Source organism: Giraffa tippelskirchi, chromosome 7 (assembly GCF_054371585.1).
Source record: "Giraffa tippelskirchi isolate mGirTip1 chromosome 7, T2T-mGirTip1v1.2.pri, whole genome shotgun sequence".
Taxonomy (NCBI): domain Eukaryota; kingdom Metazoa; phylum Chordata; class Mammalia; order Artiodactyla; family Giraffidae; genus Giraffa; species Giraffa tippelskirchi.
The window spans coordinates 1,662,012-1,726,882 of NC_137281.1; the positions used below are offsets into that span (position 1 = coordinate 1,662,012).

The 64,871-nt window shown below is 49.6% G+C and overlaps 2 protein-coding genes and 1 long non-coding RNA gene across 18 annotated transcripts; 2 read left to right on the forward strand and 1 right to left on the reverse strand.

Annotated features, from left to right (window-relative positions):
- Positions 1-1,271: 1,271 nt before the first annotated feature.
- Positions 1,272-2,795, reverse strand: LOC145514475 (uncharacterized). The gene is made up of 2 exons (XR_014060171.1): positions 2,706-2,795; positions 1,272-1,699 (listed from the first exon to the last, which is right to left on the reverse strand). It is a non-coding gene; the product is annotated as an uncharacterized LOC145514475 (long non-coding RNA).
- On the forward strand, positions 1,829-44,272 carry PEG3 (paternally expressed 3). 16 transcript variants are annotated; one of them, XM_081512152.1, is made up of 13 exons: positions 1,829-3,614; positions 11,353-11,483; positions 12,616-12,716; positions 25,269-25,344; positions 27,925-28,000; positions 28,454-28,570; positions 29,756-30,231; positions 30,447-30,536; positions 31,212-31,358; positions 31,437-31,537; positions 33,721-33,823; positions 34,293-34,385; positions 34,634-44,272. In XM_081512152.1, exons 7-13 carry the CDS (start codon positions 29,841-29,843, stop codon positions 40,723-40,725), a joined length of 7,017 nt encoding a protein of 2,338 aa, XP_081368278.1. In that variant the 5' UTR covers positions 1,829-3,614; positions 11,353-11,483; positions 12,616-12,716; positions 25,269-25,344; positions 27,925-28,000; positions 28,454-28,570; positions 29,756-29,840; the 3' UTR covers positions 40,726-44,272. The 16 variants fall into 16 exon arrangements, with proteins under 16 accessions (XP_081368278.1, XP_081368283.1, XP_081368284.1 ...); XM_081512157.1 differs by having other exon boundaries at positions 29,979-30,231; XM_081512158.1 differs by having other exon boundaries at positions 30,066-30,231.
- A 7,842-nt stretch (positions 44,273-52,114) lies between these two features.
- Positions 52,115-59,617, forward strand: LOC145514470 (uncharacterized). The gene is made up of 4 exons (XM_081512323.1): positions 52,115-52,190; positions 56,889-56,978; positions 57,304-57,386; positions 59,308-59,617. The coding sequence occupies exons 2-4, from the start codon at positions 56,909-56,911 to the stop codon at positions 59,488-59,490; spliced, it is 336 nt and encodes a 111-aa protein (XP_081368449.1). The 5' UTR covers positions 52,115-52,190; positions 56,889-56,908; the 3' UTR covers positions 59,491-59,617.
- The last annotated feature ends 5,254 nt before the right edge of the window (positions 59,618-64,871 follow it).

The window sequence follows — 64,871 nt, forward strand, 5'->3', positions numbered from 1 at the left end:
TCACTCTGTTTCTCCCAGACTCTAATATGTCTCACACACAATGGGCTCTCAGAATATAGTGATGAACAAATAAATAATAACAAAAGGAACAAATAAATAACAAAACAACACAAACAAATGTTGGCGAGGATATGGGAAAAAGGGAACTCTGTACACTGTTGGTGGGAATGTAAATTGGTACAGATACTACGGAAACCAGTACAGAGGTTTCTCAACAAAACTAAAAATAGAGAACTATCATTTGACTAAGCAATTCCACTCCTGGGTACATATCTGAAAAAAAAAAGAAAACACTAATTTGAAAAGGTACATGTCCCTCAATGTTCACAGCAGCACTATTTATAATAGCCAAGATACGGAAACAACCTAAGTGTCCATCAGCAGAGGAATGGATAAACAAGATGTGCTGCTGCTGCTGCTGCTGCTAAGTCGCTTCAGTCGTGTCCGACTCTGTGCGACCCCATAGACGGCAACCGACCAGGCTCCCCCGTCCCTGGGATTCTCCAGGCAAGAACACTGGAGTGGGTTGCCATTTCCTTCTCCAGTGCAAGAAAGGGAAAAGTGAAAGTGAAGTCGCTCATATATACAATTGAATCCTACTGAGCCATAAGAAAGAATGAAATTTTGCCATTTGCAACAGCATGGATGGACTTGGAGGGGACTATGCTAAGTGAAATGTCAGACAGAGAAAGACAAATACTGTATGATATTGCTTATATGTGGAATCTAAAAAATATAACAAATTAGTGAATACAACAAATAAGCAGACTTGTAGAGAAAGAACTAGTGGTTACAAAAGGGGAGAGGGAAGCAGGGAGGGGAAAAATAGGGGTAGGGGATTAAGAGGTACAGGCTATTACACATAAACTAACCTACAAGGATATACTGTATATAACACAGGGAATATAGTCAATATTTTATAATAACTATAAATGGAGTATAGCTTTTAAAAATTCTGAATATCGTATACTTGTAATATAACATTGTATATCAAAGATGTGTCAATTAAAAAATCATCAAAAATAAACAAATAAACAAGTATCTCTCCTTCTGGACCCTAAGGAACAGGGCAGTAAAGATCGTAAGTGTATTGACAGCAGCAGTACCTTTAGCATTCAGCACACATAGGACATCAGCTCTCTTCAGATCATTACTGATTGAGTGATAAATTAAATGAATTAATAAGTATTAAGCGTGCAAAATGTTAATGTCACTGGTGCTTGCAGCAGCTTATGAACTGACAATCTATGACTCCATGGAGTCTACAGAGGTTCACGTGGTCAACTTTTTATTCTTCTGCAGACACCCCACCCAAAGACACATTTTAACACATACAGGCATCTAGCACAAACCACTGAAGGAGGCAGCTTCAGGGCTCCAGGCACGCCCCCCATTCCTTAGGCAGGTCACACTGACGTCACTGGTTCCTCTTGCTCCCCTTCAAGAGCTCTTAGCTCTAGTTAGCGATAGAGGCAGAGTAGGTTCGGTTACCATGGAAACAACAGCTGGCGTGGGGAAGGAGAAGGCGCCTAAGGAGTGAGCAGAGACTGAAATTTTCAAGCTCAGGAGGCAGCCTGTGTGTGGAATAAAAATACCAGAACAGCACCCAAAAATATCCTCAGTAACTATTTTTGGGGTGACTGAATGAAAACATGGCAACTTGGGCAGCCACCTCCTATCTCTGAGCCTCTTTCTTCATCTGTAAAATAAAAATAATAATTATCCTACTGCAGGGGACATTTCAATTATGATAATGTAAATACAATCCTTAGCACAGGGCTAGGTGGACTTTAAATCAAAGTTTCTCAAGCATAGTCTTCAGTCTGCTTCATAATTGGAGGTATTTATTTATAAATTCCAGGTGCCTTTTTTTTTTCCTTCTTCTTCTCCAGTTCTTTCTAGGATGAATGAAATCATCTTCCCTCTCCACCTTAACACATTGCCTTCTCGCCTTCTCACTAGGGCGCCAGATAAAATATAGAAAATCCAGTATGGGACAATACTAACGCTAAAAAACTGTCATTTATTTAAAATTCAAATTTAACTGGGTTATCCTGTAATTTTACTTGCTATATCATGCAACCCTACTTCGCACACTAGACTACTTTTTAACAAATGAAAATTTGGTTTTATCAGCCGAGCTAGCGGATGGTTCACTTATCAGGAACTCTAACTTTTGGTGCAGCATGCCCTTTTAAGAGCTTCCCAGGTGGCTCAGTCGGCCAAAGCAGGAGTCGCGTGTTCAATCCCTAGGTAGGGAAGATGCCCTGGAGAAGGAAATGGCAACTCACTCCAGTATTCTTGTCTGAGAAATCTCATGGACAGAGGAGCCTGGCAGGCTACAGTCCACGGGGTTGCAAGAGTCAGACACAACTTAGTGACTAACACAACAAAAACGCTTTTACCGACTTCAGCGATCTGAAAACTATTCACTGAGCATTCACTCTGTGCCAAGTACCCTTAGGTGCAGTGGGTACTTGTACTGACAAGTGCCTGCCCTCTCAGAGTTTTCTTTCTGGTCACAGAATCTCGTCCCCAGAACGTAGTGAAATCTATTCAAAATATGACCTCACAGAATTCTAAAACTGAAATGCACTGACAAAAGAGGAACTCATTGTCTAGATCACGATATAAAACTACTGTGTCTGAAAACGCATTTTCCCCACTCGACAGCGGACGTTTGGGTAGAGCCAACGGATACCTACACTCGCCCGCGGCCCTCCCTCTGCTTCTGGGCCTGTGAGAGCTCCTTGAGGGCAGGGCCCGTCTCGCTTTCCGGGCGGTTTCCCAGGCGCCCTTGCGCTGCGCCCCGCACGGCGCGCCTGCGCACTAAGTATCGACTCGTTGACCCGGGCAACGCCTGTTCCCGGGCCGCTTGCCGGTTCTCCTCAGGGACCCGGCCTCGGCTTAGAGACCTGAGACTCTAAAGCCGCAGTAAATGGAGGGCATGACTCGTCTGTCTGTTCTCTACCGAGGGATCGGGCGACTAGTCCACACCGGTGCGAGAACAGCGGAAAGTCCTACGCCCCGGCGTGGGCCCAAAGGCAAAGGCGGTCCGGGTCGCAGGCGCGCGGGCTCTCAGGGTCCTGGCACCATCTTGAGCCGTCGCGGGAGGCGATCCTTCCCCGTCCTGGCCGTTCGGGGCTGCGAGGTCGGTGGGCTCGGGTCGTGGAGGCCCTCGGGACGTCGATTTTCCCTCCCTTGCGGAGACTCTCCGGGCGTCCTCCTCAGGCCTCGCGCTGGACTCAGGCCGTCGGGAATGAGGCGTTCCGCGGTGGCCGCACAACCTCGGTTCCCATTGCCTCTCCGCGCTGCGGGGCTGCTTCTCGGCCGGGGACACCAAAGACCTCCAGCCTCGCCGCCAGGTTTCTTAAAACAGCGAGAAACCTTCCAGGAAGAGCTCCTGAGGTCCGGGGCCTGCTCCCTACCTCTGTTCCACCCCCGTGTTTTCTCTGAATTTGGGCTTTCCCGTGACTACCACTGACTTGAATAGAGGAAGCTTTGAGTCTGGGAAACTGCCTTCGATTAGCAATCGGTTGTCGGAACAGCCAGCCTCTTGTCTTTTAAACAGCTTTCTTGAGACATAAATTTACGTACCTTAAAACTTACCCACTGTAAGTGTTCAACTTTTTTTCTTTTTTTTAAAGCACAATTAAGGAGTTGTGCCGGGCTTCCCTGGTGGTTCAGCTGGTAAAGAATCCGCCTGCAAAGCGGGAGACCTGGTCGATCCCTAGGTTGGGAAGATCCCCTGGAGAAGGGAAAGGCTACCCACTCCAGTATTCTGGCCTGGATAATTCCATGGACTGTATAGTCCATGGGATCGCAAAGACCTGGACACGACTGAGCGACTTTCACTTCACTAAGGAGTTTTGCAGGCCCCGCTGCAAGGCCGCTTTAGAACATTTCCATCACCCCTCAAAATTCAGTCCCGCCCATTTGCAGCCAGAGGTGGCTCCTACCACTGAGGAACCATGAGTTTACTTTGTCTCTTTAGATTTCCCTTTTTTGGAAGTTTCATGAAAATGAAATGGTACCGTATGTGGTATTTTGCGGCTGGCTTCTTAAATTTAGCATAAGGCTTTTGAAGTCTCTTTATCAAGAGTTGGGAAGTCAGATGGTTTTGGTTCAGAACTGCTCTGCTGGCAGTTTAGATAATTTGGGAAGACAGCTGACTGGGCACTATAGGAATGCCGTTGCCCCATAACCCCTGCCGTAAGCTTGGCTCAGTTTTTCCAATTTCTGTTTTCCCTGGGTCGAACATGTTTGATAAGGATTTTGAGATTTATTACCATGGAATGGTAGGGAGTCTCTTAAGGATGCTGACTTTGCTGCCTGACTTGGCTTTGGGGCCGGCTCTTCTAACTTGTTAGTTGTGAGACTTTAAACAGCCATTTAGTCTCTGGTTCTCAGTTTGCAGGAAATAATCGTTCCTACATTAGATGAATTACTGCGTAGAAAGTCTTACAATAGTGCCCTGACACACACTCCAGCTGAAAATGTTAACTCTCCTTATCTTAACAGGGATTCCTTTCCAGGGGAGAGAGGGTGGTGAGTCAATGGATGGGTGCTATTGCAACCTGTTCAGCTAGGGTATAACATTGGTTGAGAAGCCTTTTTGTTTTTTTAACTTTTTATTTTCTACTGGAGTATAGTTGATTAACAATGTTGTGTTAGGTTTAGGTGTACAGCAGAGTGATTCAGTTATCCAGATACATGTACCTATTCTTTTTCAAATTCTTTTCTCATTTAGATTGTTACATGGTAATGAGCAGAGTTCCCTATGCTCTGCAGTAGGTCCTTGTTGATTATCCATTTTAAATATAGTAATATGTAGATGTTAATCCCAAACTCCCTAACTATCCCCGACCCCCCACACTTTCCTACTGGTAACCATAAGTTCCTTCTCTGTGTCTGTTTTGTAGATAAGTTTGTTTGTAATTTTATTTTATTTTTTAGATTCCACATACAAGCGATAGATGGTATTTTTCTTTCTCTGAGTTACTTCCCTCAGTATGACAATCTCTAGGTCCATCCATGTTGTTGCAAGTGACATTTTATTTTTTAATGGCTGAGTGATATTCCATTGTATATATGCATCACATTCTCTCCATCCATTTACTTCTGGGTGGACATTTAGGTTGCTTCCATGTCTTAGCTGTTGTAAACAGTGCTGCAGTGAACGTTGGGGGTGCTGGGGGTGCATGTAGCCTTTTGGACCATGTTTTTCTCCAGATATATGCTGAGGAGTGGGATTGTAGGATCATATGGTAGCTCTGTTTTTAGTTGTTAAAGAAATCTCTATGCTGTTCTCCTTAGTGGCCGCACCAGTTTACATTCCTACCAACAGTGTAGGAGGGCACCCTTCTTTCCACACCCTCAAATCAATTTGTGGCACATAATTATTTGCTCCGTGGGAGTCGGTAGTGGTAGTGAAAGTCGCTCAGTTGTGGCTGACTCTTTGCAACCCCATAGATTGTAGCCTGCCAGGCTCTTCTCTCCATGGAATTCTCCAGGCAAGAATGCTGAAGTGGATTGCCATGCTCTTCTCCAGGGGATCTTCCCGACCCAGGGATCAAACCCTGGTCTCCTGCATTGCAGGCAGATTCTTTACCGTACGGGTCACCAGGGAAGCCGTGGGAGTCTGTAGGAAGCTTCTATATACTTCCCCCCCAAGATTATTTTGATAGTTTTGGTACTTTTTATTTTCTCAGGAAAGTGTGCATTTCCTCAATATTTGCAGACCAGGTTAAAATTAAATGGTGTGTTGAGAGTGTAGTCTCTGAAGACAGAAGCAGGGGTTAGAGGCCTGAGCTCTAATCAACTTGGGCAATGTGCTTAACCTCCTGAGTCTCCAATTCATCTACAGAATTGGATAACAATGGTACCCTGCTTTCCCTGGTTGAGGATTACATGGAAATCTTGTAGTTAGCAAAGCACCTGGAATCGTAGGGAAAGTTCTGTAACTGTCAGCTGCTGTTATTTTCATTATGCAGAGTTCTTTCCAATTAAAACAGCTTAGGGATTGTAAACCTTTATGAACCAGTCATTAAAAGGAACTGGGACGTCCTCCACTGTTTTCGAGGCCTTGGAACGTGTTATGGAACACAGAAATTTGTTCCTTGAAAGTTTGGAAGGAAGTTTCCATTCCTACCCCTGTCACCCTTTAAAGCCATGCTTTTTCTTCCTTTGAGGGAGTGCTTTTTATATACTCCCCCTTCATTTTTCACTAAGAGTTTTAAATTTAATACCAAAAAGAATGAGGGTCCATAAATCTTTTCTGTTAAGGGCCAAATAGTAAATATTTCAGGCTTTGTGGGATATGTGGTATCTTTCAGAATTACTTAGCTGAGCCACTGCAGTGTGAAAGCAGCCATAGAGAGTATGTAAACATGGATGTGGCTGTGTCCAATAAAACTGTATTTATGAACATTGAAATTTGGATTTCATACCATTTTCATGTGTCACAAAGTATTATTTTGAATTTTTTTCCAATCAATTAACCACTTTTTCATTCAACTATTTTGTGTCCAAATTTGGCCTGACGTAATGAATAGTGGTATGATATGAAGTAAGAAAGACTTGGTTCTGATTTGTATTAATTGGGTGTATTTGGGCAAGCTAACCAGCTCTCTTAAGCCTCGTGTTCCTCATCTTGCAAATAGGTATTCTGCTAACATATGTGCCTCCTCAGGTTGTTAGGCTGATACAATACATACTGTATTATGCATAATGCTGGGCATCTCGTGAATCACATACTAGCTCTATCATGTTATTTTCTGAGAATCCATCAAATGGAATATGTGCTAGAGGGTGGAGCTAGATGACCTGGGTTTCAATCCTGGCTTTTTATTAGCTGTGTGACTTTGAGCTGGTCACCGTTGTTAACCTCTGTGCTTAACTAATCCCTAAGATAGGGCTATAATATAATAGTACCTACTTCAGACAATTGTCTTGAATACTAAGTAAGCTAACACTTAATGAAACACTTAGAAAAATTTATGACACATATAAATTCTCAGTTAATATTAGCTGTTACTATTTCACAATAAGATATATTTGGGGTTAAAAACTCCTGTGCTGTATTGTTAAAATGAAAGACTTTTGCCTCTTTCCCCTAAAATGGTACAATTTATAAAGTATAGGATTTGTTCCTTGGAAGTGAGAAGAAAGTTGCTGGTAAATGGCCAGGGCTTAGGGCACTTTCTGAAGAAAGTGCTCCCTTGATACTTGCCAAGTTTTTATTATCTGCCTTCCTCTCAAGAATGATTATGGCTTTCAAATTTCATAGCACAGAAGTGTATTCGGTGGTGAGCGCTTGGGTGTCTAGCAGATCTGGATTTGATTCCTGACTCTACTGTCTACTAGCATGTGACCTGGGACAAGCTACCCACCTCCCATAGCTCACTTCTGATCTATGAAACTTGGATAATAATAGTATCTATTTCATAGAGTTGCTGTAAAGATTAAATGTACTAATGCATATAAAGTGCTTGGTGCCAGGCCTTGCCTGTTGTAAAAGTTTAATAAATGACAGCTATTACTTTTGTTGTCCTCCAGGGCACTCTTATTAAAGTCAGACCCATTTGAGATGGAAAACCACTTGCTAGGTTTTTTAATGGGCAGCCTTCTCTCTCACTCTAGGTTTGGAATGTTTAATAATATTGTAGGAATTTTTTGTTCTTAGGAGATTGCCCTTATGAACCTGTTAGCCATCAGTTTATGTTTCTCAACAAGGGGGCCATTTCTTGAAGATTCTCACTTTATTTGCATGGAATTGTGTTGGGAAGTAGAAAGCACTGTAGACAGAAAGTCCTAGGTTTGACTCTTGACTCTCTCAACCAGATTATGCACTTGAGTAAATGATATCCTCTCTGAGCTGCGGATTTCCCATCTATAAAACAAGTATATTAGTCCTAGTTTCATTAAGATTATTGGGAGCACTCACCCAGATTCAGTTCAGTTCAGTTCAGTCGCTTAGTCGTGTCCGACTCTTTGCGACCCCATGAATCACAGCACGCCAGGCCTCCCTGTCCATCACCAACTCCCGGAGTCTACCCAAACCCATGTCCATCGAGTCGGTGATGCCATCCAACCATCTCATCCTCTGTCATCCTCTTCTCCCCCTGCCCCCAATCCTTCCCAGCATTAGGATCTTTTCCAGTGAGTCAACTCTTCCCATGAGGTGGCCAAAGTATTGGAGTTTCAGCTTCAACATCAGTCCTTCCAATGAACACCCAGGACTGATCTCCTTTAGGATGGACTGGTTGGATTTCCTTGCAGTCCAAGGGACTTTCAAGAGTCTTCTCCAACACCACAGTTCGAAAGCATCAGTTCTTCTGCGCTCAGCTTTATTCACAGTCCAACTCTCACATCCGTACATGACTACTGGAAAAACCATAGCCTTGACTAGACAGACCTTGGTTGGCAAAGTAATGTCTCTGCTTTTAAATATGCTGTCTAGGTTGGTCATAACTTTCCTTCCAAGGAGTAAGCGTCTTTTAATTTCATGGCTGCAGTCACCATCTGCAGTGATTTTGGAGCCCAAAAAAATAAAGTCTGACGCTGTTTCCACTGTTTCCCCATCTATTTCCCATGAAGTGATGGGACCAGATGCCATGATCTTAGTTTTCTGAATGTTAAGTTTAAGCCAACTTTTTCACTCTCTTTCACTTTCATCAAGAGGCTCTTTAGTTCTTCTTCGCTTTCTGCCATAAGGGTGGTGTCATTTGCATATCTGAGGTTATTGATATTTCTCCTGGCAGTCTTGATTCCAGCTTGTGTTTGTTCCAGCGCAGCGTTTCTCATGGTGTACTCTGCATATAAGTTAAATAAGCAGGGTGACAATATACAGCCTTGACAGACTCCTTTTCCTATTTGGGACCAGTCTGTTGTTCCATGTCCAGTTCTAACTGTTGCTTCCTGACCTGCATACAGGTTTCTCAAGAGACAGACCAGATGGTCTGGTATTCCCATCTCTTTCAGAATTTTCCACAGTTTATTGTGATCCACACAGTCAAAGGCTTTGGCATAGTCAATAAAGCAGATACATATTTTTAAATAACAGTTTCATCTAGATGTAATTAATTCACTACCATACAGTTCACCCACTTCACTGGTGTTGAATACATTCAGAATTGTGCAACTATAATCAAAATCAATTTTAAAACATTTTCATTACCCTAAAAAGGAACCCTCACTCTTCATTCCCCTCTGCCCTAGCCCTAGGCAATTGTTAAACTACTTTCTGTCTGTCTGTGCCTATTCTGGACATTGCATATAAATGGAATCATATGATATTGTGGGCCTTTATGACTGTTTCCTTCCACTTAGCATAATGTTTTCAAAGTTCATCAATGCTGTAGCATGTATCAGTACTTCATTTTTTATTGCCTAATACTCGTATATGGATATACCACTTTTTATTTATCCACTTATCAAACAGTGGGTCCATAAAATGATGGGCAGTTGAGTTATTTCCACTTTTTGAAGTGGAAACTTCAGTATCACTCTTGTTATACTGCTGCTGTGAACATTCATGTATGAGTTTTTATGTGAATATATGTTTTCATTTCATCCAGAAAAGGAATTTCTGGGTCTTATGGTAACTGTTGGACCTTTTAAGGAACTGCCAGACTGTTTTCCAAGCAGCACCCCGATTATTTTTAAAGAACTTGACTCCTGAAACTTGACATAGAGCAAATGCCTCATACAAGATACCATTTTGTTGTAAACAATTTGTTCTTGAAGGCCGCTCTTCTACTTTAGCTGAATAAACTGGCAAGCCTTCTGTCTTTTTAAATGCTCTGGAACAATGTGTACGAACGAAGAATAATTTGCTCCTTGAGCATTTGAAGGACAGTTCCAGTCAAACTGAGATTTCAGATAATTTTTGCTTCCCTAGAAAGTGATGCACTCCCTTAAGGTTTTCCAATTTGTTAGCATAAAATTATATAAAATTATATTAGCATGGCGGTTGATAGTCTGACTCTGCAGTCATTTGCTGGGTTTGGAAGTTGGAATAAGACTCCATGACCTTCAGTTGGCTTACATGTAAAACAGGTCATGAGGTCATGTATATCTCAATAAGGAGGAGCTGAAATACATATTATAATGTATGTATTTGCTGTATCCTGCATACAAGAAGTGCTAAATAAATATTAGTTTTTAATCTCATAGAGACTGTGAGCTTGAAAATCGTTATGCTAGGCTATTAAAATGTTGTAGAGAGTCTTGTTCAGTTGCTCAGTCATGTCCAACTCTTTCCGACCCCATGGACTATACAGCACACCGGGCTTCCCTGTCCTTCACTGTCTCCCAGCGTTTGCTCAAAGTTGTGTCCACTGAGTTGGCGATGCCATCCAGCTATCTCATCCTCTGCCACCCCTTCTCGTGTTGCCTTTAGTCTTACCCAGACATCAGGGTCTTTTCCAATGAGTCAGCTCTTCACATAGAAATTATGAAGTAGAGAGTCTTAGCACATAGGAATTCTTTGTAAGAAGATTTCCTCTAGTTTTTTTCCTATTCTTTTGGTAGTCAGTTTTAGTAATTCTTATTTTCCTTGACTGGAGAAGGAAATAGAAAACCACTCCGGTATTCTTGCCTAGAGAATCCCGCGGACAGAGGAGCCTGGTGGGCTGCTGTGCATAGGGTTGCACAGAGTCGGACACTACTGAAGCGACTTAGCATGCATGAATGCATGCATTGGAGAAGGAAATAGCAACCCACTCCCGTATTCTTGCCTGGAGAATCCCAGGGACAGAGGAGCCTGGTGGGCTGCCGTCTATGGGGTCACACAGAGTCGGACACGGCTGAAGCAACCTAGCAGCAGAAGCATTTTCCTTGACAGTGTTCATTTTCATTAAAATTTTCATATCATGTGTCTAAAACCTTGGTTAATATTAATGTTTGCTTTACCTTTTAATAGGTAATTTATTTGTGTGGCTCAAAATTCAAAAAGGAGAAAGGGTATACAGTGAAAATTTCCTTCCCACGTCCCTTCTCTCAGCACCAGTTTTCCTCCCTGTAGATAACCAGCGTCACTAGTTTTGTCTGTTTTCTTTCCAAAGCTATTTCATGTATGTTGAAGCAAATATGTATATATTGTTTGCCTCTTTGTTTAACAAATGAAGCATATCGTATTCAGTGTTCAGCACCTTGACTTTCACTTAACAGTATATCTTGGAGATCATTCCATAAGGTATTTCTCATCTCTTTTTTTTATGGCTATGGAAGTTTCTATTATTTGAAATATGTAGAATTTATAAAGTGTTTCTCTAATCTCCAGCTGTTTTTCTGCTTTCTGTTCATGTTTTACTTTTATCTCAATGATGGTCTTTTTCCTGTTCTCTTCAGATTTATTTTGGTGGGCCTTTGGCAAAATGAACCAGATAAGAGTGTGTGTTCTCCCCTGGCCTGACAACCTGCATTGTGGAAGCCAGATCACCTCTCCAAAACATTCTCATCACATCCTGAGGTGTTGACATGTGAGTAGGTGTGGAAATCATGCCACTTTTTGGGAGACTTGAGTGAGATTCGAGTGCTGGCTGGTCACCCTGGGGGGAATTTTTGTGGCAAGCTAGAGATTGTGATCGTCAGCGATCTCCAGTCCTGAAGTGGTCTATAAGGCCTGGCAAGGTCTGATGTCTGTCTCCCTCCTTTGTCTTAAGCCAGTCTGTATTCTAGCTACATGGTTCTCCATACTCCTCGCTGCCTCCTAACCTTTGTACATGCTGTTTATTAGACATGGAGTGTTTTTCCTCAGCACCTGGTCCAGGTCAGACTCCCTCATACACATGCTTATAGCACAGTGTGTCGCCATCACATGTCCTGCTTGTCATTCATCTTGTTTATGTGGCTGTTTATAATTGTTTCGTGTCATTCGTGAACCATAACCCCAATGAAAGCAGAAACTGCATCTCTTTTAACATTTTATCCCTAGTGTCTGGATGTGTTTGATAATACCTGTTTATTCAGTGGTTGAATAAATGAGTGTCTACCATTTTTCCAGTTCAGGATTAGAGCTTTCTGCCTGGCAAACCAATATGAGAAAAAAGTATGTGAATAACCTTTTATTTTTTAAATAAGTATTTTTGTTTGGCATGTGATAACTTGACTCTGAGTGCTTGTGGTTCCTGTGAGAGAAGGCGCCTGGTGCCCTCTTGGATAGGGGTGTATGAGCAGAACTGTGGATAGGCGAGCCTTCCTGGCCTACAGGAACTCTCATAATTCTGAACCTTAACACCGTCAGCCAGATTTGACACTGAATTTTTCTCTGCTAACATCAGATTTGTGACAGGGTTCTCCTTTGCCTGTCTTTAATCTTATGTGTAGTTAACTGTTTAATATTTGAATTTAGAAGCAGTTTTTGTGATAGAGTTGGTTGCCTTTATGTGACTATTTGGTTTTCTGTTGTCTTGAAATTCCTAGAGGGGGTTAAAAAAATTAAGTTCACTCTCAAAGAAAATTGGTTAGATTTTCATTATTGAGGAACTGTATACAAATTTGTATACTAAGATAATTACCTATCCAGCATTGAATATGCAAGAGTACTAAATATATACATATTTGCAAGAGTACTGAATACTGAAGAACACATTTTTGAATTGATTTTTATAGAGTACAGTGTTCACTTCACAGCCCCGTGTGGAAAACTTCCAGAGTCAGACCTCTAGCCGACCTCTCCAGAGTACCTAGTCAACATCTGGACTTGCTTGAGGGTAAGCATTTCAAGTGTAACACATCAAAAAGAGAGCTCTGGATTTTCTGCTCTTCCCCTGCCCAAACCTGTGACTCAACGACTCACTAAATAACACTTCCATCTACCCAGCTGCTCAAACCAAAAATATAGGAATCATTTACGATGCTTTTTTCCTTTGCCACAAATACACAAATTATCAGCAGGGTTTGTCTATTTTGTCTCCAAAACATCTGTTGTATTTGTCCACTTCTCCATATCTGCACTGCCATCCTGCTGGTTCAGAGCACCATCTTCCTGCCTAGACAGCTGCCTCCTAACTGGTCTACGGGCCTCCTCTCTTTTCAGTCCCCTAGTTCTCCACCCAGCAACATGAAACGTCTTTCAGTGGGTTATGTCAGACCTATTTAAACATCTTTAATGACTCCATATCACCTTTTGGATCAAATCCAAGATCTTTACCCTGGCCTCCAGTTCCTAAAGAACTGGCTTTTGCACACCTGTAAGCCTCATTTTACGCCCCTCTACTCCCTTCTTGCTATCCTCCAGGCATTCGGATGTCTGTTCTATTTTTTTTTCCTTTTTAGTCTTTGTATATTGCTATTTTATCTGTCTAGAATATTCTTCCCCTTGCTCTTCCCAGGGCTAGCCCTTTCTCACAGTTCAGTTTTAGCTTTTCTTCCTCAGAGAAACCTTCCCTGACTGCTCTATTTAACCGCCATACAAACACCTACCCACCTCTGCACATCATTGCAGCTGCTTGTTTTTTTCTTCAGACTCCTCACTGCAATTTTTAAAGGTTTATTTTGTCAACCTTATGTATCTTGCCAGCTAGACTGAAGCTTACAGACATATCTATCAAATAAATGACTTAGGGCAGGGGCCATTTCGAATGTAATTGCAGTGAGCTAGAACCTGGCCTAGCAGTGAGCTAGAACCTGGCCTAGCACTGGTCCTTATATATATATATTTGTTAAAGAATGGATGAGTAAGCATTCATTGGGAGACTTAACCATGTACTAAACTCTATGCAAATCCATGGGATCATAATACCCAGATCGCCTAATCTGTTACAAGATTTATTGCAGACCAGGGGTTGTCAAACTGTTTTTCTTAAGACCCATTTACACTCTTGAAAATGATTGAGGACTTCAAAGAATTTCTGTTTATGTGGATTACACCTATCAATATATATAGTTTTAGAAATTAAAAATTTAAATGTATATTAATTAACTTAAAATAGGTAGTAAGTTTATTATATGTTAATATAAGCAACCTTTTTAAAATTAAATGTTAATAATTCCCAAAGCAAAAGACTACTGAGAAGAGTGGCATTGTTTTCCATCTTTACAAATCTCTTTAAAAACTGGATTGAATGACAACAGCTAGATTCTTAACTGCTTCAGCCTTCACTCGGTCGAGATACCACCTGTCATACAGCCGCAGGAAAACCCCATTGTACGCTTGGGAAAGAAGTGAGAACTGCTGTAGATAATTTAGAAAATAGTATTTTGGAGATTTCCCTGGCGGTTCAGTGTTTCCAATGCAAAGGGTGTGGGTTCAATCTCTGGTTGGGGAACTAAGATCCCACCTGCCAGGCAGTGTGGCCCCCCCAACCAAAAAAAGGGTAATATTTTTGACTTAGACGGTGCTGTGAGTGCTACATTCACACTTCAACCTCTTTTTCATATAACTTACAGTGATCTAGAAGTGTATGACATTTATATGGATCAAAAACTGAACAGAAAATCAAGGATCTGTGGGGTTGAAGAGCTGAACCTGTTGGACTTCTGATCTTTAAACAGGCAGAGGTGGCTGACAATTTGCCTGCTGTGGAGTAACAAGGTCCAGGAGCCCTCCATGCTGTGTAGTAACAGGGTCCAGGAGCACTCCATGCTGTGGAGTAACAGGGTCCAGGAGCACTCCATGCTGTGGAGTAACAGGGTCCAGGAGCACTCCATGCATATTGAGGTCCCAGGCTCATTGTGTCAAACAGAGGCTGGGGTGAGATTCTCCTGACATGAAATGAGACTGAAAAAAAGCCAATAACAGTTACTTAGGGCTTCAGCTTATATGAAGAGCAGTGGCCGGAGTGAAAGCATGGCCATGTAGGATGGACCCAGCCTGAGCTTAAATTTTGCTCAGTGACTAACATACCCCTTTATCACATGGCACAGAGCCCCCGTTTGACTTGTCTCAGGACTAAGTTTCTCAGAGCAAAGAAGACACAACCAAAAAAAAAAGAGAAAAAAGCTAGATATGGAGGGAAGAGACAGGTGGGGTCAGGGGTGATAGCTAAGTGTTCTAAGAAACACTTAGAAACTAAAATTACAAAGCACTGAGCTAAACACAGGAAAACTTACAGTAAGCAAGACAACAAAATCAGCTGTCAGGATGAATTCATTCCTGATAAAATGCAATTCTAATAATTTCAGTGTAATTTTAAGATTCTTGAAAGATACAGAATAGTATTCATAAAATGTTCATCCATTTGAGAAAGGTGGATATAAAAAAGTACTGATTAAAAATCTTACACATGAAAAAAAAATGGCCACTGTAAAACACATCAAGGTAAACACCATATTGGATGCAGTTCAAAAGAGGAGTTACTCAGAAAGCAACCCAGAAAAGTATATGAAAAATAGAGAATGTAAACAAAGGACAGACTAAGAAGGGCGAATATACTCTAATAGGTTGAGAAGAGAATAAAGATGAAATGGCAGAAAAGCTATATTGGCCAAGATAGACTGGCCAAGAATTCTGCAGAATGGCAGAAAGACCTTCATTGGTCACACAAGTCCTGAGCAGGAGAAACAAAAATAAATCCACATGTAACACCTTTTGAAAAGCCACAGAGGAAAAAAACCAATGCTATTAGAAACATTTAGATCATAGCAAACCTCATCAGCAATGTTAGATGTTGAAGACAATAGAATAGTATCTTCAAAACAAGAGAAGAGAAGGGTCACTTTAGAATTCCATACCTAAGTAAACTGTCATTCAAAAAATATCTTAAAGCCATTTTTAGAAACACAAATAGACTGCCCCTTACACTAAAAGGCTTATTTAAGGATTTATTACAATGAGGGAAAAAAAGAACCTAGAGAGGAGTAAAATTCAAGAAATGAGAATAAATCATCAATAAACATAATTAATCATTGACTGCAAAAATTGTGCTTTGGGTTTGTTTTAAAAATATGTAGCTAAAATTCTAGACAATAACCAGGAAAGTGGGAATAAGAAATTCAATGAATTGCTAAGGCATGTCAGGTTCCTTTATTATTTTATACTCTGTTTAAAAAAATAAGTACTTGTATATAATTAGGAATTTAAAGATAGACAATAAAATAACAAATATAATTGAAAGCTTTCAAATTAGCAAAGGGAAAAAAAGTAAACTTAGTCAACTCAGTAGAAGGCAAGAAAGGAGAAAATAAGAAACAAAGGAAAAGGCACATTTAACAAGCAAGTATATCAGAAATATAAAATGTGAACAGATTAATTCCCCTGTTAAAGGCAGACTTCAAGATTAATTTCTTTGATATCTGATTTAGAGGAAATCATGAGCTTGTTCCTACCTAAAAACATGGCCTTGAAATACATAAAGCAAAACCTAAAAAGAATTACCAGGAGCGGTGAATGAAGCCATAGGCTAATGGGAGACTTTTTTAAAAAATAATTATTTAGAACTGATATATCAAGCAGACAGAAAATTAATAAGAATATTGAAAATGTAAACACAGAACTTGATCCTATGGACATAAACAGAAATTGGTACCTGATAATTAGAGAACGCTTATTCTTTTCTAATACACTGAACAATTAAAAATTGATTACATCCTAAGATCACAAAAGAAATTTTAACAAATATCAAATAACATAGGCCATATCATTTGGCTATAGTGCAGTTAAATTGGAAAGCTATAATCAAAACACTTTTAAAGAACTTGAAAACCTAAATACGTTCCTTAGTGTGACTAAGAGGAAATCTATTTGCAGCAATGGAATATACTACCAAACAACAGTGAAATGTATGGAATGCGGTTCAAGTGGTACTTGAATGTAATAGCTTTAAATGTACCTGTTAAAAATTAAGAAAGATTAAAGGTAAATGAGTTAAATGTGCAACTCAAGATGCTAGGAAAAGAAACTCAAATAAAGAGAAAAAAGGAAATAATAAAATAGAGAACAGAAATTAAATGTAAAAGAAGAATAAGAGGACTTATAAGTAACTTTACTTTATAAGTAAAGTTTTGTTAGAAAATATAAATGACCTAAATTGACTCAAGATAAAGCAAAAATATAGTACAAAACTAAGGAAACCAAGTAAAAAATATTTCATGCAAAAAGACATCAGATTTAATTTTATAGTGAATTATGTTAAACTTTCAAAAATGAGAAACTCAATTTTGTATGATCTGTTGTAGAGAATATAAGCAGGAAGAAAATCCAAATAATATTATAAGGCTAGTATAACCTTGATACCAAAATGAAACAAGTATAGTAGAATAAGAACTTAGGTGCAAAAACCAAAAGTAAAATATAACTCAGTAGTATCCTGCTGCATGTGTATATAAATCAGACCCTCATTATCATGATCAAGTAGGGGTTACAAATGCCACATGTTTCAACATCAGAAAATTTGCCTTAATTCTCCACATTAACAGATTATATAACATAATCTCCCCAATAGATAACAGAAAAGTCATTACATAAAAATTAAATGTATTCACGATAAAATTTTTAGAAAACTAGAACTAAAGAGATTTCCTTAATCTCCAACAAAGAGGCTTTGCAAACAAGCTTACTGTGGACATTTTTACTTGATAGTAAAAGATAAGTATCCCCTTTCAAGTCTAGAACAAGATTTATTCCATATTTCCCCAGAGGTCCTAGAGAATGCATTATGATAGAAATGAGATGTAATTGTCAATAAAAATCTAAAAATTGTCATAAATAAACAGGTTAACATTTTTAAAGTGTCCAGGAAAATCTGAGAGAAACTATTAGAACTTAGAATGAGAGATCAGCAAATTCACTGGATTAAAAAAAAAAATCAACATATAAAAAGCCATAGCAGATAATTCTCAAAAACCATAATCCAAGACAAATCAAGAGAAACTGTTAGACAAACTCAAATTGAGACTTTCTACAAAATACCTGACCACTACTCCTCAAAACTGCTAGTCATGAAAAACAAGGAGATACCGAGGAGCTGTCTAAGCCTGGAGTTGTCTAAGGACACATAACTAAATGTAATGTGTTCTGGATGGGATCCTGGGACAGAAGGAAGACATGGCAAATCTGTAGTATAATTACTAGCTTTGTACTAGTGGTAATTTCTTCATTTGACCACGTACCAAAGTTAGGTAAGATGTTAACATCAGGGGAGACTGAGTAAGAAATGTTTACACTATCTTTGCAATTTTTCTGTAAATATGAAATTATTTTTAAAAAGCTATATCACTGTTTTAACTCAAAAATAACCTGTTAGGTAAGTAATAGGGAAAAAGACCTCCTAAAGTCAACCAAGATCTTTATGGGAAAAAATTACATTGTACTGTTGTTGGCTGTAGAAGACATGAATAAACAGGTAGCACAGATCGTAGGCAAAGATGAGATGTCGTGATAAAATGTTTTTGGTTCTCTTTAAATTTTTTTGTGGATTCAGTAAAATGTCAAGGGCTAAGAATAGCCAAAGACACTTTTGAAAAACAAGGTAGGGCAATTGTCCTTTAAGATATCAAGATATTGTAAAGCTCCAATAATTAATGCACACAGATAAACAGATGGACCAATGGGGCAGACTAGAGTTTAGGACAGGTCCACTCATACAGAAACATGATGTATGTCAGGAGAAAAAATAGATCCATACCACAGAACATATATAAAACTAAACCTAAAAAAACTAAAACTTAAGGGTATTGTATCTTTATGACTTCAGCTTGGAGAGGGATTTCTTAAGGTATAAAAAGCAGAAATCTGAGAGAAAAGATTATTAAATTTTACCGCACAAATATTTAACATTCTTCCGTGACAAAAGATATTGATGCCTTTTCTTTTAACTTTGTTCATGGTATGGATTTTAGACATATTGAAGTGTGATTGGGGTCAAGAATGGGGGTAATTCAAGCTGCAACGTGATGTCTTATTTATGCTTAAAGAAGATGCTATCTAGAAAATACTAGAGGGAAGGGTTTGAAGTCAAAGCAGGGAGTCAAGTGAATAGGCTAATACCTAGGGGGTAATGATTAGGACTATCATGCAGAGCACAAAGGGGACAAACTTGGAGTGTATCTTGGATGTAGAGCCAGCAGAAGCTGCTGATGAATTGAATGTCGGTGGTAAGGGAACCAGGAACCCAGAACAATTGCAAGATTTTTGGCTACTGCAACTGGTGCTGTTTATAGAAACAGGGAAAAGGGAAATTACTGTTTGTTTTCAGTGTTTTGAGTTGCCCATAAGACATCCTGGTAGAGCACTCAGCTGTTAAGCAGGTAGTTGGGTATATGAGACTGGGCTTCTGTAGAGAGTTCTGTGCCAGAGGGAGCTGTTGGCATGCAGGTGACATTTAAACCATGTGGCTAGGTGAGACTGCTGCCTAGGGAGTAGATGTTGAGGGAGAAGGCTAGTGACTGAGTTCTGAGCATTGGGAACTTGAACAGAGCAGAAGCCAGCTAAGAGAACAGAAGGGGAAAACCAGGGCAGTGTAGTGTCTCTGAAAATAAGATGGTGTGAGTTTTTATTATCATTGTTTTATTGGATGTTGAATGTTACTGAAAGATCAAGTGAGATTAAGAACAAGTTTCCTAGCCACATGGAGACCTGCTGAAATTGACAAGTGGTTTCAGGAGTGTGGAAAGGAGGAAGCCGCCGGTATGGCATGGTAAGGGGAGAGAATGTGCAGTAAGGCTGTTGAATCGGTGACAGAGACCACTCCATCAAGAAGGCTTTTTTGGCGGGTGCCAGAAGGGAGTGCTGAGGAAGAGGAGACGCTCTGAGAACATGTGCTATCTGATGGGAATGAATGATGCGGGATCCAGAGAAAAACCTGTGTTGCAGATAGAGGTCTTTGAGGAGAGAGGGGATGGAGGGGGTCCCTTGAATGTGTTAAATCACCTCCCAGACTCAAACCAGACTTTAAATTCCCCTCCGGGTCAGGAAAAAAACACCTCTGTGGGACGCCGGGCACCTGCAGCGTCCAACAGCTCCCCCAGCGGCTCCTGGCGCGTGTGGCCAGATTTGGAAACCTCTGCCCTAAGCTTAGGACCGCATTCACTCCCAGTGGTCCCTCTAGAATTTCCGTGGATGCTCCTGGGGAGTACGTTTCAAGGGTGCAGAGCAAAGGCGTTTTCATTCACGTTTTCTGTTTATGTGGCACTGCTGGCTGAGCGGAGACTGTTGAAGGCTTGGAGGGTTTCAAACACCGCCTCCCTCGCCCCCTGCCCCAGGTCAGCAGCTTCCCAGTATCCCCAGGAACCACTGATTTATAAAGATTTATACTCACGAAGTGTAAATGTACAATTTCATTTTGGATGAATAGAATAGGATTTTTCTTTATGCTCTTGGGTAACGTACATTTTGTAGTTAATTATATCTCATGAATCTTTCCCTTTAAAGTTCAAGTCTTACATTTTAACTGGCCACATAAAATCGCATGGTATGGCTTTGCCCCAGTACAGTTTGGTGCATCCACAGAGTGCCCTTTTCTCATAAAAAGTGATGCTCGCTGAGCATGCCTGCAGGGACTCGCTCGCACCTCTCCGCTTTATTCCTGGAGAGTGGGGCGGCTGGATCACCCGCACCTCGGGGGGCTCTCTGAGACTCCCTGCGCCCACCGCACGACAGAACGTGTGTTTCTGGAAGGGGAGTCGGGCAGAATGGACTGGAGACGGGCAGGAGCTCGCCCCCATCTTCCTTCCCCGCACTCCCGTGGCCCCTGAGGTGACCGGCTGACAGTTTCTTGCACGCTTCCCCAGAGGTTTAACCGCGTGTGTGTTCACCCTTCACAAACGAACAAGCGGGAATACTTACCGGGTCGTGGCTGCACACCTCGGGCTGACTGACGGTGCAACTGACGGCCGAGTCCTCGGTGGTCGTCCGTCCGGCGAGGCGCCGCCCGCGTTTCCCGCCGCACACAGGTCTCCTCAGGCGGCGGTGCGCCCCGCACGTCAACGGTCCGGCTGGACGGCGGTGGACCAGCCCGGCGGCGGCGCGCACGGCCGCTTGAGGAGAGCGGCCGCTGAACCGCGCGGGTCCGTGCTCTCGGTTTTTCGGTCTTTGGAAGTCGGGTCATGAGTTCTGTCCCGCAGGTCTGTCAGCCATTTGTGCTTTTCTGTGAAGTGCCAGTGTCCTCCCTTTTCGCTCAGTTTTCAGGCGCGGTTTGGTCTTTACCGTGTCGGTTTCCAAGAGTTCTTCGTGTATTAGGGAAGTTAGCCCCGGGTCTTTCGTGTGTCCCAGGCGGAAAAGTCTCGTCTCCCACTTTCACGTTTGGCTTTAACGTCAACATACATGTTTTTGCCCGCCAGCTTTTCACTTTCTTAGACAAATGTGCGGGGTTGTTTTTTTTTTTTTTTTTGGTCTCTTCAGAGGATTTGCATTTGGGAGTCATTGGTAAGGCTTTCTCCGTGTGACCCCCACTTCTTTGTTTGGGGGTCAAACACCCCCCACCCCCCTTCCAGACCCTTCCTCAGGGCCCCTCGCGTTGGCTCCGTTGACGTCAACCTCCTGCCTTCGCGCCAAGCAGTCGCCACGGCAACCGCGGCCCGACGGGCAGGGCTGGGGGTGTGGCGAGGGGCCCTGGGCGCAGAGCACAGCCGCTGATTGGCTGGTGCCCGGCCCCGCCTCTGCGGAGAACCAGACAAGGAGCCGCGGGCCCGGGGCTCGGTGCAGACGCCGGGAGCTGCGGGAGAAAGAGGTTGGAGCAGAGGATCGGACATGTCCACCCTTGGCTGGTGGCGCCGCTGAGCGCCTGGAGCCGTGTGGGGGCACTAGACCTTGCACAGGCTGCGCTGTGGTCGAGCTGTCAGCCCGGGGCAGGGCGGTGCCTTGAGGTCCGGTGAGGTGAGTCCGGCTGCCCCGGCCCGCACCACCGCATCTGGATGGTGCGCCGGGATGGATGCCGCAGAGCCGGGACCCTGGTCAGCGGGCAAGAGCTGCCGCGCTTGCCGCAGCCGCACCATGTTGCGCGGCCAGCTGGAGTCTGGGGTCGGGGCTCCCGTGCCACCTGTCCTGGGCGCAGCGGGTACAGGGACGGCTGATCATCCTGGGCAGGGGGTAGGACGGCCACGGGCTCCGTGCCCCGCAGTCCGCTGGGGTGGGTGCCGGAGCAGTGGCGGCGGTCCCTGACGAGCATGGGAAGTCACAGGGTGCCCCCGTCTTCCTCGGCTCGGTCTGGGAGCTGCAAAGGACACCTCATCCCCCGGGGTCCTAGACTAGCCAGGTCCCCTCCGGCCACCCCTGCATCCTTGCGGGTGTCTGGGGCGGGGCTTGCTTGCCGCAGTGGCGGCGGGAGGAGCTATGGGCGGGACGGAGGGTGGCAGGGCCTGCGGGGTGTGTTCTCCGGGCGGTGACGGGCTGCGGCCCACCCACCCTGGCGCTGTCTTTGAAGCGGCGGCGGTGATGGGCTGCGAGGACGCTGTTCTGATTGGCTGGGGCGAGGCCACGGGCTGTCGCGACAGCGGATCTCAGAAGAGACCGTCCAGTCAAACCCGCCGCCGCGGCGCCATCTTTGATGGGGGCGGCAGAGGCTTGGCCGGCGCGGTCTGGCTGGCCAGCCGCGGGGGCGGGGCTGCGGGTCGCGGTGCCGGAGTCTGTGCTGTGATCGAAGGCTGCGGGAGTCCCCTGTCTCACCCCTTTTTTTGCTGGTCTCGGGTCGGCCGTGGACAGTTGCCGCAGACGCTTGCCGCAGATGCTTGCCGCGATGCGTCACCCCCGACCGGCGTGCGGTCTGCTGACGGGAGGGGGGCTTCTTTTTGATCAGCGGGGGCCACTCTGTCGTCACTAAGGAGCCGTTTGTCCTGAGGAACAGGGTCACGGGCTGTCATTGTGCCCGCTGCCTCTCCTTGGGTGCTCTAGGGTTGCAGAGCATGACTCCTTTCTGGACTGCTTTCACCCTGGGATGTTTCTGGCTCCATGGTTCGGTTGGGACTGTGGGGACTGGGCGGCGGGTGCAGCCTAGCCGCGTTTCACAGGTGCCCTGTTGGCTGGCCGCGGGCCGTCTGTGGGGACTGAGCGCTGCAGAGAGCTGTCAAGCCCTGCCCGCTGTGGCACTGTGTGTGGTGGCCGACAGGGGGCGCCGAGGCTCACTGCGCAGGGGCCATTGTGAATGACGGCGGAGCTGCGGGGGTCGGGCCGAGGGAGGGGCTGCGGAGCCCTGCCTTCCCCTCTGCAGTTTGTTGACAGACAGGCTGAGGCTTATTGTGCAGGCGCTGCCTTAAATAACAGCGAGGCGCGTTTCGGGGCAGGCGGAGGGAGAGGCTGTAGCAGCCTGCCCACTCGAGCGCTGTTCGTTGACTGACAGGGGCACCAAGTCTTACTGCGCAGGTGCCATCTTGAATGACAGTGGGGCTGGCTGCAGGGGGCGGGCTGAGGGCGGGGCTGCAGAGCCCTGCCCTCTCCGGCGCTGTTTGTTGACTGACAGGTGGCGGCCGAGCTTACAGTGCAGGCGCCATCTTGAATGGCAGAGGGGCTGGTCTCAGGGGGCGGGTCGAAGGCGGGGCTGGAGAGCCCTGCCCACTCTAGCACTGTTGACTGACAGGTGGCGCCGAGACTTACTGCGCAGGCGCCACCTTGAATAGCCGCGGGGCTGGCCGCAGGGGGCGGGCCGAGGGCGGGGCTGCAGAGCCCTGCCCACTCTGGCGCTGTTTGTTGACTGACAGGTGGCGGCCGAGGCTTACTGCGCAGGCGCCATCTTGAATGACTGGTTCTACAGGGGCAGCCCGAGGGAGGGGCTGCAGACCCCTACGCACCTAGTGCTCCGGCGTCCGACAGGGGGCGCCAAGGCTTACTGCGCAGGCGTCATGAATGCCCGTGGGGCTGGCCTCGGGGGGCGGGCCGGGAGAGCGGCTGCAGAGCTCTCTGCTCACCTAGAGCTCTGCCGACCGACAGGTGGCGGTGAGGCTTACTGCTCAGGCGCCGTCTTGAATGGCAGGGGGTGGGCTCTGCCTGCTGCGCGTGCACCGTGGTGAGTGACAGCGGGGCTGGGTTAGCGGGCCACCGCCTCTGGTGTCCCAGGAGACCGAGCCCGCCCCGCAGTCTCCGCTGTGCAGGCCCCAGGTGGACCGCTGCTTGCCCCTGCGCCACCTGTCAGCGGCCGCGCGATGGCGCCGTGTTCCCTGGAGGGGGTGGGGGCTGTGGGACAGGGGTCAACTGTGCGCATCCAGGGGTCACGTGGGAAACAGAATCTGAATAGATTGGGGGGAGGGCGGGTTCCTAAACGAGAGGGTGGAGGAGGCTGTGCGTGTGAGATTTGAGGGTGGGAGGTTCTGAGGGTGGCAGGAGGGGACTTGACGGAGGAAAACTCGAGCTCTGGTTGGCCTGGAGCCTGTGCAGTGGCGGAGGTTACGAGGGAGGCGTGGCGTGGGGGGGGCCGTGGGACGGAGGAGGGGCTGGCAGGTGGGCGGGACTGGGAGGCGGGGCGGGGCGGGGTGGCCCCAGCAGGGAGGGGTGATGGGGGGGCGTTGCCAAGTATGTGGTGGGAGGGACCTAATTATACAACCGCTGACAACTGATAGCGTTAATAAAAGCCAGAGGCACAGTCCTGAAGGAGCCTCTCCTACGGGCCTCTGATTGAACACATGCTCCGAGTCACAGTGGGACTTGAAACGTGTAGCGTCGTCCACGGGGATCTTGTTGATAACCTCAAATGTTGTGTAAGGTTAAGTAATGATGCCGTTACCTCATAGAAATGATGATGACTATTATTAAAGTCCTAGTATAAGCTAGTCTCTTCATGCTGCATAGGTGTGCAGCACAGTAAAACTTACGGCATTACGTCACTGGTTATCACATGGCAAAACTAGAGTTTCAGGTCACCTTTCTAAGTGGTGTCTATATCACTGTTCCACAAGGTTTCCATAGAAAAGACCTATAGATGTGCTGTTTTCCAAAATGACATTAGTTGATCTGTAATTGCCATGAACTCTGAGATTGAGTTCTCTGCTTCATTTCTGTAAAATATGTAGAAAATGAATGATGTGAGAATTAACAGAGATGCTGAAAGTAAGGTGCTAAGCACTACAGGCGGCCCGCAATTAGCAATAAATAGTTGCTATCTTCGTAGCCATTTTCCCCTCCAGTTTCTACATGCGATGTGTGTACCTTGAGTTTAGAGGGGTGGCCAGTGCAACAGAGCTAATAAATGGGAAATTGGGGTCTTGAATTTCTCAGCCCCAAGTCCTGTGTTTTTACTATTTCACAGCCAACAGTACAGTGTACACCCCAGGGGGTGAGACTGATGACCCGTCCACCCGGTGGGAGGTAAAGGTGAAACTGTGTGGGGTCATTTCCAGCCTGGGAATTTCAGGATTTGGAAAATAAATTTGAGGTCTCACGTTTTCTTTTCCTTCCCCAGCTCTGTTCTTCTCTTCTCTGAGGTGATCGGCAGGAGGAAGAGGGACTAGGTCCAAACGCCAGGTGTCTGTGTTCAGGTGAGCTGAGTTCCCTTCTCACAGTGCCACGCCACCCTTGGGGTGAGCACATGCTTCCTGAACCTGACACTTCCCTGCTGCACACGTGTTCCATCTGACCACGAGCACCGTTCGTGCTCGCTGAGAATGCACACTCTTCTGAGCAGGTGGGACGGGCTTGGAGACCGCACCCCAGAGTTGCTACCACTCCTGGTGGGACGTGGGGAGCCTGGGGTCCCAGGGGGCCATGGACTGTCCTACTTCTCCTCCCATGGCCCGGCCACCAGTTCAGCCCCCGGTAGTCGAGTTCCTCCCCACGCGGTTGAACACTTGATCCATTGATCTTTCATTGAGGCCAAAGACCCCCACCCCCACCCCTGACTTTTGGCAAGAACACCTGGCGAGTTCCAGCTTTGTTTCAGGCACATTAATTGTGAGGCCGTGCCTTGGTTTTCTCTGCATTTTTATGAAGTAGAAGTAAAGGACTATAAGATAGTCAAAGAGCGGCCCAAACACCTGACGTGGACCAGAGGGGCAGCCCTGTTGGCCTGCAGGCAGCCCTGCTGCGCTGAGGGGGGCCGGCCCCGCCCAGCGCTGAGCTCTGTCTGCGCTTAGTGCTGACGGCACACGCGGTTTGCTGCGCTCATTGTCAGTGTGTCTGAGGACAGCTGAGCTGGAGCCCCGTAAAGCCCTCTGCCTGGTTGGGCGGTGATGCCTCATCCTGACTGGCTGCCCTCATTCGTCTCCTGTCCTGCCCACCCACAGAGCTGATGCCCCCGCCTTGGCCCTACGAGCAGAGTTGGGCTGAGTCCCAACTCTGTGTGCCCCCACCCTCGCCCCCACCCTCTGAATGTGGTCAGACCTTGGCTTTTAAAATGCTGCCCTTGACCACTGCTCGACTCACCCTGGGATTCCTGCTCCAAAGAGAGTGCAGAGGGAGAGGTGGGGGCCTGGTAACTAGGGTAGGGGAGAGCCCACCTCCAGGCCAGGAAACCACACTGACGGGTTCCCTCGTGGCCAGAGTTCAGTGAGGCAGAGGGGACGGCAGGCGGCGATATCAGGGTCTAGGCGTGGGGCCCCAGCCCGGCTGTTCTGCCCTGAAGGGTATGCTGTGGTGGTGGTGGGGGTGCTCCGTGGGAGCACTACAGGTGGGAGAGGGAAGGAGCCACAGGAGGAGGGGGTACTGATGGGCACTGGCCAACAGAAAGGACAGGAAAGTCCCACAGCTGCTGAGCTTACTTCAAATTTATATTCAAATTTTTTCTGATTGTGAACTTAAAGTAACATTCCAAATTGAAATGTATAATAAAGTATCTTTTATTAATCATTTCCTTTTCTGGTTTTCCCCACTTTACTAATGGTCCTCATACACGTTTTATTTATGTGGCTGTTTGGCCCACTGTGGGGCATGTAGGATCTTAGTTCCCTGACCAGGGATCAAACCTGTGCCCCTTGCAGTGGAAGCACAGAGTTGTAACCACTGTGCCACCGGGAAGTCCCCAGTTTATATGGAAATTTGCTTCTACCTTGGTTTGTACGCACTTCCGTACGTTTAAGTACCTGTGTAGTTTTTTTATTTTAATAAGACTATGCTCAATTCATTAAGGCTTCAAACTCAGACCACCAGAGTGAAGCATCAGTGGGGTGTTAGGCAACGTTTGGTTGGGGAGTGCGTGATGTGAAAGCTTGGATCTTGTGTCCATCACGTTTATGTGGGTGTGTTTCTGTGTATGGACATGACTTTTTGCAGCTGTTTAGCAACGGCCATATGGATTTCAGTATAAACACGCCTCCACCTATAGCTTTGCTTTCTAAAACTGCATTTTATTCCATGCGGGGACATCCTCATACATTTATGTGTACATTATGTGTACATGAGTATGTTTGCAGTAAGAATGCCACATATGCTATTACCATTTCATACCCTAGTATTTTCATTTAATGCTTTGAACAGTTCTTACATTAGCGTTTCCATCAAGTGCAAATTGAATGTATCCATAGAAAGGAAGACCATGTGGCCTTTAGAAACAAAGACGTAAATCTATATGTACTGATTGGAAAGATGTCTATCAAAAATTACTGCGTTTAAAAATACACACAGAGAGAGAGCCCCTGGTGTGATCTCATTTTGTTAGAAACGATGTAATATGTATAGAGACTGTAAAAGGTTTAGTGTAGGAAAAAATGTGATCAAGGACTGTGGCTTGCGGTTTCAAGGGGGTGTGGCTTGCGGTTTCAAGGGGGGTGTGGCTTGCGGTTTCAAGGGAGGGTGGCTTACAGTTTCAAGGGGGTGTGCCTCAGCAGTCCTAGTAATGTGTGTCTGCTTCAGAAGGGAGTTTGGTCTGCAGTTCCGGAGCTCTCTCTGTGTCTTAGATTTCTTAAATCATTCAGATTTCATCGCAAAAACTCAAAAGCTTTCTACCTCCTGTCTCCGTTGGTTTATATGATGTGGGAGTGGGCCTTTTCTTGAAGACAGTACCTAAGGCCTTGCCCACAGTGCTGTCTCAGTCCACAGCCACGTGGAAAATGAATTCTCTGACACTCTTGACATTTCTTCTGTGTTGACTTGTCCATGTATTTCTTTCTCTAAAATGTCTGCAGGTCCCTGGCATTTTGACTCTGTTCCTGCGGATAGCTACTTGTTCAGAAGTTCCAGAAGGGACCCTGTTCCCACCAGGTGATTTACATACCAGGGGTGTCCCATGGCCTCTTGAGAGGCAGGGCCGTGGCCATCTAGGGGAGCAAGTTCTCTGAATCAGAGGCCACAGAGAGACCAGGGCTCGCTGCCCTGTCCCACGCAGGCCCGCGGGCTCTGAGGACCCTGCTCTGGTCAGGCAGCCGCTCTTAGCCAGGCTCTAGGTCAGCTCACAGCGGCTCTCCAGAGCTTGGGGGCTTGCCTAGCAGGCTGTCACCTGGCGCCCTTTCTGCTGTGGAGGAGAGGAGGGCAGGGCAGGCAGAGTGGGAGTGGCAGAGGCAAGGGTCTGCCCGGCTGGTGGGCAGGATGGTACAGAGAGAGTGGGGGTGTGTGCACGGGGCAGAGCGGAGCCCACCACAGTGAGGCGTTCACGCCCCAGTCAGGAAGGCTGCTGTAAGACTAAATAATTGAAACCCCTTTTGTTTTTCTCTTTAGACATTAAAAACAATTTTTTTAAAACTTACTGGTTTTCCTTTTAAAACAAAAAAGAATTTTTGCTGCATGTGGTTTTGTCCTTCTCTGGAAGTAAAGTCAGAAGTACAAAACTGTCAGGTAAGTTACTGCACCCCAACCTGGACTTCTTTGCTGTGCCGCCCGCTTTCCTGCTCCAGTGTGGCTGACCACTGAGGACAGGGCAGGGCCGTAGAGCTCGTGGGCCGCTGAGTGGCTCAGGTGAAGGGGGACGAGGAGCCTTAGCTGATGACATCAGGGCTAGAGGAGGACAGGGAGTCAGCTTTTACACTCAGCCTAAGAAGTTCTCTTATCAGGGTGAGGGCAGACCCTAGAATAGAGGTGCAGCGATGGGAGGGTGAATGGAGTAGAAAGCTGGTTTCTCTGGAGACCCCTGGATTTCGGGCAAGGCCGGCCAGAGCAGGAGGAGGTGCGGGGTGTGCAGAAGCCTGCTGGTCGCTTGGGCATGTCATCACCACTGATGTGAGTACTAGATGTGGAGTTCTGGCGGACTCACCAGCGCTCTATCCGACCTTCTCCCGGCTCGCTGAGCTGGGCGCCGGCATCCGAGTTCCACAGAACGCCGCTGGGGCCGGTGTTGACCCCTGACTTTCCCAGTGAGGGAAGTATCTGTCTCTGATCCCTTTGCCAGACTTCACAGTGGGGCCCAGGCCAGTTAGCTCAGATATTTAAGACGAAAGGTGACTGGAACACCAGTAGATTGACCTCGGTACGGGCACTGGAGGCAGTGGTGCAAACAGGAGCCCAGGGCTGCCCTCAGGGCGCACACCGTGGAGAAGGCATGCCTGCTGCCCGCAGACACAGACACAGGGCAGCCACTCGGCCGGTGCAGTGGGGACGTGGCTAGTGTGACAGAGGAGCTGAGCTGCTGATTTCAGCGGCCGTTAGCTTGGACAGCGTGTGCTGCACACGCAGAGCGCAGGCGCAGAGAAGTTGCCCAGAGCACTTGAAGCCTCAGGACCACGCTGGGACGCTTGTGTGCGGCCTTCCCATGCTGCACGCTGAGGCCTCGGCCCCGTGGAAGGCACGCGGGTCTGTGGTCCCGGGTCTGCTGGGAAGGGACAGACTGCAGGACGCGGGCTCCGAGGCCCAGGGTCGCAGAGCCGGTTCGTAGCAGAGCGCAGCCCTCCCGCGGCAGGTGTGCTGCTTGCGACTCCTCGCATGTGTCTGTGTGTCGGGGGTGTGGTGCGGCGCCTGCCCTGGGCCTGTTCTCCCGCTGGGCGGTCCTCAACTCCTGGGACATGTGTGTCTCCTTACGATCCACAGGTCCCTGAGCACTGACTGTCCCAGCTGCCACGCCTGCCCTGTTGGCGCATGTTGGGTTCCTCCAGTGAAACCTTTCCTTAGAGACATGCTGCCTCCCAAGTCCTTGTCTGCCACCAAACCCAAGAAGTCTTGGGCCCCAAACCTGTATGAGCTAGACAGTGACTTGTCTGAGCCGGACGCCGTCCCAGGAGAAGGCGCCACTGACTCTGAGTTCTTTCATCAGAGGTTTCGGAACTTCCTCTACGTGGAATTCATTGGGCCTCGGAAGACCCTTCTCAAACTCCGAAACCTCTGCCTCGATTGGTTGCAGCCGGAGACTCGCACCAAGGAGGAGATTATCGAGCTCTTGGTCCTGGAGCAGTACCTGACCATCCTTCCGGAAAAGATCAAGCCTTGGGTGCAGGCAAAAAAGCCGGAGAACTGCGAGAAGCTCGTTGCTCTGCTGGAAGATTACGAGGAGATGTACGAGCCGGAAGGTGAGCCAGTGGGACCATTCTGGGGGACCGGGGGGGGGGGGTGTAGGTGGCAACTGCCGCCTTTCTGCCCGCAAGGAGCTGGTGCCCTCTCTCCCCAGCTGTGACAGTCTCACAGGGGTCGGGGGCGGTGGAGAGGGGCATGACGGGCGCCCTCGGGGGCTAACCTAACGGGCGAGCGTGGATGAGCCCCTGAGCTGTGTCTGGTGTCCCCTCAGACGACAACAGCAGTGACAGCCACAGCGAAGGCAGCATGAGCCGGAGGGCCACGGAGTCCCCCCCGCCGCGCCCCGCGCACCCCTGCTGCAGTGAGTAGCCGCCCGCCCGCCGCCTCCGCCGGGCCCGCTCACCACCCTTCCCTGGGGCCCTGCTGCTGCTGCTGGGGGATCTGGGGCGGGGGATTCTGTGATGGCGGAATGAGACGTTTTCATCAAAGCAGACACATCCGTGGAGTGAAATACAACTTTTTATTATTCAGTGATGAGGGAAAACATTTAAAATTTTCAAGCTATTTAGAATTTGCCCTAGGTTGTTTCAGGCTGTGCCCACCGCCTCCGGGGGGCAAAGTTCATCGCCACTTTGCCTGCACAACTGTTCATTTGTTCAGCGTTCTCCAGAGAACTTTCTGGAGCAGCAGTGCTCTGGGGACGGTGCTTTGTCTCTCTGTAGTCAAGTGGGGAGCACGTTAAGATGGGCCGGGGTTGGCCAGGCCGTTGAGGGTTGGCAGATGGCTCTCCTGAAGGCAGAGCCCGCAGGAGCCAGGACACCGGGAGAGCCTGAAGTGGGAACGGGCCCCTCGGGGGCATCGGCCCAACCGAGGCCAGGCTGGCCTGCGCAAGGCCGCGGAAGTGGACCCAGACCCCAGTGTCAGGGACAGCTGCCTCTCGGTATGGGACCTGGCTCCTGGGGGAGAGCAGGCGTAGCGTTCGGGTATGGAGGAGTGTGCAGAGCACGCAGTCAGCTCTGCATGTCTGCGTCCACAGGTGACCGGGACCGGGACCGGGACTGGGACCAGGACTGGGAGCGAGAGCGGGAGCGAGGCCGGGCGCGAGAGCGGGAGCGCCGCCGGGGCCGGAGCCGGGACATGGAGTCACGGGACCGCTGGCCATCTGTCCGGAGCCCCAGGAGCAGTACGTGTCCCCACGACCCCCCAGTTTGTCCGCCAGCCAACCGTGCCGCGTCCGTTCACGCTGCCTCTCCCTTCTCAGGGTTTCACCAGCGGGATCTCGCCCTTCCTCTGGCGGAGAGAGCCAAGGAAAGAGAGCACAGACGCAGGGACTCCCTGCTGGATTTGGATGCCAGATCCGAGGTGCGCCCAGGTTTCCTCTCGTTCTGGGAGGGCCGTCTTCACTCCGTGTTGGAGGTGCCTTTCTTTCTCGGGAGGCTGAGTTATCTGCCACCTAGAAGCCCACCAGGATTGGGGAGAGAGCCCAGGGGTGACCAGTGGCCAGAGTGACTGCCGCCTGCTTTCCGGCTCGTCCATGGGGTCAGCACTCATGTCCCCTGGAGGTCGGCTTCCCCGTGCCCAGAGCAAATGGAGAGGGCGCTCAGGCCCCTGAGCCGAGAAGAGCCGAATCTGCAGCCTGGCTCTGCCACCTGCCAGCCCGCTAGCTGCACCAAGCCTCAGTTTCCTCATCTGTGAAATGGGTGTGACGACAGTCTCAGCAGAGCTGTTGTGAGGGACACGTGAGAGTCACACACAGATACGCAGTGCGCAATGTGCGGCCTGGCATGCGGTGGGCACGCTGTCACTGCCAGCCACTGTGCACTAGGGACGGGCACAGGCAAGGAGGGGCTTGAGAAAGAGGGTCGCATGTGATGTGGCAGTGTGGAGGAGAGTGCCCGTGCAGCCGTGTGAGAAGGCCCATCTGAGAGACAGAGCGGACGTGCTCAGGGCTGCCCACTCGTCTGGTCAGCTCAAGTCAGAGCAGCATTCTCTTTCCTGGGAACAGTGTAGTCCAGAACGTAACCCACGTTTATGTCACTCAGACTCGATCAACAGGAAGTGTGAAAGGTGCCCCTTTCCTTTTGCTGTTGCCTGTTGGGGTCTGTTAGCACCAGGGGTGGTGCCCTGTGGCACCCTTGGCCCCCTGAGTTCTTGACCTCATCTGCTCTCTGCCAGCCCCGAGCTAGGAGCTCCGGTTTCCTCCTGTGCCATCGCAGATATGCCTGTGCTCCCGACCCCCGCAGCATCTCCTGCACTGTGATGACCCAGGGAGGCCTTAGGAGGAGGCGTGGTCAGCCCTGAGCGCCACGCACTGCGGAAGACGGGCTACCCCCAGAAAGGAGCGGTCTAGCTCTCAGCGGCCAGCACTGGCTGCTTGGCAGTGCCTTCTGCTTCTGTGGCTTCGTGTCCTGGACTTTGCAGCCCTGGCCTGGCGAGGGTTTCATTTCTGAAGCTGTGCTTCGTTTTGCCAGGGGTTTTGTTTGTAATTGTTGAACACTGGCAATTGTATAAAGGAGGTTTTTTCCTCTTAAACCCCAATGCCTGTGCCTGTGTATTTTTCTCTGTAGGAGCTGCACCTAGTTGTCCCACGTCATTTTTGCTTTCTTTCCTACACTTCCACGTGGCTGTCATGTCCTGTGCCACCTCCCAGAACTATAGCAAATTTAATATCAAAATATCTTTACACAATAGTTCAGTAGTGACAACAACTTATGTTTCCTTGACATAATTTTTCTTTTTTACTTTTTGGCTGGGCCACATGGTGTGTGGGGTCTCAGTTCCCTGACCAGGGACTGAACCCACATGCCCTGCAGTGGAAGCCCGGGGTCTTAACCGCTGGCCGGCCAGGGGGGTCCCAGCCAGTCTTCCTCCACACTTTGCCCACATGCAGCAGGCCGCGCGGCAGGACACGCACACCCAGTGTCAGCTCCTCCGCACTTCACCCCAGGTCAGCGGCCCATGTGACAGGACTCCCACAGCATGAGCGGGGCAGGTGGACATCCTCCTCTCCATCTCACAGATGAGGACACTGAGGTTGGGGAGGACTTCTGTTCCCAGCTTGCTCGGTCATGAAGGTGCTTGAGCTCCTCTGACCCTGGAGTTCCTCCGGCTGTGCCACTGGGCCCCTTGGGGCTCTGTGTCCCTCCTGGGGCCTCAGCAGCGCTCGCGGCCCCACCCACACCTGTGGATCTTGCTCATGCCCCAGCCCACCCTGCGCTGTCCCCCTGCCACGCCCGCTTAGCGCCGACTCTCTGCACCCCACTTTGTTGTTTACTGTTCTCTGATTGTTTCTCTCCAACCAAATGATAAGCTGCATGAGGGCAAGGAATATGTGCCCTCCGTCTTTGGAATCTTCCTCAGAGTGTAGCGCCAAGGTAGGTACGACGTAGGTCCCTAGTAGAGCCTGACCAGATCACTCGGAACCCCCAGCGCTGTGAGCACTTGCTGCACACTGTGTGTGTGTGTGTGTGGCTCCCGCGCCGCTGGCGCGGTCCTGGCCGCAGTCGCCCGGGCAGACCCCACTGAGGGCACGTCTGCTGTTGCAGGAGGCGGTGTTGTACCAGGACATGGTGGCCCTCACCGAGGACCACAAGCCCCAGAACCCGATTCAGGACAACATGGAGAACTACCGGAAGCTGCTCTCACTGGGTGAGCGCTCGAAGCGGGGTCATGCGGAGCGGGAGAGAGTGGTCCTGGGACCCGCTCCGGCGGGGCTGCCCCTACAGGGCTCTCTCCGCAAAGTGCTGCCCTGCAACTCTAGTCTGCTCTGAGGCAGGTCCGGGGTCCTGGGTGGCTTCCCGGGGGGACATGTGGTCGGGTCTGAGGAGGCAGTGGCTGCGTGAGGGGTTGTGTGGGCTGTGCAGCCGTGACAGTTGGGGAAATGGGCGGAGGCCAAGAGCCAGCAAGTACGCCCTGGGTTTAGGGGCGCTCGGAGGCCTCTGCGCAAACTTGTTGGCAGACTCCAGAGAATTCACCAAGACGAGATGGGCAAGGGGCCAAGGAATGGATAGTGAGGAAAGGAGAGTGAGACACAGGCCTTCCAGGACAGGCTCAGTGCCTGAGAGAAAGCCCGTGGTCTGCGGTGATGTGTCTCATGCTGTTTTCTTCCTGTGGACAGGGGTTCAGCTTGCCGAGGACGACGGCCACTCACACATGACCCAGGGCCACTCGTCGAGGTCAAAGAGAAGTGCCTACCCGAGCACCAGCAGAGGTGAGCGCGAGGCCCTGTGGCAGGAGTGGGCGCTGGGAGCACGCACAGACATGCGGTGGGAGTATGTACATGGCAGTGTGCACTGACGGTGTGGCACGTGCACACACGCGGCAGCACACACAGTCACGTGGGGCATGCATATGGACGCGTGGTAGCGTGCACTGACGCTTGGGGGCACACAGTCCGGGCACAGGGTACGGGCATTCATCCCGGGGCCCCACGGAGCGCTCACATGGGGCTCCTTCCAGGTCTGAAGACAGCGTCCGAGACCAGGAAGTCAGCTCACCGGCGGGGCATCTGCGAGGCCGAGTCCTCCCACGGGGTGATCATGGAGAAATTCATCAAGGATGTGGCGCGCAGCAGGTCCGGGCGGGCGCGGGAGCCGAGTGAGCGGCCGCACCGGCTCTCCCGGAGGCCGGGCGGCGACTGGAAGGAAGCGTCGTTCAGCAGGAGGGAGGCGGGAGCCTCAGAGAGGGGCCCAGAGGGGGGCGCCTTTGGGGGAGGAGGCTTCAGCTGTAGCTCAGACCTGGTTTCCAAAAAGCGAGCTCTGGAGAGAAAAAGGCGCTACCACTTCGACGCGGAGGGGCAGGGCCCGGTGCTCGATCCCAGGGGCGGGGCGAGGAAGCGGCCCTTCGAGAGCGGCGGAGAGGCCCGCAAGGCCGCCAAGGCAGTGGGCACCAGCAGCGTGAGCGCGCCGCCCGTGGCCCTGTCGCAGCCGCTGGATTTCGGGGCCATGCCCTACGTGTGCGATGAGTGCGGGAGGTCCTTCGCAGTCATCTCCGAGTTTGTGGAGCACCAGATCGTGCACACCCGGGAGAGCCTGTATGAGTACGGGGAGTCCTTCATCCACAGCACGGCCGTCAGCGAGGCCCAGAGCAGGCCCGCAGGTGCCAGGCGCTCCGAGGGTGCGCAGGCCGCCAGCAAGGGTGCCGGCCTGGCCGAGCGTCGGCGGGGCCAGGCCCGAGAGCACCTTGCGGGCAGTGGGGACGAGGAGCAGGATGAGCCCTTCCTGCCCAGCCCCACCTTCAGTGAGCTTCAGAAGATGTACGGGAAGGACAAGTTCTATGAGTGCAAGGTGTGCAAGGAGACCTTCCTGCACAGCTCGGCCCTGATTGAGCACCAGAAGATCCACAGCCGCGAGGACAGGGAGAAGGAGCGTAGTACCGGCGCCGTGAGACGCAGCCCCATGCTCGGCGAGCTGCAGAGGGCCTACGGGAAGGAGAAACGCTACGAGTGCAAGGTCTGCGGGGAGACCTTCCACCACAGCGCGGCCCTGCGCGAGCACCAGAAGACCCACGGCCGGGGGAGCCCGTCCGACGGCAGGGCCAGAGCGTTTGAGGAGACCTTCATTCCTGGCCAGTCCCTGAAGAGGCGCCAGAAAACCTACTCCAAGGAGAGGCTCTACGACTTCAGAGAGGGTGGGGATGCCTTTGGGCGGAGCTCAGACTTCATGGAGCACCAGAAAATTCATTCTCGGAAGAGCTGCTTCGACAGCCGGGGGTACGAGAAGCCGCTGCCCCACAGCATGTCCATGCCCGGGTCTCAGAAGAGTCACACTATCAGCAGGCCGCCCGAGGACGAGGACGACGAGAAGGCGTTCACCGTCAGCAGCAACCCTGAAGATAGCCAGGAGGCCTGTGCCTATGAGAGGAGCGCCTACGAGAGGGCCATCCTCCACAGCCTGGCCGCCTTCCGGCCTCCCCGCAGCCTCAGGGAGGATGGGGAGCCCTCCTCATACCTCTCAGGCCTTCGTGACCCGCCGCAGAAGACCCCGGCCTGGGAGAGCCCTTATGCTGGAGGCAGGCACAGCTTCTTCAGGAGCTCGGTCTTCTACCGTGCGTCGCGCCCCGCCCCTCTGGACCACCTTGCTGGGGAAGGCCCCAGCGGGTGGAAGAGAGACGGCGAAGCCTCTGGCTCCAGCTCAGATGGCCGCCAGCACCAGAAGGCACGCGCCAAGAAGAAGAACATTGAACGCAAGAATTATGACACCTCCATGATCCACAACCTGCGTTTTGGTGAACCTCAAACATTTCACCCAAGAGATAGATTTTACGAATGTTCAGAGTGTGGAGAGTTCTTTGTCCGTAGCTCTGAGCTGGCTGAACACCAGAAGATCCACAACAGAAAGAAGCCCTCCGGAAGTAAAAACTACCTACGGTCTGTCCTTCGCAACCTGACCTCCACTGACCCTCAGACTAGCTACCAAGGCCAGTCAGTGCAGATGAGTTATGCCCAGGAAGCAGCTCAGACCAGTTATGCTGAACTAGCAGCTCAGACCAGTTATGCCGAGGAAGCAGCTCAGACCAGTTATGCTGAACTAGCAGCTCAGACCAGTTACACCGAAGAACCAGCTCAGACCAATTACACCGAGGAACTAGCTGAGGCCAGTTATACTGAGGAACCAGCTCAGACCAGTTGTACTGAGGAACCAGCTCAGACCAGTTGTACTGAGGAACCAGCTCAGACCAGTTGTACTGAGGAACCAGCTCAGGCCAGTTATACCAAAGAACCAGCTCAGACCAATTACACTGAGGAACCAGCTGAGGCCAGTTATACTGAGGAACCAGCTCAGACCAGTTGTATTGAGGAACCAGATCAGACCAGTTGTACTGAGGAACCAGCTCAGACCAGTTGCACTGAGGAACCAGCTCAGACCAGTTACACTGACCCAGCAGCTCAGACCAGTTACACTGAAGAACCAGCTCAGACCAGTTACACCGAGGAACCAGCTGAGACCAGTTATACTGAGGAACCAGCTCAGACCAGTTGTATTGAGGAACCAGATCAGACCAGTTGTATTGAGGAACCAGATCAGACCAGTTACACTGACTCAGCAGCTCAGACCAGTTACACCGAAGAACCAGCTCAAACCAGTTACACTGAGGAAGCAGCTCAGACCAGTTACGCCAAAGAACCAGCTCAGACCAGTTACGCCGAGGAACCAGCTCAGACCAGTTACGCCGAGGAACCAGCTCAGACCAGTTACGCCGAGGAACCAGCTCAGACCAGTTACGCCGAGGAACCAGCTCAGACCAGTTACGCCGAGGAACCAGCTCAGACCAGTTACGCCGAGGAACCAGCTCAGACCAGTTATTCTGAGGAACCAGCTCAGACCAGTTATTCTGAGGAACCAGCTCAGACCAGTTATGTCGAGGAACCAGCTCAGACCAGTTATGCCGAGGAACCAGCTCAGACCAGATATGCCGAGGAACCAGCTCAGACCAGTTATTCTGAGGAACCAGCTCAGACCAGTTATGCCGAGGAACCAGCTCAGACCAGATACGCCGAGGAACCAGCTCAGACCAGTTACTCTGAGGAACCAGATCAGACCAGTTACTCTGAGGAACCAGATCAGACCAGTTACGCCGAAGAACCAGATCAGACCAGTTACGCCGAGGAACCAGCTCAGACCAGTTATTCTGAGGAACCAGATCAGACCAGTTACGCCGAGGAACCAGATCAGACCAGTTACGCCGAGGAACCAGCTCAGACCAGTTACGCCGAGGAACCAGATCAGACCAGTTATTCTGAGGAACCAGATCAGACCAGTTATTCTGAGGAACCAGCTCAGACCAGTTATTCTGAGGAACCAGCTCAGACCAGTTATGCCGAGGAACCAGCTCAGGCCAGTTATTCCGAGGAACCAGCTCAGGCCAGTTATGCCGAGGATCCAGCTCAGACCAGTTATTCTGAGGAACCAGCTCAGGCCAGTTATGCCGAGGAACCAGCTCAGGCCAGTTATGCCGAGGAACCAGCTCAGGCCAGTTATGCCGAGGATCCAGCTCAGGCCAGTTATTCTGAGGAACCAGCTCAGGCCAGTTATTCTGAGGAACCAGCTCAGGCCGGTTATGCCGAGGAACCAGCTCAGGCCGGTTATGCCGAGGAACCAGCTCAGGCCGGATATGCCGAGGAACCAGCTCAGGCCGGATATGCCGAGGAACCAGCTCAGGCCGGATATGCCGAGGAACCAGCTCAGGCCGGATATGCCGAGGAACCAGCTCAGGCCGGATATGCCGAGGAACCAGCTCAGGCCGGATATGCCGAGGAACCAGCTCAGGCCGGATATGCCGAGGAACCAGCTCAGGCCGGATATGCCGAGGAACCAGCTCAGGCCGGATATGCCGAGGAACCAGCTCAGGCCAGTTATTCTGAGGAACCAGCTCAGACCAGGTACGCCGAGGAACCAGCTCAGGCCAGGTACACCGAGGAACCAGCTCAGGCCAGGTACGCCGAGGAACCAGCTCAGACCAGATATGCCGAGGAACCAGCTCAGATCAGATATGCTGAGGAACCACCAGCTGAGACTAGTTATGCTGAATTAGTAGCTCAGATTAGTTATGCTGAACTAGCAGCTCCAACTAGTTATGCTGAACTAGCAGCTGAGACCAGTTACTTTGAACCACCAGCTCAGACTAGTTATACTGAACCAGCTCAGGCCAATTATGCTGAACCAGCAGCTCAGGTCAGTTTTGATGAACCACCAGCAGAGGCTAGTTATGTCGATCTAGCAGCTGAGATCAGTTATGCTGAACTAGCAGCTGAGACTAGTTATGCTGAACTAGCAGCTCAGATCAGCTATGATGAACCACCAGTTGAGACTAGTTATGCTGATCTAGCAGCTCAGATCAGTTACTCTGAACCAGCAGATCAGACTAGTTATGCTGAGCTAGCAGCTCAGACCAGTTACTCTGAAGCACTAGCTCAGACCAGCTATGCTGAGCTAACAAGTGAGACCAGTTACAGCGAACAGCCAGTCCTCAATGAATGTGAGGAGTGTGGGGAATGCTTTGCCACTGTTGAAGACCTTGGCAGACATCAGAAAATCTATGCCCAAGAGAAATTCCATGACGGGAAGCTGTTTGGACAGTCTGTGATGCTGGACCTGGGCCTGGACAGTCCTGGGGAGGAAGAGCCGGAAGAGCAGGACGAGCCCGAAGACGCTATCTACGGCTGTAAGGACTGCGGGCTGGGCTTCGCGGACCGCGCAGACCTCCGGGACCACCAGAAGGTCCATGGCCGGGAGTACCTGGTGGACAGCCGTGAGTACACGCACCCCGCGGTGCACACGCCTCCTGTCAGCGAGTACCAGAAAGATTGCCTCGGAGAGCAGCTCTACGAGTGCCCAGCCTGCGGGGAGTCGTTCGTGCACAGCTCGTTCCTCTTCGAGCACCAGAAGGTCCACGAGCAGGACCAGTTCTACGGCCACAGGCGGTACGAGCCCTTCATGCAGCCCCTGATCGCCAGCCCGCGGCGGCCCCAGGCCCCGCAGAAGAGCGCCGCTGCCGGGGCGGCCCCGCAGTGCCAGGTGTGCGGGCAGGACTTCATCCACGCCTCCGTCCTCAGCGAGCACGCCAGGGGCCACGCCGGCGAGGGGCTGCCGGATCAGGGCCAGGGGGGCGCGGGTGCGGCGGGGCCCGGCCCGGCACCCACGGAGCCGCAGCGAGACCCGAGCGAGGAGCAGCGCTACGAGTGTGAGACCTGCGGCGAGTCCTTCCCAAGCCAGGCCGACCTCCAGGAGCACATGCGGGTCCACGAGAAGGGTGAGCCCTACGACTACGGAGCCGCCTTCGTGCACACCTCCTTCCTCACGGAGCCCCCCAGGAGGGACTGGCCCTTCTACGAGTGCAAGGACTGCGGCAAGTCCTTCATCCACAGCACCATCCTCACCAAGCACCAGAAGCTGCACCTGCAGGAGGAAGGCGCGGCCGCCGCGGCCGCCGCCACGGCCCAGGAGGCGGAGGCCAACGTCCTCGTTCCCCGGGAAGTCCTGCGCATCCAGGGCTCCAACGTGGAGGCAGCCGAGCCCGAGGTGGAGGCGGCCGAGCCCGAGGTGGAGGCGGCCGAGCCCGAGGTGGAGGCGGCCGAGCCCCTCGGGGAGGCCGAGGGCCCGGAGTGGGAGGCCGCGGAGCCGAGCGGCGAGGCGGAGCAGCCCCACGCCGAGGCGGAGCAGCCCGACATGGACGCCGACGAGCCGGACGGCGCCGGCATCGAGGACCCGGAGGAGCGCGGCGAAGAGCCCGAGGGAGATGCGGATGAGCCGGACGGCGCCGGCATCGAGGACCCCGAGGAGGAGGGCGAGGAGCAGGAGATCCAGGTGGAGGAGCCCTACTACGACTGCGGTGAGTGCGGCGAGACCTTCGCCTCCGGCGCCGCCTACGCCGAGCACCTGACGGCGCACGCCAGCCTGATCATCCTGGAGCCCGCAGGCCTCTACGGCGAGGGCGCCGGCGGCCCCGAGGACGGCCGGCCCGACGACGAGCTCTTCAAGTGCGACGTGTGCGGCCAGCTCTTCAGCGACCGCCTGTCCCTGGCCAGGCACCAGAACACCCACACCGGCTGAGGCCCCGGCTGGGGCCTCCGCCCGGACCCAACCCTCCTCACCCACACACCACCGGACCCACCGCAACAGCCCGGACCGCACCCACCCGACCTGGACTTCAGACACTCGGCCCGGACACGGCCCTGCGCAGGCTGAGGCTCGGGCCGGCCCTCCTCACCCACACACAGCCGGGCCCACAGAACCGGCCTGGACCGCACCCACTGGCCCCAACGTGCAGACGCCTGCGGGCGTAGCTCCCGTGTCCAGCACAGAAAGTCCATGCAGGACAGCAGAGCACTCGCCCGCGCTCCGCCTGAGGCCTTGGCGGCTGCAGAGAGCACCCGTCTGTGCGAGCCCGGGACCTCAGCGCACTGCGTCCCGAGACGTACACAGAACAGCACAACATAGCGAACTGGACCGAGTGTGACATCCACTGACAGTTTGCCTGCAGGCGCACCTCACCTGGTGCTCTGGTTTTGCTTTTTTCTTTTTTTTGGAGGAGGAAGAGAGCAACAAATTACAATATATTTGTAAGCATCTTAGAGCTTTAGAAAGATTTATTGTGCGCTCTTTGAACCCTATCTGTATCTTTTTGACTAACTGACTGTGTGGTTCCTTACTCTTTACATAACCCCCTCACGGTGTAGGCGTGAAAGGCAGAGCGTCTTGCCCGCTTCGCTGTGTGAAGGGAAGTCCTCGCTGCTCCCTTTTCCGGCGCCGCGTCTACACCGACACTTTTGAGCCCTCGTGCCGTGTAAGCCTTTACCGTATGGGGATCAGCCTTTTGTAACCTCGTTGGTTGTTGCCACCTTTAACCTTGCAGTGGGTCTCATGCAAAAAACACTACAAGTTTTTGTTATTTTTCTTTTTTTAACCCACCTTGATGTCTCTTCGATAGTGAATTTTACAAAAGCCTAAGCTTTTCCCTGTGAGTCTTACGTCCTTGCCTTTAAAGAGTGGGTTGTAACCATCACTAGATCACGTGTGCCTAATGAAGGTTGAGAACCACAGGAGGAGGGGGGACTCTCCTGTTGTAAATAAGGACGAGGGGCTACAACTTCATTACTTCCCTTTGCGCGCTTCCTGCCTTAAGTGACAAGTAGCAACGTGGCTTGGTCCCTACGTGCCGCCACATGGCAAGTTTGCACCCTGGGCGCCCAGGAGCTAGTATCCTTAGAGCTTTCTAGCCTGAGAATCCTCCTCTCCACCTTTCTGACCCTCAACCAACCCCGTGTCTAACTTGCATTTAAAAAAAAATAGAAAAAAAAGCTTTCTTTACAGCCAACTCGAGCTCAACACGGACTCAGGTTCCCCGGCAGCCTTAATTTGTTTCGTTGCCATCTGTCCCCCCTCTCAGGTCGCGCCAACCTGAGAAGCACCCCTGCTGGCTCAGAGCGGACCCCCGCCTGTCGCCCAAGTTTCCCGAGTCGTCGTCCTGAGCTAATCTCACCGCTCTGGGGTCTCCTGCGTCCTGTTCTGTGCCCTCCCTTTGCTTTCCCACCCCCTCTTCGCATAATGACTATTAAGAAATTTCTTGGCTTTGAGTTGGCTGGCAAAAAAATTTTAAAATTTTTTTAAAAAACTTAAAAAAAAAGCAGATCTTGTAGATGCAGTGAGCAGAAGCTAAGAGCAGACTGCTTGGGAGAGGAGAGTGAGAAGACCTGCTCGGGAGCCGTGTCTGGACCCCCCTCTCCTAGGTCCCCACCACAAGGGCTGGGGAGAGCGTGTCAGAGCTGTAGGGAACACCAAAGTCGGGGAGAGCCAAAGAAGGGGTTCCTGACGCCTCACCAGACCTGGGAGGGCGGGGTTGGACGGAAGGAACATCGGAAGCACAGACTGGAAGGCCCGACTGGGGAGATTGGATGAGTGAGCAGGGTGTCCTGGCAGTTTAGGAGAAGGGGCCGCTTGGTGGCCTGATGTCGATGAGGGCAGCTGCATAACGAGACCCAACGTTGGAACAGACGCCCGGGAGCCCCGAAGGGCCGCGAGGCACAGCATCGGGGGGCCCTGGGCTGAGGGCCAGCCTGGGCGGCATGGGGGTGAACCTGGCGTTCATCGCTGTCGGTGGCACCAACTGGTAGAATGTCTTCAGAGAGCCGCCTGCCCGGTGTCCGTTCCAACCGTCCTTCAGTCAGTGAGAGATCAGGAACAACTGACAAATGCCAAAAATAGGAGCAAGGTGAAGGGAATGTGTCTGTGGACTCTGAATGCAGCTGTCTAGAAATGATAATCATGGAGAGTTATGTAGTGACTTGGAGATATATTTACTGAATACCAAGTGGAAAAAGCAGGACACAGAATTATATTTATACTACAATTATAGCTGTTTAAAAATGTATGCTTATAGTCAAAAGCTGTGGTGGTGTTGCTGTTGTAGGCTTATAGTTGAGCATTATTTTCTTAAATTCCTTGAATGTTCTTTATGATAGTGTTACTCAAAAGTTTATAATCACGTTTCCATTATGAACATAATTTGAGCTCATTATTCAGGCACTCGGAGAATACAGAAAAGTGGAGGGGAAAAAAAATCCATATGCCCACCATCCAAAGATGACAGGTATCCTCCTCACTGTACTGTTTATTCTTGTTTCTGTGCACAGGCTTATAACTGTGTCCCAAACGTGTACTCAGATTATCTAAGTGTTACCTTTGTGGAATTATGGTTAAACGCTTTCATCTTAATGTTTTCAGATGGCCCTTAAAATAGTTTCCTGATAAGAAAGTTTATTATGCTGGTTTCCATTAGCAAGCATAATACACACCCAGAGGAATAATTGGAAAATACAAAATAAATTAGAAAAGAACAAAAAAGTCGCCCATATTCCCAACACCCAACAACTACGGTTAACATCTTGATCCGTTTCCTCCATCTCGTATCAGTGCACAAGCTTGTGATTATGACCGTGGTGAATATGTGTGCATAAAGTCTAAAATGAAAAAAAATCACAGAAAATAATTAAAGTAGTGTTGTCATTGTGGGATTATGATTAACTATCTTGTCTCAAATTTCTGGAATGATCTTTGGTGTTTTGAGTATTAAATCTTACGTATGTTTTTCCATTTAAACTCTTATACTCATGGCATACTTTGGGGGAGATTTAGTAAAGCAAAAGAAATTCACGCGTATTCTCGACACCCAACAATCATTGCTGTTAAACCTTGATCTGTGCACAGTCTGATGACTGGGGTGTCTGTGGTGAGAATGCAGAGGGTTGAAGAGGAGAAAAAACATGGAAAGCAGTGAAGAAGCGGTTGTGTGGTCTTTGCGGCGGTAGGCTGTGGGATTCGCTTTCCTGGAAGGCCTTTCTCATTGTGTTCCGGTCATCCACCTTTTGTCACGGGTACCTCCATTGTAACTGCAATGTGTGCTCATTCTGGAAACCCGGCAGTTACAGATGTGTGAACGAGAGGCGTGCCCCCGTCGCCGTCGCCCAAAGACCACGGTTAACATCTTGACACGTTTTCTTCATCTTGTTTCTGTGCACAGGTTTTTGGTTTGTTAGTATGGTTGTGGTCGTTCTATCTGTAATCGTGTCACCAATAAAAATAAAGTTAAAAATAAGATCGCTCTCAGTCTCTCCTTTTGTCCATTTGAAGTCTTTGTGGTGGTGAAAAAAATCCAAGCACTTAGTGTCCCCTTAGGCCCTACAAATCTCGTCCCTTTTTTAATTGTGTATTTCAACAGCTAACTTCTAAGGGATCTCTCAGTACTACACAAAGCCACATTTGTAACTGCACTAATATAATTATAAGATACATGTCAATAGTGTTTTTAAACTTGACTTTAAGTAAGTTTCACTTACTTTGAGTCTGCATTTAAAATTTTAATCTCATCTAAATACAATACTCCCTCAAACACAAACAAGAATGATCCCGGTAACATAAAAAATGTTAATACTGTGATTTGGAATCTCTTTGTATTCAGTCGTGTCCGACTGTGACCCCAGGGACTATATAGTCCACCAGGCTCCTGTGTCCATGGAATTCTTCAGGCAAGAAGACTGGGGTGGGTCGCCCTTTCCTCCTCCCAGGGATCTTCCCAACCCCAGTCTCCTGCATTGTAGGCAAGATTCTTTTCCATCTGAGCCACCAGAAGGCCTGTTACATAAAGTGTGCGTCCCTAACTCCGCTGAAGCTGAATGGTTCTGTGTGGAGGTGCCTGACCAGCTCTCGAGTCACAGCTTCAGTAATCCTTCCAGGGGCATCCAAGATGGTCAGGGCGAGGGGTCAGTTCTCTTTTAAGGCTGACTTCCTGAAGAGTTTGTCACTAAAGGACGTCCTGTAGGAAGGGAGCAAAGGTGAGGGTCGCTGGGGCTCGCCTGGCCAGCGCTTGCCCTCGGACAGCTCCCCGTGCCCCTGCCACACATTTCTTCCTCGAGTCAGACCCCTCCCTGGCCTCCGCTGACTGTGCTCCCGGCTCCCCGTGGTCCCATCAGACCCAGACCAGAGGCTGGCTGGGTGCTCACACCGGCGGGGCTGGGCGTGCTGATGGATACAGCCACGTGCGCCAGGGATACTGGGCGCCCAGCGCCTGTGGATCCTGGCAGCACTGCCCACCCGTGGGCTCCCTCAGAACCCCTCTCCCCGGAGCTGACTTTGTCACGGGCCCCGAGTCCTTTCCCCTCTCTGGCAACTTCCAAGTCTGGTGAGAAGGCTCAATTCCTGGCCCCTCCCCGGCCCCAGGCCTGAGCCTGGTGCCGCTCAGGCTCCCTGAACACGAGGACACACACAGTTCTCCCAAGGTCAGCACTGACCACGCATCAGTGCCTCCCATTCTCTGAGCACTCTGTCCCTGCAGGCTTCTCCTCCCTCACTCTACTTGGCCAGAGTTGGTCATTTGTAGCCCCAAAGAGCCCTAACGGAGACAGAGAGTGGGCTGGACATAATAACCCCTGAGGGAAACTGGGATCCTCTGAAAAACTCAGGATCAGGCCCTGGGATGGGGATGGGGACCTTGAAGACTGAGGCACGTGGCAGTAAGATCCCTAAAGACCGCCCGGAGGCCAGTCCTCTGGCTCATCTGCTAGGGTGGAGGGGGTGGGGGACGGGAGGGCTTGACAGCCACTGTCACAAACCCCGAGATTGGGAGGAATGTCCAGGGGAGAGCCCCAGGCGGGCTTCTGTTAATACACGTGCCGTGACCCTGCAGGTCTCTCTCTCTCACTGTGGTCGGCCACGTCCATAGCCTTGCCCTGTTGCCAGCGAGAAAAGCTTAGGCAGCCCCAGGAGAAATGGAATCCCGGCAATCGGAAAGGTGGTGTCTAGGAGACTTGGATACACCAGGACCCCTCTGAAGCTCCAACCCTTGAAAACACTCGGCATACACCACCTCCCTCTCACACGAGGGGAAGCAGAGGGCGCTGCCCGTGGGAGGGGCAGCTGTTGAAATGCTCTTTGATCCTTTTGGATGGGTTGAACCCCCGTATTGAAAAGGAGGAAGCATACACAGACTCAGAGAACAAGCTTATGGTTGCAGTGGCAAAGGATGGAGGGGGATGGTTAGGGAGCTTGGGATGGACATGTGCACACGGCTGTATTCAAACTGGAGAACCAACAAGGACCTGTCAGAGCACAGGGAACTCTGCTCAGGGTGAAGCGGCAGCCTGGATGGGAGGGGGGTTTGAGGGAGGACGGATACATGTGTATGTATATGGCTGAGTCCCTTTGCTGTGCACCTGAAACTATCACAGCTACACCCCAATACAAAATAAGTTTGAAAAAAGAAGAGGAAGTATAGCTGGTGTAGTCAGATCCTGGAGTGGGGGCAGGGGAGTTCTGACACAGCTTCATGGATGTGATGGCCTCTCAGAGGACCTACTGCAATCAGAAGCTCTGGAACCACAACTAGAGAGTTGCCCCTGCTCCCCGCAACTAGAGAAAGCCTGAGCCGCAGCAAAAGCCCAGTGTAGCCAAAAAATTAATTAATTTAAAATATACCAGTAGTCTGGTGTTCACCTTTAATTTTAAAAAGCTTTATCTATTTAAGGTTTACAATGTGATGTTTTGATTCCATATACATTGTATAATAATTATCGGAATCTAAATAACATATGCATCACCTCACATGGTTATCTTTTCGGGGGGCAAGGAGAGAGATCTACTCTCTTAGCAAATTTCAAGTATATAATACGGTATTATTAACTAAAGTCACCAAGCTGTACATTAGAACTCTAGAACTTATTCATCCAGCATAACTAAAACTTTATACCTTTTGGGCAACACCCCTTCATTTCCCACACTTCCCAGACACTGGCAACCACTATTCTAAGACTTTGACTTTCTTAAATTCCACATATAAGTGAGATCATGCAGTATTTACCCCACATTGTTTTCCATAGTAGCTGTATCAACTTGTATTCCCTCCAAAAGTATGCGAGTTCTCTTTTCTCCACATTCTTAACAACACTCGTTATCTTTTGTCTTTTTTGATAATAGCCATCCTAACAGGTCTGCGGTGCTGTCTCTTTGTGTGTTTTTGGCCACGAGACGGGTGGGATCTTAGCTCACTAACCAGGGCTCGAACCTGTGCCCCCTGCACAGGAAGCTCAGACTCTTGAGCCACTGGACTGCTGGAAAGTCCCTCTTAGTTGTTTTGACTTGCATTTCCCTCAAATTCAGACTTAAATTGAAGAGAGGAGGGAAAACCACTAGACCATTCAGGTATGACCTAAATAAAATCCCTTACAATTATACAGTGGAAGTGAGAAATAGATTTAAGGGACTAGATCTGATAGACAGAGTGCCTGATGAACTATGGACGGAGGTTTGTGACATTATACAGAAGACGGAGATCAAGACCATCCCCAAGAAAAACAAATGCAAAAAAGCAAAATGGCTGTCTGAGGAGGCCTTACAAATAGCTGGGAAAAGAAGAGAAGTGAAAAGCAAAGGAGAAAAGGAAAGATATTCCCATTTGAATGCAAAGTTCCAAAGAATAGCAAGGAGAGATGAGAAAGCCTTCCTCAGTGATCAATGCCAAGAAATAGAGGAAAACAATGGAATGGGAAAGACTAGAGATCTCTTCAAGAAAATTAGAGATACCAAGGGAACATTTCATGCAAAGATGGGCTCGATAAAGGACAGAAATGGTATGGACCTAACAGAAGCAGAAGATATTAAGAAGAGGTGGAAAGAATACACAGAAGAACTGTACAAAAAAGACCTTCATGACCCAGATAATCACGATGGTGTGATCACTCACACCAGAGCCAGACATCCTGGAATGTGAAGTCAAGTGGGCCTTAGGAAGCATCACTACGAACAAAGCTAGTGGAGGTGATGGAATTCCAGTTGAGCTATTTCAAATCCTCAAAGATGATGCTGTGAAAGTGCTGCACTCGATATGCCAGCAAATTTGGAAAACTCAGCAGTGGCCACAGGACTGGAAAAGTTCAGTTTTCATTCCAATCCCAAATAAAGGCAATGCCAAAGAATTCTCAAACTAGCGCGCAATTGCACTCATCTCACATGCTAGCAAAGTAATACTCAAAATTCTCCAAGCCAGGCTTCAACAGTTCATGAACCATGAACTTCCACATGTTCAAGCTGGATTTAGAAAAGACAGAGGAACCAGAGATCAGATTGCCAACATCCGTTGGATCATCGAAAAAGGAAGAGGATTCCAGAAGAACACCTATTTCTGCTTTATTGACTATGCCAAAGCCTTTGACTGTGTGGATCACAATAAACTGTGGAAAATTCTGAAAGAGATGGGAATACCAGACCACCTGACCTGCCTCTTGAGAAATCTGTATGCAGGTCAGGAAGCAACAGTTAGAACTGGACATGGAACAACAGACTGGTTCCAAATAGGAAAAGGAGTATGTCAAGGCTGTATAATGTCACCCTGCTTATTTAACTTACAGGCAGAGTGCTGCTGCTGCTGCTAAGTCGCTTCAGTTGTGTCTGACTCTGTGCGACCCCACAGACGTCAGCCTACCAGGCTCCCCCGTCCCTGGGATTCTCCAGGCAAGAACACTGGAGTGGGTTGCCATTGCCTTCTCCTATAGGCAGAGTACATCATGAGAAATGTTGGACTGAATGAAGCATAAGCTGGATTCAAGATTGCCAGGAGAAGTGTCAATAACCTCAGATATGCAGATGACACCACTCTTGTGGCAGAATGTGAAGAAGAACTAAAGAGCCTCTCGATGAAAGTGAAGGAGGAAAGTAAAAAAGTTGGCTTAAAACTCGACATTCAGAAAATGAAGATCGTGGCATCTGGTCCCATCACTTCATGGCAAATAGTTGGGGAAACAGTGAAAATACTTTATTTTGGGGGGCTCCAAAATCACTGCAGATGGTGACTGCAGCCATGAAATTAAAAGACGCTTGCTCCTTGGAAGAAAAGTCATGACCAACCTAGATGCATATTAAAAAGCAGAGACATTACTTTGCCAACAAAGGTCCATCTAGTCAAAGCTATGGTTTTTCCATTAATCATGTATGGATGTGAGGGTTGGACTATAAAGAAAGCTGAGGGCCAAAGAATTGATGGTTTTGAACTGTGGTGTTGGAGAAGACTCTTGAGAGTCCCTTGGACCGCAAGGGGATCAAACCAGTCCATCCTAAAGGAAATCAGTCCTGAATATTCATTGAAAGGACTGATGTTGAAGCTGAAACCCCAATACTTTGGTCACCTGATGTGAAGAACTGACTCACTGGAAAAGACCCTGATGCTGGGAAGGATTGAGGGCAGGAGGAGAAGGGGGCGACAGAGGATGAGATGGTTGGATGGCATCACCGACTCAATGGACATGAGTTTGAGTAAACTCCGGGAGTTGGTGATGGACAGGGAGGCCTGGTGTGCTGCAGTCCATGGGGTCACAAAGAGTCGAACACGACTGAGCGACTGAACTGAACTGAATACTTAATAATGTTGAGCACTGTTTTATATATCTGTTGACTACTTGTATGTCTTTGGAGAATGTATATTCAGACCCTCTGTTCGTTTTTTAATTCATTTCTTTATCTTTCTGCCATTGAGTTGTATGAATTCCTTATATATTTTGGATATTAACCCCTTATCAGATGTATGTGTGCCTTCGTGGGTGCTCAGTCGCTTCAGTCGTGTCCAGCTCTTTGTGATCCCATAGACTGTAGCCCACCAGGCTCCTCTGTCCATGGGATTCTACAGGCAAGAATATTGCGAGTAGGTTGCCATGCCCTCCTCCAGGGGATCTTCCAGACCCAGGGATACAACTCACATCTCCTGCATTGGCAGGTGGTTTCTTTACTGCTGAGCCACCAGGGAAGGAAGAGTTTGCAAATATTTTGTCCCATTGCACAGGTTCTCTCCAGTCTCCTGTTTGTTTCCTTTGCTGCACAGCTGTTTAGTTTGACATAATTCCATTTCCCTATTTTTGCTTTGGCTGCTTGTGCTTTTGGTGTCATATCCAGTAAAACTATTGCCAAGCCCAAGGTCAAGGAGCTTTCCTGATATGTTTTCTTCTAGCAGTTTTATGGTTTTAGGTCTTATGTTTAAGTATTTAATCCATTTTGAATAGTTTTTGTATAGAGTTTTGTGAGACGAAGGTCCAATTTTATTATTTTGTATTTGAATGTTCATTTATATCCCAAACCGAGTATTGCAACACCATTAATTAAAGAGACTGTTTGTGCCCCCCTGTGTGTTCCTAGCAAGTTTATTGAAGATCTGAAGGTGAATGCACTGACTTCTGATTCTCTACCCTGTTCCATTGCTCTCTGTCTGTTTTAATGCTGGTTCGATATCAGTTTTACTGCTGTCGATTTATAAGGGTTTTTTTTTCATCAATAAACATGAGGGTTCCAAAACTGTCTTTTCTCGCTCAAAATTGTATGGGCTAGTCAGGTCTTTTGTAGTTTCATCTGAATTTCAGGATTTCTTTCCTATTTCTGTTAAAATGCTATGGAATTTTGATAGGGATTGCATTGAATTTGAAGATTGCTTTGGATATAGAAGAGAAATTTAAACGATATTCATTCTTCCAAAACATGGTGTATTGTCCCATTTATGTCTGTCTTTGATTCCTTTCTTCAGTGTTTTATATTTTCCAGTGCACAGATCGTTCACCTCTTTGGTTAAATTTATTCTTAAGTATTTTCTCTTTTTGATGGTTTTATAAATAGGATTGTTTCTTAATTTCTTTTTCAGATAGTTTGTTTTTAGTATATGGAAGTGCTACTGATTTTTGAGTGTTGATGTTTGTACCCTGCAACTTTATTGAATTTGTGTGTTAGTTCTAACAGATTTTTGGTGGAGTATTTAGGATTTCCATTTAAATATCTATTTTACTTCTTCCTTTCTGATTTGAATGCCTTTCGTTTCTTTTTTCTTGCCTAATTGCTCTGGCTAGTGCTTCTACCACTATGTAGAATAGGATTGGTAAGAATAAGCATTCATGTCTTATTGCAGCTCTTACAGGAAAAACTTTCAGCCATTCATCACTTAGATGATGTGTGCTGTTGGCTTGTCATAAATGGCCTTTATTAAGTTAAGGTTCATTCCTTCTATAGCCAGTGTATTGGGACTTTTTTTCTATCATGAAAGGATATTAAATTTTGTCCAGTGCTTTTTCTTCATCTATTGAGATGATAGTATGATCTTCATCTTTGTCTCTTAATGTTGTATAATTTATTGATTTGCCTGTGTTAAACCATCCTCGAATCCCAGTACATATTCACCAGACAACTCTTTTTAAAAAACTATTCCCAATACCACTATTGCACTTAAAATAATTTCTTAATATTGCCAGATACCCAGTGTTCAAATGTCTACATCAGATACGGCCATCTATTTTTAAAGTACTGTTTGAAATCTATTTTAAAATTACTCTCATACAAAATACGCATAAACTTGTAATCTTGTTGAATGCAGTTCTTTGCTTTTTATTGGGTACACACTGCTCTTGGCGGCGCAAGGCTGCTCAGCGCTGCTGGAAGTTTTGAGGCAGGGTGTCTAGGGACCTCTATGCTACTTTTGTTATTGTTGTTCAGTCTCTCAGTCGTGTCCGACTCTTTGCAACCCCATGGACTGCAGCATGCCAAGCTTGCCTGTCCTTCGCCATCTCACGGATTCTGTTCAAACTCAGGTCCATTGAGTCTGTGATGCTACTTTACTCTCTGGAAAGCGGATGAGGTGCTGAGCATGAAGTCTCGCACCCACCCACCACCCACCCCCCACCCCTTCATACCTATAGATGAAGGTAACACTCTCTCCAGCTGCAGGAACCCAGGGCTAGGGTGAAAGGAGTGAGGCAACCCACGTGGTCCTCCTCCCCACCACCACCGCCACGCCTTCGGTTTCAGGACTACATTTCCCAGCGGTCCTCGCGCGCCACCCTGACTCAGACTGCTTAACAGACACAGAGAGGCCAGCGGCGGCGAGGCGCGGTGCCTTCTGGGACTTGTAGTTCAGTGGGCCGTACTGGGCGCACTTAGGTCCAGGTTTGAATTCCGCCCACCCGCATTCGGCTCTGAGAGGAGGCAGACAGTGCGGGTCAGCGGTGAGTTTGCGGCAGGAGAGGATGGGAGGTGGGCTGGTGCGCGGGGAGGGCAAAGGGAGACAGAGTGTGTGTGTTGGGGTGCTTTGTCTCTGTCCGTGGAGCGTGGGGACAGACAGGGTCGGAGGAGGCCGGGTGGCTCAGCTGCGCGCTCTGGGGGGTGACAGCGGCTGGGTCCTGGGCCACCCCTCCCTGACCTGTTGTGTCTCCGAGGGTGAAGGGTCTGGGGTGTGGGTGTGAGTGAGTGAGCGTGTCAGGGCGGGAGGGGGCTGTGTGGATGCCCGGGCTGCGTGGGACTGACTCGGAGTGTGTGGCCTTGTCTGCACGTCCCAGGGCGGGAGGCTTCGTGGGATTCCACACTGCAAGGATTCGGACTGTCCGAGGCGTCTGTGCGAGTTCACACCTGTTCTGACAGGTGGAGTCTCTGGGCACCTAGGGGGTGTGGGCGTTCGCGTGCAGCAGAGTCTGACTGTGTGTCTGAATTCGGGCAGCTCACTCTGTGAAGGGTGTGCTAATCTGATGGCGGTGGCAGGCGGTTTTCGGGGGTCTCCCAGACGCTGGAGGGGTGTCTTGAGAGTTAAGAGGGCCAGTGATGAACTTGGCTGGATGGGACAAGTATAAAAGATTTGCAGGGAACCCCTGAGGCAGTTTGTGGGGGGCGTTGGAGCTGCAGAGACACCCTCAGGAGGCATCCGAGTGTTCCTCAGAGGGGGTGTGAAGTTTGGGGAATTAGAAGGGTTTTTGAGCTCGAAGCGGGTATGAGCATCAGTGCTGAGCTGAGGGTGGGGGCTGGGAGCACGGCAGGCGCACACCTGCGAGGGGGCAGCCCTGGGTGCTGGGTCCAGGTTGGGCAGGGGTGTCAGCCAGACGGGCTCATGTGTCTAGGGGAGCTTCTGAGTCCTGAGATATGGCTGCAGGTGTGTTTTCTGTCTTTATGCTCGGGTGTCTAAGGTGTTTATCTGAAAAGTCTGTGTTTCTACAAGTGTGTCTGTATGTGTCCAGGTGGGTTACTAGCGGATTGAAGTTGTATGAACCTGAATTTACATATTTGTATGTGGGGGAGCGAGTGACTTTTGCTGTTTTTAAAAGGCCTGCAAGGCAGAGGGGGTGACTCTGATTTTCCAGGTATGTGTGTGTCTGCAGGCCCGGATTTCTGTGGATGGATTTCTGCATATCAGTCTGATTTGATTTCCTAGTAGGTTTCAATTTTTTCCAAGCCTATAAGCTCAAAGGAGTGATTCTGAGGTTTAAGAAAACCATCTGGAGAGAGTGTAAAGGGGAGTGACCGTGGGGGGGTGCTGCTAGGGGGAGGCCTCTGGGGGATGGGTCCTCAGGTGAGACTGGGGGTGGACCCTGGGGTGTCAGACAGAGGTGGTCTGGGTGTCCCATAGAGTGTCCTTTGAGATCTAAGTGTGCAAATGTTTGTGTCCTGAGTGTGTGTGCCTGGAAGTGCCCAGTATTTGAAGCTGTGTGTATCTGCACGTGTGCGCGCATGTGCCTGAGAGTTCCTGAACCTCACGATGTTACTGCCCATTTGCGTGTGTTTCAGGATCTACAAGTGCAAAGTGTGTCTTCATTTGCACACGTGGGGCTCTGGGGCCAGGGGTGTGTCTAGGAGTTGTTGAGAGTGTCCCCCTGTGAGTCCCGGGCAGGGGGTCAGCTCGCGGGAAGGAGTCACTGTGTGTCTGATCCTGCAGGACCCAGCCCCTCCCCCCACCCCCGAGGGGTCCCCAGCGCCCCCCACCCCTGGGTCTCTGAAGCCTGAGCCTCTGTGCTTTTCCCAGGAAGGCCTGGCCCGACAGTGGGGGAGGGGTGCTGGGGGAGGGGCCGTGCGCTGAGGTCCAGTAGGGACAGTTCATAAGAGGGACAGTGATGCTGGCAGGCCTGGGACCCTCCCCACGAATAATGGAATTGCGGTGAACATTCCGACGCCTGTGCGGGTGTCAGAGACTGTGTTAACCACCTGACTTGTGTTTAGGGGCGGGGGTGGGGGTTTGTGCGTGTCTGTAAGCGACTCAGCCGCGTTCATTCACGCGAGTTTGTCCACAGCATCCCTTCGCATCTCCAGAGCCAGCGTGGCTCCAGCGCCAAGGACACGCGCTGAGCAAGCTCGCCCGCGCCTGCCCAGCAGCCGGGACAGAGCCTGGGTCCCCTGGGTCTGGAGGTCAGTCCCGCGGCCCCAGCTCCGAGGGGTCTGCGCCGTCGGGGCGGGGGGCGCAGCGCGGGGCGAGGGTGTCCCCGCGGGGAGAGCGGGGGCGCCCCGGGAGGAGGTGCGGGCGCGGGGGCTGCTGCCTGGGAGCCCCGAGACTCCAGGGCGCGTGCGGTGGGGGCCCTGCAGGAACCCCGGCTCCCCTGAGGGCGGGGGGAGTCCTCAGACCCTCGTGAGCCGCGGGGCGACTGGAGTCTGAGGGTTTCTCTGGCCACTGGGAGGAGGGGAGCCTGGAGGGGACAGAGGAGGCTGGGGTGTCCGGAGGCGGGGGTCCCCGCCAGGGCAGGAGGAGGGGAGCCCGGGTCCTGCCCCCCGAGGTTTTAGGGGCCGGGGTGGGGGGTGTGGACCCGGGACTCTGCGGTTTGCTGGAGGAGGCGGGAGGGATGGGCGGAGGGTGCGCTGAGCGCCAGGCAGTCAGAGGGCCTCCAGAGCGGGGTCAGGGCTGGCCTCAGAGAGCACCGAGGGCCGCGCGCCCGCACCTGCCTTGCCGCGGGGGGAGCACCGCCCAGAGGGGCGGCCTCCGGGGGAGGCGTCGGGCCCGGGGGCCCGGGCTCAGCGGGCGGGGACGGTGGGCGCACGGCTCTTGTGTCTGGGCGCCCCGGGTGCCCCAGACGCTTGGAGCGCGGCATGGAGAGCCGGAGTGCGTGAGAGGCCCCGAGGGGGCCACCCCGTTCCTGGGGGCTCGTCCCAGCTCTGAAGCCCACCTGACCTGCTGACCAGCCCCTTGTCCCTGTGCCTCGGCTGCTCTGTGGCCCGGGGGCCTTCTCCCTCCCGCGGGGTTTCTCTCCCCCGGACCACCTGGCCCAGAACGAGGCCCTGGACTGATGGGGGGAGAGGTCAGAGGTCAGAGGTCAGGCTGGAGGGTCCCAGCATCAGAGACAGTGATTCAGGGAAAGTGGGTGGGAGACGGTGGGGGGAGGCCCTCTGACCGCTCCCCCAACAGCGATAGAGTTGGATCCGACCCAGGACCGCCTGAGTCTGGGTCAGACCGTGTTCTCAACACTTGACACGCAGTTAATCCTATTCAATCCTCACGTTTCCTCATTGGCTCATTTTGTTGGGGGGAAAGCTGACAGCACAAGAGGTTAGATACCCCCAAACTGGGGCGCCCCAGGTAAAACACAGGACCACACTTACATTGGATTTTCAACAAATAATGAATTACCTTTTAGTATAAATACATCCCAACTATTTCATGGGATTTGCCTATACTTAAAAGTATATTGCCATGAAATATTTGGGACGTACTTATACTAAAAGGTAATTCATTACTTGTTGAAAATCTAATGTAAGTATTCATCCCGTGTTTTACCTGGAACGCCCCAGTTTGGGGGTATTTAACCTCAAGCATGTAAATTATCATGTGTGAAACGAATCGCCAGTCCAGGTTCGATGCATGACACAGGGTGCTCGGGGCTGGTGCACCGGCATGACCCGGAGGGATGGGACGGGGAGGGAGGTGGGGAGGGGGTTCTGGAAGGGGAACACATGTATACCCATGGTGGATTCATGTCAATGTATGGCAAAACAAATACAATATTGTCAAGTTAAAAAATACATGAATAACTAATTAAAAAAAAAGATCCTTCCATTAAACAATGAAAAAAAAGTAATATACTGAAATAAATTAAAAATGAAGTTTTAAAATGTAGAGATGTCCCATGCAGTGTTTGCAGATATTTATACTAAAAATTGATTTATGTATCTGAAAGTCAAATCTCAGTTTGCTGCGTATTCGTTATAATCTTAAATCTGGCAAACTTGATCCTTGAGCTCCCCCAGCTAGTGACGGACAGACTGGAATCTGCCCCAGTTCTCACCCCCAGACACGCTGGCCCAAGTCCTGCCCAGGGTGATGCTGGGGCGGAGCTGAGGACCCCACACTGAGCCTGTGCCGAGCACCCTCCCTGCAGACCGGCCCCTCCCCAGGGCTGTGCTGGGGGGTCTGGGGCCCGGCCCCTCCCCTTCACCGCAGTCCTGAGAGCAGGATTGATGCCTCCTGTACCTGGACGGCCCTGAGGACACAGTGGGGAGGGCCTGTCTGAACCCCTCGGTCCGGCTGCCTAGTAGCCCTGGGACGGAGCTGGAAGACAGCCCTGGGAATGCTCCCGGAGTGCACTTAACTGCGTGCCTGCTGTATGCCAGGCTCCTGAGGCCCTTTTGATACCCAGTCAGCCGAGCTGCAGCTTCCCGGTCCCAGCACTTTGTGTCACGGGTTTTCTAGTTTTAGAGGGGGGTAAGCCCCAGGTACCTACCACGAGCCCTGCCTTTGTCCTTGCCAGGCGCCATGACAACCTGTCTCCCCAGATCACACGCTGGGCCTTGGAAGCAGCTCTATGGGCATGGCATTGTCAACAGGTCCCCTTGGATGTTGGGGACCTGGAGACGTGGGGAGGGGATGGAGCTGTCTGAGTCCACCCGACCTCTGAGTCCACACCCAGGCCCCCTGGCTCTGCCGCCCAGGCACTGACTGCTCTGTCTCCTGTTTGCAGGGAGCACCTGTGGAGTCACCATGCTGCCTCTAAGCACCATCGAGGGCCAGGAGACCGAGGAGGTGCAGACCAGGCTGCCGGAGAAGGGAGGTGAGCCCCACGTGGGGTGGGAACTGTGGGCAGGTGGGAGTGAGGAAGTGTCTGGGGCATGGGTCTCCAACCCCAAATATCTACCCCGGCTCCTCTAAAGGAGGAAGGGCCCTCATTGGTGCCAGGGAGGAACCCCCAGACATCACCGCGTGCAGTAGGCCCCGTGATTCCCCTGCTTGTAGAATACTGAAAAGCGTGCCTGGCACATGGCAAGTACTCAGCATGGGTTACTTTTTATCACTGGTTTCATGATGAAGACCTTGTTACTGAGTTTCTCAAGCCTCAGAGGGTACGATGGCCTCGCGCCTCTTTCTTCCTCCCTCAGCTCTGCCTTCTGAGAACCCTGATGAGCTGCTAAACAAAGAGGAGGGGAAGATGTCAGCCGAGCTCCTGCCCATCTGTCCCTTGGTAAGTCTGCTCCTTTCGTCACTTTTACCGGAGCCCCCTTGGTTCTGAGATGAAAGGCACATTCATCACCCTCTCTGCCCAGGAGAACCCGTGGGTGGCTGGGGACCCCTTATACCCTTGAGGATGTGGCCCCATCCTCTGGGGGCTGGTTTTCTTGGAGATGCTGCCCTCTCTCCTGCCTCCTCTCTCTCCTAACTCCAACTTCTGCTCCAATGTCACCTTCTCCATGAAGCCTCCCTTAGACGCTTCCTCCCCATCTGGCTCTAACCCTCTGCCTTGCTGAGTTTTCGTCAGCGTTATTATTGCTACCTGAGAACATGTCTTGTATCTGTGTGTTCATCATCTGTCTTCCCTCCTAGAGTAGTTCTGTGGGGGCAGGGCCCTCCTCCATTGTTCAGTGACATATCCCCCTCTGCCTAACACAGATGTAACCCATGTGAGGCACTGTATACACTCGGGCTGATTAAATGAAGGAACGAATTAGGGAACGGTCCCTCCTACGGAGGCAAGCATGGCCTTGTCCACCTGGGTACCATTCCTCCTTCTCCTACTAACACCCTTGACCTTTCTGGGGGAGACCACGTGTCTCCACGCACTTTGGATGAATCTGATCCCATCCTCAGACCAGCTCCAGGTAGGCCCCTGACCAGTCAGAGCCGGCGGTGCCAAGGTTCCCTGTGATTGGACCTGGGCTGGGCACGTGACTCACCCTTGGCCAATGAAGCATCTGCTCTGTCTCTGGGCTTCTTACAGGCAGGTGGGGAGCCAGAGGGACCCTGGGGAGGACCAGGGAGACCCTGGGGAGGGGTCAGGGGAGGCAGAGGGTCAGATGCCTGCGAGAACGTCTTTCCTGTTAGTGCCTGCCACAGTCCCGGGAAGGACTGGTTAGAAATCATATTAGAAAAGAACGTGAGAGTCACAGGTTTTGAAAAAATGGTATAAAGTTCATCCAAATTCACCAACTGTTAATATTTTATTTGCATGTTCTATCTAATAAATATATTTATACATCCATTCCTCAGTTTTTATGACCTTAGATAGAGAATATACTCCTACTTAAGTGTGGGCTGTTGTAACATTCAGACTTTTCACCTTGAAACACACCTTCATCTAGTCTCTGTCCATATTCCTGTTTTGTGAATTAGCTACATGCTACCTTGTTTTCGTTCTTTTCCCCAGACCACAGGGTACATTCTAGGCCAGGAATTGTGCTTAGTAATGTATCTTTGTGTGAAAGTGTAAAAATGTTAGTTGCTCAGCCGTGCCCGACTCTTTGCGACCCCACGGACTGTAGCCCACCAGGCTCCTCTGTCCATGGGATTCTCCAGGCAAGAATACTGGAGTGGGTAGGCATTCCCTTCTCCAGGGGATCTTCCTGACCCAGGGATCCAGCCCAGGGATCGAAGCTGGGTCTCCTGCATTGCAGGTGGACTCTTTATCACTGAGCCACCAGGGACCCTAAGGGTAGAGGCCAGAGATATCTCCCAACACCCTGCGATGCCCAGTATGGCCCCCTGCTCCCCACTGCAAAGGATGATCTGGACCCAACATATCCTTAGTGTGGAGGCTGAGACACCCGGGAAGAGAGGCAGGCTGGTTTTGCCAAGATGAGGACGCTGAGTAGGTGCAAAGCCCTCTCACTAAGCATCAAACATTAACGATCCTTTGCTTGGATTATCCTGTTCAGTCCTCACCTGGCCCTGAGGGAGCAGTTACTTTTATTTCATTAAACAGAATTGTAAATGGATGTGGGGAAGGTCAGGTCACTCGCCCTGGAGCCCCCAGCTATTTGTAAGCAAGTTGGAATCCAGCCCCAGGTGGCCGCCCTTGGGTACCGGGGCTCAGCTCCCACACTAAGGGTGAGTGGACGCGCCCCGGGCGTGACTTTCCTCTCTTGCTTCTCTGTTCTCTCTCCTTCCAGCCGAGTGTCTGCTTCGCTTACTACCTGGAAACGGATGACTCCGACTCTGATTCCCAGTCTGCCCCTGACACCTCGAAACCCGGCTCGAGCTGCACCTCCCCCTCCAAGCCTGGTGTGGACCAGGAGGAGATCCAGGCATGGGAGTGTCCACTGTGCTGTCTCAGCATCCTCTGCCTCTCCTAGATCCCGAGGGCCCCCCCAGGCTCCCCCTCCCGCTCCAGAGCACCTGCGCTCTCCCCAGAGGCACATGCTGGGCTACTGTGATGTGAAACCCCCGATGCAGCAGCTTCAATAAACCCAACTTAACGTCTCTCTCGTGTTGGTGGTCTGTGTGTTAACTTCTCAGGGGCCAAGGTGTGGCCACCCCGTGGAGTTGGGCGGCCAGGGTCCTTTGATCTGGGTGCTCTGTGGCTGGAGAGGGCTCACCCCCGACACCAAGTCCACGTTCTGGCTCAGGGGGATGGGGGCAATGAGAGGAAGGGAAGACACACTTTAGACCCTCAAGGGAAACTCCTCCAAGATGCCCAGGTCACTTGTCCTTATACGTCACGGGCCAGAGCCTAGTCACATGACCGCAAGTAGCTGCAAGAGAAGCTGAGCAATCCTGTGCCAGCTAATGGCTCTTGTTATTATAGCAAAAGAGAATGGCCATTTTGTCCACTGCTGACCTGGTCTGGTATGTTTATTTGTCCCCAGCACTAGGCTGTGATGAACACATGAGTGAAAAAATTTGCTCTTCAATTCTGTATCTCTCTCCCATTGATGAGGATTGAGCAAATATTTAGAATAGTGAACACTTCTTGGGACTTCTTCCCGTGGTTAAAACTCCGCAATTCCAATTCAGGAGTTGTGGGTTGGATCCCTACACATATAACATCTTACACACACACACACTGAAATACTACTCGGTCATAAAAAAAGAATGAAATTCTGCCGTTTGCAACAATGTGGATGGACATGGAGGGTATTAGGCTTAGTGAAATAAGTCAGACAGAGAAAGATAAATACTCTATATTATTACCTATATGTGGCATCTAAACAATAAAACAAACATGAATATAACAAGACAGAAACAGACTCAGGCCTTCCCTGGTGGCTCGGATGGTAAAGAATCTACCTGCAATGCATGAGCCCTGGGTTCAGTCTCTGGGTGGGAAAGATCCCCAGGGGAAGGGAATGGCAACCCACCCCAGTACTCTTGCCTGCAGAATTCCATGGACAGAGGAGCCTGGTGGGTTACAGCCCATGGGGTCACAAAGAGTCAGACACGACTGTGCGACTCACACACACTCAGAGATGTAGAGAATAAACGAGTGGTTACTCAGAGGGGAGGAGGGCTAAGAGAGGGGTATCCGATTAAGAGGCACAAAGTACTGTGTATGAAACCAATAAGCAACAGGGTGTATTATACAGCACAGGGAAATATAGCCATTATTTTGCAATGACTTTAATAACTTTAAATCATATAAATAACCTACTATAAATAATAAAATATAAAATAATCTATAAAAATATTAAATCACTATGCTGTTTACCCAAAACTAATATAAACCAACTATACTTCAGTTAAAAAAAAATGGCCCCAACAGAAGAATAATTTCTTTCTTCTAGAATAAGTTTCGTAAGGACCATCCAGTTAGAGCACTGGCGAAGAGAAATTCACCAAGTAAGCCAGTAGTCCTCCACGTAGGTAACTGACCATAAGCCCAACAAATGGAATAGTTTCTAAACTCTGCATACGATTCTGCTCACGATAGAAAAACATTTCATTCACACGCAAAAGTCCTCACAATTAAAAAAAAAGATAAAGGGTGATATGGGTCAGGTCTGGGCTTCCCTGGTGGCTCAGGTGGTAAAGAATCTGCCTCTGATGCAGGAGACCCAGGTTTGAATTCTGGGTGGGGAAGATCTCCTGGAGAAGGAAATGGCAACCCACTCCAGTATTCTTGCCTGGAGAATCCCATGGACAGTGAAGCTTGGGGGGTTACAGTCCATGGAGTCACAAAGAGTCAGATACAACTGAATGACTAACACTTTCACCTCACCTGGGTCAGGTCTGGCCTCTTGGGATAGCTGTCTACTTCTGATGCCATCTCCTTTTTTTCCTGGTCTGAGAATAATTTCTCCTGCGCTTGAGCATGGTTGTGAGATGATTGGAGGCTAGTGGTCCTCTCCATAGATGAGTCAGATTTCATATGCAGTATCTACAGATTTGGAAGGTTTCCTGTCTTCTCAAGGAAGGCCTCCAACGTATGTTGAGATTCCTGCATCTGCCAGGAGCTGTCCTTCCTTATTTACCTGGTAGTGCTGCTAGGAACTCTGAAGCAAGGTACCAGTCTATTTTTCCCAGGAGCTCTGTGACTCCTTGAAGTTCACCTGGGTTCTGTCTGGTTATACTCTGTGCATATTCTCAACCATGTTTCCATTTATATCCCATTAAAAGAAGAGATTCTTATTGAATTTATGCAGATAACTACATTGCCGTAAAATAAGAATATTTGCTAAGAGTTTCCAAATTCTGGAAGGATCAGGTAGAGAGACAATATAAACGTTTCATTTCGGCTTACAAAGGTATAATTTACCAAATTGCTGTCATAATTAAATGAAAGTGAAATGTTTCCTTATGTCTAGAAAACAAAGATTAAAAGCCAGCATTTCAGACTAAAAGCCGTAAAAATTGAAAGCATATTCATCCCTTCACTCGGTCCTATGTAACGAATCCTTGATGATCTTAAACTTCTGTTAGCAGTTTATGAAGCCATCAGCTTCTCCATTAGAATTCTTCAATTCCTTACTCAGTGCAGCGGTATGGGTTGAAGGTTATCCGAAACCTGTGATTGTCAAAAAAAGACACTTCAATGTAAACGAATTAAACATTAAGTTCAAAACAGTTTCTCAGCCCCGCCAGCTCCATTTCAGTGGCCAGATGTGGCCAGTGGCTACCACGCTGAACACGGTAGATACAGAACGTTTCCATGGCCACTGAAGGGCCTGTGTCAGGACTGGCTTAGAGTGCTTAGGTTATCAGAACGATCACACACCAGAGCCCCCAGAGCTTCCCTGGTAGCTCAGTTGGTAAAGGATCCGCCTGCAATGCAGGAGACCCAGGTTGGATTCCTGGGTCAGGAAGATCCCCTGGAGAAGGAAAGGCTACCCACTTCAGTATTCTTGGCCTTCCCTGGTGGCTCAGCTGGTAAAGAATCCACCTGCAATGCAGGAGACCTGGGTTGGATCCCTGGGTTGGGGAGATCCCCTGGAGAAGGAAAGGCTACCCACTTCAGTATTCTGGCCTGGAGAATCCCACGGACCAGTCCATGGGGTTGCAAAGAGTTAGACACAACTGAGCAACTTTCACTTTCACTATAGCCCCTAGAAAATGAGGATTTGGGCTAGGCACTGTGAGATCCCGAAAGAGCATGGGCTTTTAGAGCATCTTAGCAGTGGATCTTGGGGACTCTTGGCTCTACGCAGGGTCCTCTGGGCACTTTGAGTCTCAGGTTGGCCAGTGCCCTGCCTGCAGGACACCTCCCCTGCCTGGACCAGATTAACCAGTTGGTTACAGATGACGTTCGATCAATGTTAACATTACCCGGGCACTTCCATCTGTCACGCATGGTGCTGAGCACTTGACATAGATGAGCTCATGTAACTTTCACCAGAGTCCTATGAAATAGGAACTAATATGATCCCCAGTTTATAGGGGAGAAACCAGAGGCTCGTGAGAGCTGTTTTTAAAGATTATTATTTCAGTTTCTGAATGTAAATCAGGACTCTCTGGCTATTCTTTACATTACACTCTTTCAGCCTCATGGGATTCAAATTTTCACAAATATATCTTTAAAGAAATAAAGTATAGCTGTTTACATTTCTGCCAAAACTGCCCTTTCGCCAGAGAGCAGCTTGGCTTCGTCTCTGCAGGAGTTGGCACAGAAAACTCTCTAGGTCAGAGGTGGGCAGACTAGAGCCATCCAGCCCACAGCCTGTTTGTGCAAGTAAGGACATTTTGGCACAACCACGTCCATTTGTTACTTGAGTCTGGGCTGCTTTAATGCAAAGTCCTTTAGCTGAGACAGAGACTTATTGGCCCAGAAAGGCTAAAAATCTTGCCATGAGACCCTTGAAAAGAAAGGTGACTGATCACTGCTTCTGTATAGCTTCAGGATGCAAAGATAAAAGATTGAGTCAAAGGGTGTGCTAGGGATTGAATGTGGAGGACCAAGGGGGAGGTGGGCATCTTGGCCGGCTTCATGGATTCTGCTTGAGCCACCGGAGGCGCTGGGTTCCAAGGTGAGAATGATTTGGGAGACACGCCAGTGGGTTTATAAGGGTTCATTTAATTTAGGATGGGTTAAATTGAATTAGAGTCAAGTAAGCCTTAGCAAGTGCAAGGAGTGTGTGTTTAAATCTGCAAATATTTAATTGACCTCCGTGTCTGAGGTTTTTCAAACTGCCTTCATATTCACCCATTCCCTTGTGTCCAGGAATGTAGCGCTGCCCATGACTTCAGATTTGCAGATCAAGCTTGGAACTTGATGGTCAATTAAATCATTCATTCATGTATTCAAAAATATTTTACCGACACCATAAAGAAAGCCAATGTATGAATAAGAAACTCATCAAAGGTAATTTCAGTACACAATTACATAGACGAATTCAATATCCTTAATATGGAAAGAACTCTTATAAATAGATAAGACAAAGACCAACCACCCAATCAGAAGTTGGAAGAGAGGAAACAGTAATTAATAGTGAAGAAATGAAACTGTTTCTAATCGTGTTTTGACCCAGCGGTTGGTAAAGGTTTTAACATGTATTCCTATATACGGACTTGGCCTGTCCACATGCACTGTTAGTCAGAAGCTCCTCTGGTCCTCTCTGTGAAGGGTGGTTTGGAAATAGCTGCTCCCAAATTTGAAATGTACTAGAACTTTCTGTTCTAAAACCTGTGCTGATAAGCTTCCAATTGTGTGCAATGACACACTTTCAAAGAAGGTTATTCCAGTCATGTTGGTAGTAAGAAAAGACCAGGAACCACCTAAATGTCCAGCCTTTGGACACTGGTTATACAAATCATGGTAAAGTCACTCAGGGGAATAGTCTACTGCTGTTAAAAAGAATGAGGCAGTACTCTATGGACTGATATGACAAAATTTCGAAAATATATTCATTTGTTAGCTAAAAAAACAAAAGCGAGATAGTGTATGGTAGGATATCATTTATGTTAAAGAAAGAAGCAGAGGGAAAGGGGCAGATGAAATGTATTTGTGTTTATTTAAATATACACATGCATATACATGCATAAATATACATAAATTAACCTATAATTAAGCATACAAATAAATGAATAGATATTTATCTCTGATAGCATAGATGGGAAATTGGCTAACGCTAGTGGAGGTTACTTTCAGTAGGAAACATGGCCGGGAGCGCTGGAGGGGAAGGAGATGTACTCCTTTCTGCATAACCTTTTATCCTGTTGGAAGGTTTCACCACTCTTGCTGAAACCAGCTCTCCCCTCGATCCATTCCCCCTTTCTTCAAGGACATGAAAGCCCTGAATCTCAG

Excerpts from the sequence above, each read along its gene's own strand:
- LOC145514470 (XM_081512323.1), top strand. The coding sequence starts at position 56,909 with ATGCTGCCTCTAAGCACCATCGAGGGCCAGGAGACCGAGGAGGTGCAG. Across the intron at positions 56,979-57,303 it reads CAGGCTGCCGGAGAAGGGAG|CTCTGCCTTCTGAGAACCCT; the intron begins GTGAGCCCCACG and ends TTCCTCCCTCAG. Across the intron at positions 57,387-59,307 it reads TCCTGCCCATCTGTCCCTTG|CCGAGTGTCTGCTTCGCTTA; the intron begins GTAAGTCTGCTC and ends CTCTCCTTCCAG.
- PEG3 (XM_081512152.1), top strand. The coding sequence starts at position 29,841 with ATGCTGCCTCCCAAGTCCTTGTCTGCCACCAAACCCAAGAAGTCTTGG. Across the intron at positions 31,538-33,720 it reads ATTTGGATGCCAGATCCGAG|GAGGCGGTGTTGTACCAGGA; the intron begins GTGCGCCCAGGT and ends CTGCTGTTGCAG. Across the intron at positions 33,824-34,292 it reads CCGGAAGCTGCTCTCACTGG|GGGTTCAGCTTGCCGAGGAC; the intron begins GTGAGCGCTCGA and ends TCCTGTGGACAG.